The 66,146-nt window shown below is 34.0% G+C and overlaps 7 protein-coding genes across 8 annotated transcripts; 3 read left to right on the top strand and 4 right to left on the bottom strand.

Moving 5' to 3' along the window:
• Nucleotides 1-4,351: 4,351 nt before the first annotated feature.
• LOC21402057 (E3 ubiquitin-protein ligase AIP2) lies at nucleotides 4,352-5,101 on the bottom strand. The gene has a single exon (XM_010114349.1). It carries the CDS (start codon nucleotides 5,099-5,101, stop codon nucleotides 4,352-4,354), a length of 750 nt encoding a protein of 249 aa, XP_010112651.1.
• A 1,350-nt stretch (nucleotides 5,102-6,451) lies between these two features.
• On the bottom strand, nucleotides 6,452-7,180 carry LOC21402058 (E3 ubiquitin-protein ligase MPSR1). The gene has a single exon (XM_010114350.1). The coding sequence runs from the start codon at nucleotides 7,178-7,180 to the stop codon at nucleotides 6,452-6,454; it is 729 nt and encodes a 242-aa protein (XP_010112652.1).
• Nucleotides 7,181-12,020: 4,840 nt separating this feature from the next.
• Nucleotides 12,021-16,705, top strand: LOC21402061 (uncharacterized hydrolase YugF). The gene is made up of 8 exons (XM_024176250.1): nucleotides 12,021-12,308; nucleotides 12,518-12,610; nucleotides 13,627-13,838; nucleotides 14,440-14,584; nucleotides 14,674-14,746; nucleotides 15,485-15,631; nucleotides 15,744-15,869; nucleotides 16,443-16,705. Exons 1-8 carry the CDS (start codon nucleotides 12,067-12,069, stop codon nucleotides 16,536-16,538), a joined length of 1,134 nt encoding a protein of 377 aa, XP_024032018.1. The 5' UTR covers nucleotides 12,021-12,066; the 3' UTR covers nucleotides 16,539-16,705.
• Nucleotides 16,706-21,138: 4,433 nt separating this feature from the next.
• Nucleotides 21,139-23,589, top strand: LOC21402062 (cytokinin riboside 5'-monophosphate phosphoribohydrolase LOG8). Its single transcript, XM_010114354.2, has 7 exons — nucleotides 21,139-21,234; nucleotides 21,359-21,456; nucleotides 21,791-21,821; nucleotides 22,000-22,099; nucleotides 22,249-22,319; nucleotides 23,081-23,224; nucleotides 23,497-23,589. Exons 1-7 carry the CDS (start codon nucleotides 21,139-21,141, stop codon nucleotides 23,572-23,574), a joined length of 618 nt encoding a protein of 205 aa, XP_010112656.1. The 3' UTR covers nucleotides 23,575-23,589.
• A 28-nt stretch (nucleotides 23,590-23,617) lies between these two features.
• LOC21402063 lies at nucleotides 23,618-26,464 on the bottom strand. Of its 2 annotated transcripts, none has more exons than XM_010114355.2 (2): nucleotides 24,605-26,464; nucleotides 23,618-23,692 (listed from the first exon to the last, which is right to left on the bottom strand). In XM_010114355.2, exon 1 carries the CDS (start codon nucleotides 26,289-26,291, stop codon nucleotides 24,609-24,611), a length of 1,683 nt encoding a protein of 560 aa, XP_010112657.1. In that variant the 5' UTR covers nucleotides 26,292-26,464; the 3' UTR covers nucleotides 23,618-23,692; nucleotides 24,605-24,608. The 2 variants fall into 2 exon arrangements, with proteins under 2 accessions (XP_010112657.1, XP_024032020.1); XM_024176252.1 differs by lacking the exon at nucleotides 23,618-23,692 and adding an exon at nucleotides 24,048-24,118.
• Nucleotides 26,465-33,180: 6,716 nt separating this feature from the next.
• On the top strand, nucleotides 33,181-60,337 carry LOC21402067 (mediator of RNA polymerase II transcription subunit 13). Its single transcript, XM_024176251.1, has 24 exons — nucleotides 33,181-33,309; nucleotides 33,577-33,841; nucleotides 36,119-36,224; nucleotides 36,966-37,039; nucleotides 37,171-37,313; nucleotides 37,564-37,650; nucleotides 37,906-37,993; nucleotides 38,074-38,157; nucleotides 39,130-39,207; nucleotides 39,316-39,395; nucleotides 39,540-39,618; nucleotides 39,739-40,068; nucleotides 40,844-40,903; nucleotides 50,382-50,625; nucleotides 51,388-51,657; nucleotides 51,802-53,163; nucleotides 53,845-54,109; nucleotides 54,219-54,351; nucleotides 55,860-55,947; nucleotides 56,071-56,149; nucleotides 56,377-56,672; nucleotides 56,830-57,904; nucleotides 58,143-58,517; nucleotides 59,108-60,337. The coding sequence occupies exons 3-24, from the start codon at nucleotides 36,201-36,203 to the stop codon at nucleotides 59,722-59,724; spliced, it is 5,931 nt and encodes a 1,976-aa protein (XP_024032019.1). The 5' UTR covers nucleotides 33,181-33,309; nucleotides 33,577-33,841; nucleotides 36,119-36,200; the 3' UTR covers nucleotides 59,725-60,337.
• A 2,476-nt stretch (nucleotides 60,338-62,813) lies between these two features.
• On the bottom strand, nucleotides 62,814-63,714 carry LOC21402068 (arabinogalactan peptide 13). The gene has a single exon (XM_024176246.1). The coding sequence runs from the start codon at nucleotides 63,587-63,589 to the stop codon at nucleotides 63,401-63,403; it is 189 nt and encodes a 62-aa protein (XP_024032014.1). The 5' UTR covers nucleotides 63,590-63,714; the 3' UTR covers nucleotides 62,814-63,400.
• Between the last annotated feature and the right edge of the window lie 2,432 nt (nucleotides 63,715-66,146).

The following is a 66,146-nucleotide window of genomic DNA, read 5'->3' on the forward strand; positions in this document are numbered from 1 at the left end:
TCTACTAAAAAATGTTCAAAATCAAAATGAATTCTTTTGGACAAAAAATATTAAAAAATATATATTTTTACAATAAATACAAGATACTTAAATTCATTCATAAATAAATTTTTATTATGCAGTAAATAATATACTTATAAGATGATTCCAACACAATATGCACGTTAAAAACTAGTATATGAAAAGAGAGGATAACTCTAAGAAAAATGCCTCCCTTTTTAATTTTTTTTTTGTCAACCATATCATGAATTGACTTGCTCTTATGTTGTAATATTATGGTTTATATAATTATAAACTTAGAAATCACATGACTGATGTTTGAAATGCTTTCTTGACCATGAAATTAGGATAACTATCGTGTCCGACAACCCTATTTGGGCATTTGTGATCTGAAAAAATTATTGATCGCTCGATGGGAATTGAACAGTTTAGATAGTACTTAAAGGGCATCGATAGTAATTTTATATGTCTGACACAAGACAGAGCATTTTATTGAATAAGAAATGCTGAAAAATTCAGGCAACAAAACACTGATTTATCCGTTTAGAATCGGTTCTAAAAATGTTTTTCATATTTTTTGAGGAACAAAAAAATAAAAATGAGTAAAAAATAGCGTTTAGAGCAACTAAAGATAAAAAATAAAAATGAGAACACCTTTTTAGTTTCACATAAAATTGGAGAGTTTTTAAAAACGATTTTTAGTCGTTTCTGCTCGTGACAATACAAGGGACAATTATCTTTTGTACTTACTTCACAAGTGACAGGTGTCACATATATATACATAAAGAAAGAGTCAAAGTGCATGCAGAGTGGTGCTTGAGTTGGAAACTTCCTTCTAAGACATTAATGGTTATTTCTTTAGATATATAAGAAAGAAATATTTTCTTTTTCTTATTTAATATATTAGTTAAAATACTATTAGATGTTTTCAAAAATGTATAACTAAATGGAGTTTCAGTTTTTTTTCTATACTAAAAATAATCTCTTAATAAAACTGCCAAACGCATTTTTAAAAATGATTTCTGCATGAGATTGAAAACGTTTTCATTTCCATTTTCATACCAAAAATATAATTATTTTAGAACGGGTTCCAAACGCGCCTGATTCATTTCTAAGACGTTTCACATTTAGACTCTTCACTTTTGGTACGACTCAAAAAGGGGCCGTGATTATTATTTTTTTTAAAATTAACTAAACGATATTAAATAACAAAATCTAAGTAATAAATATTTAAATATATTGCTCCGGATTCTTTTACAAGTATATTACTAAAATAGTCCATAATTTTATAATTTTTCTCAAAATAATACAACTCTAGAACAGTGCTGACTAATACATATTTTACATATATAAAGTACAATACAACTTAGAATTAAAAACTATTGAATCAAAATAAAACGAATCATCTCAAATCTCGCATCTTCAACTTATTGGCATCAACGTACCACACTTCAAATCAAACTGCTAATTTTGGAGGGGGAAAAACATTTAAAGGAGGGGTGAGTTAAATGCCAATAGGGGAGAGAAGGGATAACAACAATAAAACATAATAATCACAATGATTGAAGTATCGATCAAAAACATGATGCATAAGTCAAATGCAAGTAAGAGAAATATGTGAAAAGCAAGTAAATCTCAACAAATGCAATCGAATGTAGAATGAAGCTAGTAATTAAGTATTTTAAAACTATTTTAAAAAATTATATCATTTTTAAAAATCATTTAAAAGATGATAAGATATTCAGTATCTAAATAGTCTACAAAACACTAGATATTTTGTAATTCTATTAGACACTAAGATATTTAAATAATTTTGTAAATAGTAAAAATAAAATAATACGCTGGTAATTTGAAATACTCTTTGAAAATACCCATACATATCCACGTCGCGGAGTGGAGAGAGGGAGAGAGAGAGAGAGATAAAAATACATTTTTTAATTAAGAAAGACGATTTTATGGCTTAATAAATTGTGGCTATCACTTATCTCTTTTTTTTTTTTACAAATATTTTTTTTCACTAATTTAAAGATCAGCTACAAAAACTAATTTTTGTAGCTAATTTTTTTATTAAACTATTTATTCTAATTATTTAGTGACAAAATTTTAGCTACTAAATATACTTTGTAACTACTAATTAATATGAATCAGTCAGAAATTTTATTTCGTCCAACAAAATGCTATAAATTTACATTTGCAGCTAAAAAAAATTTAGCTAAAGCTACAATTTCTTGTAGTGTTAGTTGGTATTACGTGAGTTCTTACGAGTATAAGTACTTGAACTGTATTAGTTTATACGTGCATTTATTTTAGTTATTTATGTATTTCTAAATATTAGGTACTGTATCGATACAGTCTACAGAGAAATCTGACAATTTCAAAACGTATGGATTGATTTTTAAAATAAGAACATGTGCCCAAATCTGAATAGTTTTCCAAACAAATACTGCGATACTGTTCTTTCACCATTAGATCTACAACCTGTATATGTTTTACCAAGAATTATATTTATAATTTTACTTATTTCTGGAAGTTTCATAATCGAAACAAATTTTCTAAGCGATATTTACATTATTATACTATGTATTTTAAGTTTATTAAAAAAGTATATTTTCAGTTTTTGATTTTATCAAATATATCCTTTGAGATTAGATTTAATAGTTAAATGTGTACCCTGTCTTAGATTAATAGTTCGTTGAGACCCCAAATTGACACAAATACCCTTAAAGAGATTTTTTTTTTAAAAAAATCAAAACTCTTTTATTCAAATCAAAACTCCAAGAACAAAAGTTAACAGTCGGTCAAAATCCCCATAGTGCATCAACAATCAAGTTTCTGATTTTTTTTTCCTTCTTTTTTCTTTTTTGTGGCCTCAATACTTTGAATTAGTTGAACAAACCAGATCCAAACATCCTATTGGAAAATGTAGAGAGATAGATAAAAGTGAATAGAGATCTGAATTGAATCCTTTCTTTTGTCGCCGGAGATTACGAAGGCCAACTCTTCCCCCAAACGCGACGGCCACCGCCTCGGGATCTGGCGGCATGACGGTGATTCCACTGCATTGCGTTGAACACTTGTAGTTCATCCTCCACTGAGATCCAAACTTTTGCAAAACTCATTATCTAAATAAACCAAATAGCAAATATCAAAAAGAAAAAAAAAAGAAAGTAAAAAATTATCAGAAATTTAACAGAAAAAATGGAAAGGAAGAAAGAATTTCATTCTTCTTGAAACCATCGATACAGAAGAGACAGATTATGGACCCGTTTAGTTTGTTGATTCGAGTTGAGATGTGATTTTATATGAGAATTTTTTACTATAGCAAAAATAAATAAATAAATATGACTGTTTCTGAGAGTTTTTTATTATAACAAAACTCAAATTTTAAACTCAAATCGGTATAATGAACGGGACCATATAAATAGAGGCCGGGTCAAAAGACTAACAAATAGTTGTAACAAAACAGCTCACCATTTCAGTTCAAGGGCAAAAGAGTAAGGTAATAAAGGGAAAAAACAAACTTATTTATTTAAAAATTATTTAGCTTAACAGAGATTCTAATATAGTCATAGGATCCACTAATAAATTTATATGACGTTTGGTTCATAGATTTAGAATCATGATTTATGATTCTGATTTTTTAAATTTAAATTTTTTGTGAGAAAAAAATATTGTAGAGAATCAAGAACCATGATTCAAAATTAAGAACGAACCCTTAAAATAAACATCCCATTAGTCTCTAAGAGATGATTCACTTGCTAACCATTGCAAGTCCACCGATTGAACATCTCTGCACAATCCATGGATCCTCAAATTCTCACTTGATTTTGTCGATCCTCAAATTCTCACTTGAGTTTGTTGGTTGTTTGCTTTTCTTATTATTATTATATTATTATTGTTATTTAATATTATTATTCAATTTTTCTTATTTTTCTTTTAAGGTTGTTTTAGGCATTTTATAGGTCAAAATTACATTTTGACTGAACAAAGGTATGAATTTATATATTAAATGTAATCTAATAGTATAACTTTAATGAAATTAAAAATCGAAGGTATACTTTCTGAAAAATCCCAAGCTACTGAGTATAAGAATGTAAATATCCTATTTTTTCTAATGAAATCGGTGTAAACCGGCTCCGCCAGTCATTATAGGCGTTGGGAATATATGCCCTAGCCTAACAAAGTCACACTATATTAGTAATATTGAAATTGAAGAAGTCTAAATTAACATAAATTAACGAAAATAATTGTCAATATAAATCCTTCTGAAACAAGAACATATATTAATTTTTGAAGACCTAAAGACTAAATACAATTTGAGAAGTAGATATATATCGCTAGTTAGTTTAAATTAAGGTGATGAAGTTGGCATGGCGTAGCGGCACAAGGGGCACATGTGAGAGGTCTGTAGCCACTGGACGATGCAATTTTTGTGATAAAGATGAGAGCATGGCATTCGTGCCGTCTCCTTATAATTATGGTCACCATTACTGACATGATCACCATCCTCAATAATATTAGACATAAATCCTTCCAAACAGATACTGCAACATGTTTCTGTTTTGCTAATTATGCCTTCCACAGTCTCAACCCTTAACGCTTCGATGGATGATTTGGTCGCGGGAACTGTCCGGAACTCTTCTGCTGATTCCCTTATGGCATTCTCAATCTCATCGTCTTCCTCGCTGTTATTATTTGTCAAAGTCAAAGTCTCAGGATAAACATCCACCGCGAAAGCCAATATTCTGGAGTCAGTATTATGATCGGTAACCTCATCGATTACCTCTTTAACTATGGAGCATACCACCGGCGCGAAAGAGTCAGCTTCGTCGTTCGTTAAGCGTAGTTCTGAAATCAGCATGTCTCGAGTTAGGGTTAAAGGTTGTGCTAAGTACTCGCGACGGGGTATTGTAAGATGGCCTGAGAATGCCTCTGCTACCAGGTATGGATCTCGCGTTGGGAAATTGATATTATTTAGTATATGGAGAAAGCCTAATCTGAAGACAACATAGTTGCCTTCTTTGGGGAGATTATCGTAATTAATCTCATGTGGCTCTAGGGGGAACATGGAGAACTTGTAGATGGTCTCCTGGGAAGCCATGATCAGAAACTGAGTATTATTATTATTATTAATCCTAGCTAGTCGCTGAAAAACGAAAAGATTTGATATTAATTAATGGTGGAACTATGATTGGGAAAGCGTTTGATATACATATATATAGAGTGAGAGAGTAGTATTGTTCGTTTTGTATAATGACAAGGATTATATTAAACTCTAAACCAAAAAGGATACGAAGTAATATTACTAAGATCCGAAAAATAAAATTAAAAGAAAAAGTGATATAGGAGCTTAACTATCCGATTTATTTATTCTAATCTAAGGGCACGTTTATTAAACCTTAAAAAAATTTAATGAGAAAACTAACTGGATTAGAAAGAAAAGTAAAGTAATGAGATTAAAAGTCATTCATTCTCTTTCATGTGTTTACTTGATTATAAGATGGTGTAATGGGAAATAACCACATTCCTTTTCTTATGTTTTACTAAAACTAGGACTAGTATTGTTATGAATGTAATTACTAAAATGTCATATTATACAATTAAATAATCAATGATTGTATAGTAATTTATTAAGGGTAGATAAGTAAATTAAGTATTCATTCCCTTTGATAAGGAATCAATATTAAGGGGGTACAAGAATTGTGTAGGGCTCACTAAATCTTTATTATTAATTTTATAAGTAAATACACTATTAAATGAGAAAAAGAATCCCTCCTTCTCTTTTTGTTTTTTTTAATGCAAAGTAAATATGCCCTAAATAGAATACTACTTTGGGATGTTACCTTTCACTGTCCAGTACAAATCTTGTCAATACAACTCGGCTTTTGACTTCAATAAAAAAAATTTATAAAACAAATTAAAACGTGTGAATATTCACCCATTATTATCCTGTATTTTTGTTTATTCGATGCCAAGTCATGGTAGAAGTATTAATTTAGAAAGGTCATTATTTACTAGTTACATGGGATAATAGTCACAACCTTTACGGTAATTCAAATTTTGATTTGATATTCTATCTTCTATCTTAATTCAAAAGATAAAGATAAAAGATAAAAAGATGGGTTAGTGAAAACTTTTGAAATAAAAAGGTTTCATGTAGATATATATCTCCCAAAAAAAAAAAAAAAAAAAAAAAAAAAAAAAAAAAAAACGGATATCCGAAACTGACCATGCAAAAGCTCAAGGTTGGAGCAATTAGGCAATGGGACACGAGAAAAGAAAAAGAGACGAGACAGAAACGAAAATAATAACCAATCCCTACTTTTTTTTTTCAAAGTGAAATTCATTAATCAGAATTTAGCTGCGGAGCTAGTGTGTGTATACATACATGTGTATATATATATATATATTGTGTGTGTGTGTGTGTATTTATATATAAATAGAATATAGCTCAAGGTGACGTTGGCATGGCATAGCGGCAGATGGGGCACAAGTGAGAGGTACGTAACCACCGGACGATGCAATCTTTGTGATAAAAATGAGAGCATGGCATCCATGCGATCTTGTTGTTAGAATCATCATCACTATTCTGATCAATATTCGACATGTATCCTTCCAAACAAATACTGCAATATTTTTCCGTCGTTCTTATGCCTTCCGAACTCTCGACCTTCAACGCCTGAATGGACGACTCAGTTGCCGGAACCGTCTGGAACTCATCCTCCGATTCCATTGTGGCACGCTCAATCTCATCTTGATCTTCCCAGACAATGTCGTCGTTGATCGGAGCCACAATGTGAACGTACATAGCGAAAGCCTCTATTCTAGAGTCTGCACTATTCTTGGTAACCTCCTCGGTGACCTCTCTAACAAAAGAGGTTGCCTTGGCCGCAAAGTAATTAGCCTCTTCGCTTGCCAAGCCTAACTTGGACATGAGCGCGTCGCAAGTCAGGGTTGAAGGCTGAGCCAAGTACTCGTGACGGGGTATTATGAGTCGCTCCGTGATTGTTTCCAAGTATATGTCTCTGCCTGGTATTCTGGAACTAAGGACATGAAGCAAGTTTAAACGGAAGAAAAAATAGTTGCCTTCTTTAGGGAGATCACGCTGTTCATCGTCATTAATCTCATGTTGGTCTAGATGGAATATGTAGAACTTGTAGGTAGTCTCGGAGGACGCCATTATTGAAAGGGCGATTATATATTACTAATAATAGAGGATCACAACAATCATACAGAAGCATATTATATATAGAGAGAAGGAGTGCGAGTAGTACTACGGATTGTTTTATATAGTTAATATAGATAATTACATGTTTTTTTTTCTGTTTATAATTTTATGATTCGAATTATAACTCTAAACCAAGTAAGATAAATGCTACTAAAAAGATTATCTTATCATACGAGCTAGTCTAGATAGTAGGTCCCTCATTTTAAAAATCTTATTTAAAAAATTAAAAAATTTTAGTTGCTCCATCGCTAAAATTTAAAAATCTTGATTTTTAAAAAATCAAAATTTTACATGTTCCCTTTTTTTTACAAAATATAATTAAAAATAATAATTATAACTGTATGATCCGTCAAATAATTGAAATATATAACGATATTATTCTTAAATATAAAAATCGTCTCTAATTTTTTTCTTTCAGTATTTACATTAAGAATAATTTCTAACTCTACCAGTAAACTCATATGAAATGCTAAAAGATATAACTTGAGTTGGGGCTGTTCTTTTGTATTTTTGAGTTAGGGTGATTTGAGTGATGATTTTGAGTTGAGTTTGAGTTGTAACTTGAGTTGAAGTTGTGACTTGAGTTTGTGTTTGGATGTGCATATTTGAGTTATGATTTGAATTGAGAATCTTTTTAAGTTTGTGTTTGGGTGAGTTAAAACTTAAATTTGTATTTAGATAGTATTTTAATAAAAATTCAATGGTGATGAAAAATTTTAATAGGGTATATGGTTGGGGTTTATTCGTCTTTTCGTTGTGAATGCATAAAAAAAATTATCTCAATTAGAATTTAAACGAAAAAGTTATGACATTTTTAATAATAGAAAAAATATTGTTCATTAACTTGAGTTCGAGTTTATGAACTCGAGTTGAATGGGAAACTTGAACTCGAGTTTAGCCTCAAACTCGAGTTCAAACTCGAGTTCAAACTCAAGTTTAACTCAAGTTCAAATTCAAGTTTTACAAAAAAAAAACATGAACTTAAATAAAGTTGTAACTCGAGTTTAAATTTTTTCTGAATTTTGTCATAAAATAACAACCCAGTGTTACTAAACCCCATAATAAACTGATAAAGTAACAAAATCTAGCTTACCGAAAATACAACGGAACACTAAACAAAGATATAAGCAAAGTAGGGTAAAACCACATATTTTAAACCCAAAAAGGAAAGGGCAAAAAAAGCCAAAGAAAAAACAAAACAAAAAAGGAGAGAGGAAAAAAACAACCACAAACAAGAATGACAAAAATTTCAACAACATGAAAAGGTCGAAGCGGCGGATGAGGAGAAAAGCACCGAGTACACCACAGGGCCAACCCACAGTAACCGCCAACACGATACACTTCCAATACTTTCAAATGCGCGGCACCATTTGGAATGAGATCTCAAGAGATCATCTTCGAAAATTGACTTGTGAAGATGAGATTATTTTTATTAGATCTGGTTCTCTAAATCTTATCTCCTGTTTGAATTTGAATTTGGCTTGATAGTTATCTTCTTCTGGTTTATCTCTAATCATGTGCATTATGTCCGTACCTTTGTATTCACACATCATTCTACACTTTTAGGGGCCTATAGGCGTGGCTCACATATGTTCCCCCACGAATCTGGGAACAATATATATGACATATTAGCATTGTAAGAGAGATAAAATGGCTAAAATTTACTCAGTGCCTATTGCGTCCGCTTTCGACTATTAGTCTTGGTGTCTCCTCTATCTCATTTAAACTCATTATTTTTCAGGATTGCATTAGTCTAGGAGGGAAATTTTGCAATTTCTTCGGTATGGTGCCCAGAAGAAAATTTCATTTTCCAACAATGATTATACTTTTCAAAAACTGAAGTTTATTGTTTGAGTTAAGTGATCTTTAATCTTGTAACTTAGAAAATAAAGTTACCACGTGTGTGTGCTCTAACCAGTTGCATAATAAAGGAAAGGTGACTAGAAATTGATGTTTAAATAACAAGTACTTGAATCATGGCTTATAAAGGGTAATATTCCTTTCACAGACATGTGACAAAAAAAAAAAAACCATAGTATTAAGAGAAACAAGAGTTCACATATAATTTCTGCCTTCTGCAGTAACATCATCGCTGCAAGTTAGGACTCGATTTCGTCAAATATGGAAAAATCCATCTCGGTTAAGATGAGAAAGAATATGGTAGGTGATAACGACATTCCTGAGTAACAATCATAGTGGTCTTGTCCTGGTCCAAGAATCTTCAGAGCGGCCGGGAAATTCTCGACAAGTTTGTCGTCGAGTTTCACCTGCAGACAACCTCGAATATCCAACAACTCAAGATCAGGGCAGCCGGAGATTGTCTCTCGTATTATATCAGTACTAATGCGCTGATTGAGAATCACGAGAATCTTGAGCTTTGACATTGTGGCTGCTATGGCTCACAAATATATAAATATATATATATATATATATATTTATATATTTATATATAAATAGAATATAGCTCAAGGTATTATAATCTCACATTGGTCGGAGATATTGACATGATCCACTTAATAAGGTGAGAGCAATCATCCCCTAACAAGCCAGTTTTGTTAGGTTGAGTTAGGCTCAACATCCTTTGAATTCTGTAAAATGGTATCAAAGTAGGCTCAGTTTTGTAATGTTGGGTCCCCCAATATCGACTTATTCGCAGCGGTTTGGCATGGTCCACGATCTACGTGAGGGGGGGTATTAGAATCCCACATTGGCTGGAGATATTGGCATGATCCACTTAATAAGGTGAGGGCAATCCTCTCCTAACAAGCCGGTTTTGTTAAGTTGAATTAGGCGTAACCACCGGACGATGCAATCTTTGTGATAAAAATGAGAGCATGGCATCCATGCGATCTTGTTGTTAGAATCATCATCACTATTCTGATCAATATTCGACATGTATCCTTCCAAACAAATACTGCAATATTTTTCTGTCGTTCTTATGCCTCCCGAACTCTCGACCTTCAACGCCTAAATAGACGACTCAGTTGCCAGAACCATCTGGAACTCATCCTCCGATTCCATTGTGGCACGCTCAATCTCATCTTGATCTTCCCCGACGATGTCGTCGTTGCTCGGAATCACAATGTGAACATAAATGGCAAAAGCCTCTATTCTAGAGTCTGTACTAGTCTTGGTAACCTCCTTGGTGACCTCTCTAATAAAAGAGGTTGACTTCGCCGCAAAGTAGTCTCAGCCTCTTCGCTCGCCAAGCCTAGCTTGGACATGAGCATCTCGCAAGTTAGGGTTAAAGGCTGAGCTAAGTACTCACGACGGGGTATTGTAAGTCACGCTGTGATTGTTTCCAAGTTTAAACGGAACAAAAAATAGTTACCTTCTTTAGGGAGATCACACCGTTCATCGTCATTAATCTCATGTTGGTCTAGATGGAACATGTAGAACTTGTAGGTAGTCTCGGAGGATGCCATTATTTAAAGGGCGATAATATATTATTAAATATAGTAGAGGAATAATTCTCCAATTAAATTAGGAAGTGTTGTTATAGAGAAATAATCATACATAAACATATTATATAGAGAGACGAGTGTGAGTAGTATTACGGATTGTTATATATAGTTTATATATATAGGTAATTACATGATCTTTTATTTATAATTTAATGATACGAATTATAACTCAAAACCAAATAAGATAAATGCTACTAAAGATTATTTTATCATACAAGCAGTCCAGATATTATTTAAAAAGCTCAAAGTTTTAGTTGCTCCATCGCTTAAATTAAAAAATCAAAATTTTACTTGCTCTCGTTTTTTACACAAAATATATATATATATATATATATATATAAAGTATCATATTGCCAAATATTTGAAGATATTTGAAGATATTATTCGTACGTACAAAAATCGTCTCTGATTTTCTTTTTTATTTTTTCTAGTGTTTTCACTAAAAATAATTTCTATCTCCACCACTAAATACAAGGTAATATTAATCAATGCTGGCTCACACTCCTATTTTTTATTATTATTATTTTAAAAATAGGAAACATTATAAGGAATGAAAAAATAATACAAACACCAATTCAACACGGTAAATAATCGGTTTCACCTCTAAACTCAAATAAATGCTAAAAGATATAGTGTTATCAAAACCCCATAAAATCCCCGCGCCAAGTAACAAATATAGTTGATAGAAAACACAACCGAACACTAAACAAAGATATAAACAAATTGGGTAAAAACCACCATTATTTTAAACCCAAAGATCAAAAACAACATGAAACGGTCGGGCACCGGATGAGGGAAAAACCACCAAGTAAACCACACAGTCAACGACCCACAATAGAGTTATTAAGCACCGGTAGTGCTCAACACCACTCACAAATAAAAAGTGAGTTTCGGAATATGAGACCATAAATAGTATAAAAAAAGTTTCGCACAGCATCTCTTTTTTTCTTCTTTTTTGCTCTATTTTCTTTTTTTATCTTTCCCCTCAATAATTTTATTATCTTTTTGAGATATTTTTGGTACATGAATTTACATATTTTTTTATTTTTATGTAATTTTATACCAATTTAACAATTAAAAAACTTGATTTATCAATATATTCACCTACCAAACAAAATCCCTTATCTTTTTTAATCTATTATACCTTCCTTTTTTTTCTTTTCCTCCAAATAAAATCTTAATAAATATATTTTCCATTCTTATTTACAGAAAAGGAATGCCAATTTGCATGTAGACGACGTGGAGGAATCCCAGTCAGAAAACTAACGCAGGGTCCTCGTTTAAGGGAAACAGAGAAGAAAATATTATTACGACAATGGACACTTCTCTGTAATACGACACCCATTTCTCTCTCTCTCTCTCTCTCTCTCTCACATGGCGAACGCAAGCTCTCTTACGCCCTTGTCAAAGCTTGATTTCTCACTCTTCTCCTCCCAAAGAACCACCGAGAAGATCACTCCACCGCCATTGAATTTCACCGGAACTCATTCATTTCCCCGTAAAATTCACACACTTTCAGGCCTTAAGAAAAGTGGTTCGGTTTTATTTTCCCGTTTGAATGATCAGATTGCCCAGAAAAGCCTCTCCACTGGTTCCGAGCTTCAAGTTCAGACCAAGTAATTCACTTTAATTCCTTCTATGTTGTTTCAACTTTAATGAGTTTGGATTTTTTTTAATGTTTTTTCTCCCTTTTTTTTTTTTTGTCATTTATAGTTATTGGCTTTGTCGCTGATTGTTTTTCCTTGTTATGCATCTATACGCTAGCAAAACAATATTTATCGGCATTTTTTATTTGTGACCTCAATAAATTTTTTTCTTGTTGTAGAATGTGGAAGTGGAGAGGTTACACCATTCGCTATCAGTACTGTGGAACGAGTGGCCCTGCATTAGTATTGATTCATGGTTTTGGAGCCAACAGGTCTCCTCTACATAATCTCACAAATCTTCCTTCACTTAGCAGACAACTAAATTGATGTGCGTAGTGTGTACGGTGTACAATTTGCTCAACTATATTCCTACATATACAGCATAAACCAAATTTTTATTTGTGCTCTTCACTTTTTGCTTTGAGTTTAAATTGATGATCATTATTGTTGTTTCTAATCCATCGAAATATGATAAAACAGAAGAATATATGCTTATTGATTGTGGTTTTACATCTGGATAACGCTTCTTGATTTGGAGTTGCTAGTCATACATCATGATCGGCATTACAAGAAGGGTTTTAATCTCATTTTCAGTCCCCTCTCTATAGGCTAAATCTCATTTTGGTCCCTAACTTTTGAAACGTCCCAGGAGAGCCCCTGACCTATCAAATTGTCCCAATTTAGTCTTTTGTCCATACGATTATTATGTTCTTGAAAAATAAAAATAAAAATAAAAACACGTTCAGACTATATGCAGGCTTAGTGGTCGTTCATTTTGTACTTTTAAATGTCAAGGAATGACTGTTGAGAAGGGAGCTATGCTTTTTTCAGTTAAGATTTTAATAGTCAAATGGACGAAAGGATTAATTTGGAAAATTTTGGTAGATCAGGGACTCACTCTGGATACTTTAAAAGTCAGGGACTTTTGGCCTATAGTTTGAGGAATAAAAATGAGTTTAACAAACCACAAGATATACTCATGTGGTGTTGCCAAGGGACTCAGAGAGCCTGCTTTATCTTCTTAACTTCTTTTCAATCAAATAAATCTTGACATTAGAGGATTTTTCTGCTTTTTGAAGTCTGCAAAGTTCTTGCTCTTTAGCTTTCTTATTTCTTTCCTCTGCTAGGAGATCCCACTCTTCGATTACTTGCATGTTAAATGTGTTAAGAAGTCCCCCATTTACTTTCAATTTTTTTTTTCTTTTTATAGTAATCTTCGACGATTCCTTTTAAGCTCATGCCAATTTTATTATGATAAGTGTTAATGATACACATTGTATTCTTTCAGTGACCACTGGAGGAAAAATATTCCCATTCTTGCGAAAATGCATAGAGTGTACTCCATTGATCTTATTGGTTATGGATACTCGGACAAACCGAATCCTCGCCAATTTGGGGACACCTCCTTCTACACATTTGAGACATGGGCCGCCCAGCTAAACGATTTCTGTAAGGAAGTGGTTAAGGATGAAGCATTCTTTATTTGCAACTCTATCGGAGGTGATTATGTTACTAACATTTGGTTACTCGAGATTAATCCTTTTATTAATCCTCGGATGACACTGGTATTGAATTGAAGAATACTAATGAAAGAACCAAGATATACACTGCCCTGTTTTTTAGGCTGTTTTTATACTCTTAGGGCCCGTTTAGTTCACTGATTTGAGTTTTTAATTCGAATTGAGATGTAATTTTATGTGAGAGCTTTTTACTGTAGCAAAAAAATTAGATGTGACTGTTTCTGATAACTTTTTACTGTAACAAAACTCAAATTCTAAACTCGAATCGGTAAAATGAACGAGGCTTTATTTGCTGCTATTCCAATTGTTACATTGTGGGAAAGCATAGAGGCAACTAATCCTGAGGTTATTAAGTTTCGTATCAGCTTTAAGCTCATTTAGTCTATTGTATTCTCAGAAATTGAGTTATGTTTCTTATTTCATGACTTATTTATGTGCCAAGTCACTTTCAGAAAATATGCTCCCTTTGCCTTTTGTTCTTCTTTTAAACTATCTTCTCTATATGTTCCACTAATTTCCTTTTGTGGCTTAAAAATGAAATGAAACTTTCCCTTCCAATGTCTTTTGTGGAATTTGTCTAGGAGTTGTTGGTCTTCAGGCGGCAGTTATGGAGCCGACGATTTGTAGAGGCGTAATGCTTTTAAATATCTCTCTTAGAATGCTTCATATCAAAAAGCAGCCTTGGTATGGAAGGCCATTTATCAGATCATTCCAGAATTTGCTGAGGTATAGAAAAGGAGTCACTAGTTTCTTTCTCGTAAATTTTTAAGTTCAGTTGTATCATCTTAATGTTCAGAATAGACATGTTTCGGCAGGAACACCGCTTTGGGCCAATATTTCTTCAAATCTGTTGCCACACCAGAAGCAGTGAGGAATATTCTCTGTCAGGTATTTTTACATGTACACATTTATGTTTCTATTCTTAAATTTTGTAGGAGGGAAAAGTGGAAGAGAAGAGAGAATGGGATTTGGTGAGGGATTCAAAATCCTCTAGAAATCCCAGTTTCGATCCTTCCAAAGTTGGAAGGATTGGAGGACGGGTTTGATATTGAACATAATAAGAGAAAGGCTTTCCCCTTCGTCTCTATTTTCCTTTTCCTTCATATTTTCTTTTCCTTTACCAATCAACAACATATGATTTTTACTGCTAAATTTCAAGAGAAGAACAAAAATGGATTGGCATACTGAGACCAAAATGAGCTTATTGTGGTTGCTTCTCCACTGCAAAGTACAGAAATTAAGATGTTTGATCATTCCTATTGAGTGTATGACTTATGTCCTCCAACAATTTTTCATGAATTTGCTCTTCGATTCGCACGCATTGTTTTTGGTCCGCAATTAGATGTAATTTATTTATCCTCTAGGCGTTGCTAGCAATGGAAGGCTTAGAATGATTGAGTTTATTTTTCTAGCAGACTCGATCTCGTATTCAGTTGTGAGTTTGGAAAATATCTATGAATTACAGGAATGAAAGAGATCAATGGTGGTATTATGCAGACAAGGCTACTAATTTTGGAAAGTCTATGCTAAGGAAATTTCAAGTCGAAAACTAAACATCAGTTCTAATCAGCATACTAAATTTCATCAACGTTTTTCATGCTGCCTCTGATTAAAGTTGCATTTCAGTGCTACCATGACACTTCCCAAGTGACAGAAGATCTAGTTCAAAGCATCCTTCAGCCGGGTCTTGAGCCTGGTGCTGTGGATGTGTTTCTTGAGTTCATTTGTTACTCCGGTGGCCCGCTTCCTGAGGAATTACTGCCTAAGGTGAAGGTGAGTCATAGCAAAGAGAACAGTGGCATGTGAACAATCTTTTGCACTCTCAAATGTTACTTTCAGTGTTACATAATTATGCTGCTCTTTTTCCTTTCCCTTCCTTTTGCAGTGTCCGGTTTTGATAGCATGGGGTGATAAAGATCCATGGGAACCCCTTGAACTTGGAAGAGCCTTCGAGAATTTCGATTCTGTGGAAGACTTCGTTGTGCTTCCGAATGTCGGCCACTGCCCTCAGGTACTTCACCACACTCTTCGACCATATTTGGTATTTTATTAGCTTTTTGTGGACATGAATTTAATTTCAAATAGTCAAAGATGTGTGGCAGAAATGTGTATGTTAAGATGGATGAGTGGCCATACGAGAATGGATCGCATAAGGAATGAAGTTATTCGTAGTAAAGTAGGTGTAGCACCAATAGAAGATAAGGTGCACGAAGGCCGCTTGAGGTGGTACGGGCATGTCCAACGCAGACCGCTAGAAGCACCAGTTCGTGCCTGAGAGGACATTCTTATACCTAATACTAGGAGAGGGAGGGGTAGACTAAGAATTACGTGGACCGAAGTAGTTAGGAATGACGTTCTAGATCTAGGCCTTCAGAAAAGTCTAATTTCGAACAGAACTGCGTGAAAAAGTGAAATCTATATAGCCGGCCTCAATTAAGATGAGATTAAGGCTTGTTGTTGTTGTTGTAGTAGTAGTCAAAGATCAGTCCAAAGTTTGATATGTGATTTAAAACAAGTGCCACATTCTTCCTTAACATGAATGATTACAAGATTTTTGACTCATATTTATTGGTATTGCATGAAGGATGAAGCACCTAATCTCGTAAACCCGCTCGTCCAGTCGTTTGTAGCACGCCATTCTGCATCTTCTGCCGGTCTTCCCTTAACTTCCTTATCATAGCGCCGCTTCATCCGAAACGCTCGTGGTCTTTTCGATGCCACATCTCTTAACACTTGCTGGTTCTACACATTTTGTTTTTCCCTGCTACTAGCTAGGGATGGAACTGTATACGCATAATTTGTAAAGTCTTCTCATTTGATAATCATCTCAATTTGTCATAGATCAATTCGGAGTTGGTACAAAAATTTCTATATGAACTTGTATTGGTTGGTTTCATCTTTTTTCTCGTTTTTGTTGCCTTACTTGGTTGAGGGCTCAAAAAAAAAAAAAAGATTCATGCATTTGAATTAAACACCATAATCAGCACTCAGCTTAAGAGAAAGTGATGCAAACCCAATCCCACAATTATTTCAGACATTCATGACTTCTTAAAAGTAAAACATCTTTTGTTTTTTTTTGTCGGCGGCTGATTGGTATAGCCATAAGCACATTATGGTGATTAATATGTTTCTATCTTTTGAGTTATAATCAAACTGTTTAAATGACGTGACCTAATATAGTTGTATAAACATCACTTGGAACATAAAATTAAAAATTAAAAAAATTAAAAAAAAATTGGACAAATAATCCAAATCCATGTAACAAGTATCAAATTCATCATCAAAGGGGATAATTAATAAACCTGAAAATACACCATCTTGTTTATAACAAAATGTGACCATGGGCAAGCAAAAGATCATTTAACCAACTTGTTCAAGTTTCTTTTTTATTTTTTATTTCTCTATATTTTTTATTTATTAGCTTCTAGGGGAAGAAAAAAACTTGAAATTGATTGTTCAAGAAAATGAAGAAGATATGGACCAATAAGAGACCATCACCAACATATGTTTATTTGTCCTTTAAAAGAAAATAATAATATTCTTCTCTCCACTCTCTGCCAGAGGAAGAAAATTCCAACTTGACATTGTTAATCGAAGTGGACACCAAAGGTTCATTCCTCACATAATAAGCGTGTGTTTAGTTAGTGTATTCGTACCATGATTTAAATCATAGTTCATGATTCGTTGCAATATTTTTTCTCACAAAAAATATACGTAAATTGAGAATGATTCTGAATCATGATTCTGAATAATGAGACTCACTATTTTATGAGTGATAGGGTTTTATCTTATAAACATTGCTATAAGGCACCAGTAATATTAAACACCATTCGCTAATATAAAGTGGGGCTCACCTTTCATTAGTTCTATTAGTGATGACTGATAGTACTTTAGTATCGGTGGTGCTTTTTAAACATTTTTCTTATCTCATAAAGATGAAAACCATTTTTGTTTGTTTCATCTTGTGGCCCTAAGGATTTGGAACCGTCTACTTTTATTTGGAACTGTGTAGTAGTATTCAAAACTCATCCAACAAAAGAAACAACGAAACAAATAAATGAATTGATAGCTCAACAACCATCCCTTTTACACCAACTAATTAAAAATGTGCGCTCTGCGCAAGTAATTCATTTAAGATAACGGTTATACAAATTGTTGAAGAAAGAGATAAAACAAAAAATAATAAAAAATAAAAATAAAAGCAGAAAAGGAAAAAAAAAAGGAGCATCCCCAAACAAAAATTTACCTTATAGTGAGGACAAAAACCTTGCAAACATTTCACATATTCTCGTGAAACTTATTCGCACTTAGTATGCATAAATAGATAATTTTGGTAAATTATAAAAATAAAAAAAATAAAAAATAAAAAACAGAAGAAGAAGAAGTTGCCAATTGTAATAAAGAAGTGTTTGATATATATAAAGGTGAAGAAGAAGACTAAATAGATAGACTAAATTTTTGAATAGTGCATAAAGATGAACTCTTCTTTATAATATGATAATAGATAATATTTGGAGTGTAGGCTATTTGAAGGTATTCTATAACTATTTGAAGTGCTATACATCTAGCTCAATTCTATATTGTTAAACACCAAGTAGGCTAAGTAATCACTAGATTGAATCATTTCAATAATACAAATTATATTAGTGTTATGCATCCTCAAAATGCTAATAATATGTAATCCGTCCATCCTTATATAGAGCTATATAGATTCTTTCCTACTGTCCTACACCATTCTTAAAAGGGATCTTTTTTTATATAACTAAAAATATAAACTACCCATAATTTTCTATTTTCAGCTATTGAATTTGTCTTAAAAATTGTATGTTCTACATATTTTTATAATTTAACGTGATTTTAATCTGATCTAACAATCAAAAATTATCACTGATAACTGTCTTATAAAGAAACTCCCTTCTTAAGACCATACTAATTCCAAATTTTCTTTTTAGGCAACATAATTGAGGCATGAGATCATTTCAAAGAATCAATGGCGGCCCAATATTAATGGTTAACCTACACTATAAATATAATCATTGTCTATAATGCACGCTTGATTCCTACTTCCCACTATGCCTATAAAAGCACACTTAAAAAGTTAAAATTAATGAAACTGGCAAAAAGGAAACCATGTATTTAACTCAATGCCCATCATAATTACATGATGGGATACTGAAGAGTGCATCAATTAAAAGAAGAGCTAAATTCATGAAACGTTCTTGAACTTTTTTTCTCTTTTTAAAATTAGTCCTTGTAGTGAAAATTGTTCTATCTTATACCCTGAACTCCTTGAGTGTTTCAAGTTTAGTCCATCAATTAAAATTCTGTTAAATTTGGATGGAAAACGTTAAATTAGTGGCAGTTTAATGATAAATTTGTCACCTTTTCTTCATCAAACAGGCTGTACTAAAAAAGAATTATAAATTAATAATACTATGACTTTAATATACACCATTCCCAAGTTCTTCTTCTTCTTAAACTATTCAAAACATGATTTATTTTTTGGGACAGTAAAACTAAGGAATTAGAAGTACAGGCATTAAGAGAAAACGTAGACAATAAAGAATTAAGAAAAAATGAAGTATGGTGAACATGAAAATCATAAAAAGAAAATAAAAAAATAAATGAGGTTTGCACGAAAGTTTGTAAAACGAGACACTCATTTAAGAAAGGAAAAAAATAAAAGTTTGACAATAAGAGACATATTGTTTTAAGTCAAAAAAAAAAAATATGACAATAAAAAATTTAGTCGAGAAAGTACATAAATATAAAGTACAAAGAAAGAGTAATGTATTTAGACAATAAAAGATGTAGTTAATAACTTAATATTGTATACTGTATGTGTGATATTTTAGCAAACTAATTAATATATTATGCTAAGCCTATTTTATATTTTTGTATAAGTAAAGAATTTGTTATGAAACAAGAAAAAAGAAATAAAGATACAGCGTACAGCTTTATTAAGTCTAATAAATATGATAACTAATTAAAAGACATATTATTGCTCATTATCTATAGTGAAATTACAAGATCGCTATAGTTTTCCATCCAATTTTTGATAGAATTTTAACTGAGGGATTAAATTTGAGGTAGTTAAAGACTTTAGGGTTTAAGATGGAACAATTTTCAATACAGGGACTAATTTTAGAAAGAGAAAAGAGCTTAGAGACTTTTCATGAATTTAACTCTTAAGAGAATGGAAGAATAATACACTTAAAAAATGCTTGATTTGATAAAAAAAAAAAATGCTTTGATCATTTTTAATAAAAAAAAAATGCTTAATATATTTTTTTATTAACTTTGGGATTGGGTGGGAATTCAAACCTTCTAAGGCCTGTTTGACAGAACTTTTTAGAAGTTGTTTTCGGCTTTCTAAGTCCAAATGAGCTATTTTTTAAGGGTTCGTTTAATTTGCTGATTTGAGTTTTTAATTCGAATTGAGATGTGACTTTATGTGAGAGCTTTTTACTGTAACAAAAAAGTTAGATGTGACTGTTTCTGAAGGCTTTTTATTGTAGCAAAACTCGAATTCTAAACTCGAATCGGCGAAATGAACGGGGCCTAAGTGTTTGGATCATGATTTGTCAAAAATGCTCTAATTAAAATCAGAAAATGTGGTTTCTAAAAAAAGAATTTTATAACAAACTGTGTGTTTTTTCTCTCGTAGTGAACCCAAAATCATCGATAATAGGCAATATCTTTTTCCAATCCTTTGTTATTCACAATAATTTATAAGATAGATTGATTTACATATCACATAGCTCTTTTAAATTAAATTACATGATTGGTAATGAATTCAATAAATATGGAAACAAATCCAACTTTGTTTTTCTTTTTTTTTCTTTGTTTAAGTCTGAGTATATATATGTATGTATACATGTATGTATGCATGCGTGATAATAATTAATATAGAAGGAGATGGATGTCTCACAATCACTACATTCTAGGAAGGTGATCAAATCTGACATAAATGGGAGGCAAAATTAAGATTAATGACTCAATGAGAGGAAAAGAAAGAAAAATAAGAATCGGCTTTGACTCAAAAACTACTTTAATTATTTGCATATAAATGTGCCATGAATCGTCAATGCCTTTCTCATACACATTCTAAGTCCTGCATCAAAAAACAAAACAAAACAACAAAACAAAAAACAAAACAACACAAAACAAAAAACAAAAAAAAAAAAGAAAAAAAGAAAAGAAGTGGTGTTGACTCAACATCATTATATAAGGCTAATATATATCTACTCTACATATTCTTCTACTCCTTTGGACAAACAATGGGAAGATTCAAAAGGGTTTGTGTTTTCTGTGGAAGCAATTCAGGGAATAAAAAAATATTCAGTGACTCAGCTCTTGATCTTGGAAGAGAATTGGTACTCCTCTTCTCTTTCTCTTTCGGTCTCTTCATTTCGCGCGCGAATACATTTATTTTTAAATTTTGTTAATAATTTGTTATTTATTGTTAAAAGGGTAAGTTTTGATATATTGATATTGCAGGTGGAGAGGAAGATGGATTTGGTGTATGGAGGAGGGAGTGTGGGGCTGATGGGTTTGGTTTCACAAACAGTTCATGACGGTGGATGTCATGTTCTTGGGTGAGTAATATAAAGCCAAACTTAGTTCACACTGCAATATTGAAGCTTTTTATGTGTGTAATGTTGAGTGTGTAAATTTGGATGAATCAAGATTGCAAGCATTTTGCCTTAAGACCACTGGGTCTACTGGCATAGATGGGTTCGGATGAGGCGGGAATTGGAGAAAGGTTACGGGTTCAATCTCGTGCTGTATAAAAAAATAAAAAAAATAAAAAAAAAAATCCATTGCAAGCATTTTTCTAATATTATTCTTGGATATTAGTTTACTTCATGATATATATTAGGAATACTTGATTGGACTTAATTTATCTTCTCGTTTTCCTTTTCTTGTTAGAATTATTCCCAAAGCTCTTGTACCAGTTGAGGTATAATCTCTCTCTCTAATCTATATATATATATAGAAACACACACACACACACACACATATATATATATATATATGTATTATTATGTATTTTTTAAAATAAACTACGAGAAGAAATAACTGGGGTCAAAGGATCTTTGTACACATATGTACATACAAGGCACTGTTAATTTTCTCAGATATCCGGAAAATCAGTGGGAGAAGTGTTGACTGTATTAAGTATGCATGAAAGGAAGGCTGAGATGTCATCTAGAGCTGATGCTTTCATTGCACTGCCTGGTATGCATATATTGCTTTAGAATTAGAAAACAAAGTAAAAAAAATTTTGAAGAAAAACTTTCTTAGCTAATAAAAAATTTATGGATTGATATTACTATATAATTATTCACTAATTTATGGACTTTTGTGTTTTGGATGATGTGATGAAGGAGGGTATGGAACTATGGAAGAGTTGCTTGAGATGATAGCCTGGTCTCATCTTGGAATCCATGGAAAACCAGTAAGTTAAATAGATTTCAAATACACAAACTAAACTTGTAAATTACATACTTTACCCATGCATTTTTGGAAGTTAAAAAACTACTGTATAGTTATTGGTATTATTTCTAAATTAGAGTGGAGATTCAAACTCTTAGATCGTGTTTGGAATTGATCCCGTTTTTATTTTTCACGTTTTTCGAGAAAAAAAATGAAAACGTTTCTAAAACGGCGTTTGACGCAATAAAGATAAAAAAACAGAAATGAAAACAATTTTTTGATTTAATGTAAAATAAGAGAGAAATGAAAAATGACTTTTAGTCATTTTTTCATTTTTTTTGTTTTCGTTTTCTCCTCTCTCGAGCAGAGAGAGAGAAAGAGACAGTAATGGGTTTTTTTATACTAAAAATAATATCTTAATAAAACTACCAAATGCATTTTCAAAAATGATTTCTGTCTGAGATTAAAAACGTTTTCCTTTTCATTTGCATACAAAAAATAAAATTATTTTAAAACGAATTCTAAACGCGCCTTTAATCTCAAAGATCAGAGTTAGGAGCATAAATTTACCGTTAAGATATGCCTGAAACTCCAAGACTTTTTGGCATATACTTTAAAGGATTTCTTAATCATATCAGTCCAAAATATTAGGAAGCTATAATTTATGTATTATTTTGATGAGTAGTTGCTATGACATGACTTGGCACCAAATTTGGGCCCAGAGTTCGAATATTAATCTTTCTTCGTCTTCAAACCAAAGCATTCTACTTTTCAATGAAACAGGTGGGTGTGCTAAACGTTGATGGTTATTACGACGGGTTGCTTGGCCTATTTGACAAAGGCGTAGAAGAGGGATTTATCAACCCATCTTCTAGAACCATTGTCGTTTCTGCTACAACTGCTGCTGAGCTCATAAACAAGCTAGAGGTAATTCCCGATTTATTTCGTTAGTTCGAATTACAACTCAAGTTTTTATTATAATTTTATCTCTCATAAAAATTCAAATTCAACTTTTTATACTACAGTATTTTCTCTCACATAAATTCATTTTTCAACCATTCTTTTTCCCTTATCCACTAGCAAATTCCACAAGGACTTGGCCAAATATACACAAAGACATGCATACAGAAGATGACAGTGTAAATAATAATTTCTTTTTCTACTTCTTATGCCATTAAAGTCATTTAATTTGTCTGTAGGAATACATACTTCAGCATCATCAAGTCGCACCAACGCAAAGCTGGAAAGTAGAGGAAAACCACAACGCAAACTTTTAGCTCACTTCTTTTGTCATCTCAAAGTTAATGCAAACTTCTTGGTGTTTACCCCGTGAAAACTTGCTTGATGTGTTTACCCCAAGAAAACTTGCTTGATTTGCAGTTCTTTTCTGATATTCTGTTGGCGAAGTTTATGAGAAATGAAAGGACAACTGGATGGAGAAATTTATGTTTCGATTGCCATGTTGGCTAAAGAACAGATTTAATATATGAAATAAGCAAGAATTGGCAATTTGGCATAGATAAGGATTCTTCGGATTTAAACTTACTTCTAATGCAGATACTATTACTACTAAGGATCTAAGGGTTCATTTTCAAACACACTACATTCTACGGCACTTCCTAAGTGCTTTTTGCATCTTTTTTTCTACTTTTGCGCATAAACTTCAAAGTTCAAACTAGGGATGTTCCTCAACAAACCGAAAAACCCAAACCAAGCCAAACCAAAACCACCAGGTTTGGTGCGACATCAAGACACTGATGTAGGCATCAAAAAAAAAAATTCCTTGGAGGTTTCTAAGCATTGACTTCAACCCGAACCGACCTGAAGAATGAATACACCCGTAGTTCAAACTAAAACATTCTTACAATTGTCAATTGTGAAGTTCAGGTAGCAGAACAATATTGCAGTAACAGCAATGGTTCCATAAACGAGGTATAATTTTCAATTTCAGTGAAGAATGCAAAAGGTTTAAAGAGATATGAGCTACAAATCTACAATGCAAAGCAACTAATCTTGAACAGAATGTGAGAGAGACCATAAAATAGAATAATTCATTAACTTTCACAAGATTGTAAACATCTGAGAATTGGGAAAAATAGAAAGAAAAAAAAAAAAAAAGGTGATGTAAAAGGCCAAACTAAATTACATATATAGTACAAATAGGTTTCTTGTAATCAAAAGGAATTGCCCAAGAGTAAGAAAAAGAAATACAACAATGAAGCTTGAAAATGAACCCAAAACGTATCATTAAGAAACTGAATAAAATTTTGAGCAAAAAGCAATAAATGTGGGTATCTGAATTTCAACCTGATCAGCATGTATTGACTCCATCCTTGCAATCCTTAGTCAAATTATAGAACGTTTCGACCCGTGTCTTTGCCCTGTAAAGAACCTCAGTATCAACAGCAACTCTCATGTACCCATCAAACTCCACAGGTATTCCATTATTCAAATTCATGGTCTCATTGTACCACTCGCTTGTATTCCCCCATAACTCCTTGTAATCATCGAGCAAATGAACCTTATACTGAGACCTCAACTTATCAAAATAGTTATAGAATGGTTCGTTGGTAGCTATATACAGATGCCTCCATGGCTGAACCAACCCTTTAAGCTTCTCAAGAATCATGTCGGGCGAAGTGTCATAGTCCAAGTGCGGCCAGAGCTCCTTGTTCTGCGCCTTCTCACCGCGAACCACGTGAACCGCGTCGAAATCCCAGTCCATATGACCGCTAATCGCCGTGACAATGTTCATCAACCTCTTGGATTTCCACAAGGCATGCCAAGGTCTCTGTACGTACTTAGCAGCCTGCCCTTCACAAACTCTATACCAGTAGTTCTCTGGCTCCGGGGCATCGAATTGCCGCCATATAATCGTACTCTTATCTTTCCTTAGCTGCATAGGAGTCACCTTATGACTCGCAACCTTCCAAAAAGGCACTTTCCTCCTGTGCCCACGATCCCATTTCTTCCAATCTCTCAAAAACTCACCCTCCTCAACCACAGACGCAAATTCCTTAAGATGTTCGAAATCAAAGTAGTATCGAAAATCCTTTCCCTCCTCGTCTTTTCTACTAGGGTTATAAGTTGAAGCCAAGCACACACTAAAATCCATAACAAAAGTCCTATTCAAGTACATAGCTTCACCTAAACCACACAAGAAACTCCACATGTAATGGTTCATTCCTTTGCAATAATCACCACCACGAGAGTAATACAAGTACCTTCCTTTCCTGAAGTTCGTCTCCGATCCCAAGGTCGGGATCGTGTCGTTTATCTCCTCGTCCCGAACCACCGGAGGAGCTAGTTTTCCTGCCCGAGCCGCCGTCGAATTGCTGAATCTCGTCCGAAATCGACGGGCATTGACGCCAGAATGCCAACCCCCGGCGTGAAGCACTCTGTAATTACAATTCTCACCGAATCCGAGCTTAAACCTCCGGAAATCCCTGTACTTCCTCCACGATTTCTCCTTCTTGTTCCGAAACCTCCACGAGACATCGCATTCGTCCGGTTTCGAACCGTTAACAGGAGATTGATACTCGAGGAAAACAATCGACTTGAAAACCCTAAGATTAAACCTCTCGATCGCGATCAGAGCCCTGGGATCCGAGCAATTCACCTTCTCCAGATCCTCGCAGCTCAATTGCCGCGTCCCCGAATCGTTGATTAGGGCTTCAGATTTCTCGATCACGAGTTCCGTTATAGGGTTCGAAATCGCCGCCGGGGGGATCGCCGGCGAAATGGCAGCGACGGCGACCAAATCCTCGCCGGTTTTGAGGATGGAGTCGTCGGTTTTGAAGGTGGCGTTCTCGGTCTGAGTGAAGAGCTTGGTTAGGGCTGGGGCGGACTCCAGCCATGGATCTGGAGGCTGGTAGGTTATGGCGATGACAGTGAATATGAGGACGGAGAAGACGAAGGCCGAGAAGCAGAGGTTGCTTATAAGCTTTATCAGGTTTTGCCCCAGGGGCACCTCGCTCGTGCTCGCCTCTTTCATGGGAAAGCTTTCCCGAGAAAACTCTCTCTCCTCCGAGAAAATGGAGTGAACTTCGGAAGATAGCAGTGTTGATGATCTGATGGGCTTTTTTATTTTTTATTTTTTGTGTGTCGGAAATGCGAGTTCGGATTGAGTTTTAAGTTTAACTGTGTTCTCTCTCCTTTTGAGATTGGACTGGTCGAAACTTGAACGACCAGCAAAGGAAAAGGACTAGTTGAACAGCACGGCTCCGCACGTGTATTTAACTTGTTACATTTAAGTTTAGTAAAAAAAAAATAGTAAAAAATAAATAAATAAATAAATAGAGCATAGTTAAAAGAAAATTAAAATTTTAAATAGAGCAAATTAAAGAGTAAATTATTTATTGATGCATATAAAAAAAGTATTTGAAAAGGTTAATAAAGAAAAATATATATTTAAGAATTTGAGAAGGTATGATTTTAGCAAAGTGAAGAGTAAAAGTATTTATGAATGTCACATTTGAAAAAAAAAATTATTGATTGGGCTCATATATGTGAGAAAAACTTTAAACAATGATAATTTATAGTAGTTTTGTTTGCGAGATAAATAATAATTGAAAGAACCATTAAGAAAAAAATATGCATCTATAATCTATAATTTTTAACATACAATAAAGAGGTTACTCATTCTTTTGCCACATGTCAATCTCTTATGTCTTCTTTTACTAGTTTTGTAACGTATTCCGCACATATTGTCGTGTTAGAGATAACTGAAGAGCTTATTATTTACTAAATAATGAGGAATTTTTTTATACAACTATTTAAGAATTTTTAAATTTATTTTAAAAAAGAACATGTGTAAAAAAAATAACAATTGACAAAAGAAATTAAGTATGGATAAATTTGAAGAAAATTATGTTAACTAAACAAAAATAAAATAAGATCACATGCGAAAAAATTACTCTCATAAGAATAAAGTGAGGAACAGTTTATTTTTAAAAAGCACAAAAAAATAAAATGTAAAAAAATCACAAAAGAATAAAGATAAAATAATAAAAAAGGAAAAAAAAAGTAAAGAGACTGCCACGTGGTAACTCCGTAGAAAATAATTTTGACACTTTTATGTATTGTTAAATTTTTAATTTTTCTTATTTCTATTCTTCTTTAGAGTTTTTAGTGGACGTTTAGTTCATAGATTCAGAATCATGATTTACAACCATTCTCATTTTACGTGTATTTTTTGTAAGAGAAAAATACTTGAGAAAACTATGATCATGATTCAAAATCATGAACGAATACAAGAAACAAACATCCCCTTAGTACTTTTTTTTTATCTTTTACCAAGTATTTTTTTTTTATAGTTTAATCTTAATACTAAATACTTCTATGAAATTTTTCTCACTTTACTCCTTTAGATTGCTCCTTCTTTTGTAACATATACATCTATTATGTCTTTTTTTGCTTTTATTTTTTACTTTTTCTTATTGATACTCTTCTTCAGACTTTTTAGTGTTTTTTTAATCTTTTACCAAGTGTTTTTAATAGTTTAATCTTCATATTAAATACTTCTATGATTTTTTTTTTCACTTTACTCCTTTTAAAATAATTACTTAACTTCTCATTTTCTCTTTTGTTTTTGTTTTTACCTTTTATTATTTATGTTCTTCTTTTGCTTTTTTTTTAGTTTTTTTTAATATTTTGCCTAGCACACTTTTATAGTTTAATTTTCGGGACTTTCTCTAGTACACTAACATACTGATACGTCAAGTTTTTTATCTGTTAAATTTACATAAAATCACATAAAAGTTAAAAAATACACAAATTTAACGATTAAAATAACCTGACTTACCGATACGTTAGGCGTATCAAAAAATCTCCTTTAATTTTCTTAAAAAATACGTATTTTATCACTTTACTCCTTTTAAAATGATTCGGTTTATATGTTTTCGAACTTAAATTTTTTATTAGTCTTTTCCTTTTTTGTCCAAAGCTTATGTACAACTCAAGGTTTTTTTTTTACTCAATTGTTTATAATGTTTTTTTTTTCTCACTTAGAATTTATACATTTATATCCATCCAAAAAAAGAAAAAAGAAGAATCTATAACTCTATATCCATATTATTAAGCATCGTTCATTTCATCAATTCGAGTTTTCAATTACAGTTTTGTTACAGTTAAAAGTTCTCACAAAAAGTCACATCTAACTTTTTTACTACGGTGAAGAGCTCTAACATAAAATTACATCTCAACTCAAATTAAAAACTCGAATCCGCGAACTGAACCAGGCTTTAGTCTACACATCTTTTTCTAAATATAAAAGCAGCAAAAGTGGATCTCCTGTTTCATCATTTTTTTATTAACATTTATGATTTTACTTTTCTTCTCTTTATTTTTTTTGTCTTTATTCCTTTTTTATGTGCTTCTTTAGTCATTTATTTTGTTTTTTATATCCCCTTATTTAATCTTATCTTTTTTCACACTATACATTCTTATTTTTTTCCTTCTTTTAAATGTGATCCTTATAAATATTTTTTCCTAATTGTTTCGTTAGAATAATTACTTCACATATATGTCCCTACCTAAACTTTTTTTTTTGTTAAACCATCTAATATATTTTTTATATGTATCTAAATAAATAATCTTCAACATTATATAATAACATTTTGATTTTAATGGATCAACTTTCTTTTTCTTTTTTTTTTTTCATGTTTTTGCCTTTTACTTTAGGTTTTAGTCCTTGACATCTTTTGGTCTTTAATTTTTTACTTACTCGCTTTTCTGCTACTTTTCCTTTTTTGTTACTTTTCAAACGAACTTATTAAATATTTTAATCTTATAAATAAATTTTTTCAAATGTTCACTTACCGAAACATTTTTCTTTTTTAAAAAGTAGTTTTCGTAATTGTTTCTCACTGATTGCTCTCCTCGAATAATTTTTTCTCATATGTATACATTATTGTCATACAACTTCTCAAATACGTATTTTATATGAACCATATAAGAATATAATATCAAATTTTCCTTTTCCTTTTAAATTTGCTTTACTAAACTCTTTCTCCTTTTTTATTGAACTCAACTGTTAGAAGAGAAATAAATAAGCACACGAAAATAGAAGAAAATTTAGATTTTCATATAAAAAAGCACAGTATGCACGCGTGGAGCGTGTGTTTATAACTAGTATATACATATATTTGAGAACAATTACTTTAATAAGTCATAATTAAAATGTAAGATTTAAAAATATAAAAAGAGAAGAAAAAGGGCTTTGATCAAACAAACATTGTTTTGATCGAAAAAATAAAATAATAGAAGACATAGTAGCTATCTTTATTTAAATGAGGATGTATTTGAGAAAAATTATTCTAATAGGGGTAAGTGAAAGGAAAAATCACAAAACAAGAAGGAATATCTAAGAAAAAGAAGAAAAAACCAAAAACAAAACGTTGATCACGTGTAGGAAGTAAAAAGAATTGTAGTGTGAGGCTTTTATTTATGTGAGAAAGCTGCTTAAAAAAGAAACACATTTGGAAAAAATTTGTGTTAGGAGGATAATTAGAGAGGGGAAGAAAGAGAAGGAGGAGAGAGGGGATTTGTTGTAGATGGAGAAAGAGAGAGAGAGAGAGAGAGAGAGAGAGAGAGATTTTTAGATTTTTTTTATTTTCAATACATTTAAAGCATTTTTAAAATATGTTTTAAGAAATTTAATTTCTATTTGATTAATGAGAATGATAGAAATGACAATTCACATTTTAAAAGTGTCTCAGGGTATTAAAATATTATTTTAAAAAACATCAAGGTACAAATTTAAAAATATAAAAAAACACAAAGTATTAAAAAATGATTATACTAAAACACAATATATTAATATAAAATTTTCCCATAAAAAATTATATCCTCAAAAAAATTCCAAAAAATAAAAGGAGCAAATATATACAATGATTTAAATTTACTAAAAACCTCATAAACTTTTCAATCCCTTAATCTATAAACAATGTCTAAACCTTAATAATGCGACCAATTAAAATCTTCATGGCCGCATTAATGTTAACAAGCCATAATCAATGATGAACAAATCGACATTTTTATTGAAATTTTTAGTGAAAATTTATGTATTTCAGAAGTATTTATATGGAAATAAGGGTGCAGTATCCTTTTCTCATAATATTATGAAATTCCATAGAAATTTCCGTAAATATTGATATTCTTACGGAAATATTCATTTTTGAGAAAAATATAGTGTTAAATTACTGAATATCGTGAAAATTTTATGAAGAGGGGATTTTGTTGTAGATAGAGAGAAAAGAGAGAGAGAGATTTTTTTAGAATTTTTTTATTTCTCAATACATTTAAAGCATTTTTAAAATATGTTTTGAGAAATTTAATTTCTATTTGATTAATGAGAATAATAAAAATGACAATTCACATTCCAAAAAGCGCTTCGGGTATTAAAAAATAATTTAGAAAAATTCAAGGTACCAATTTAAAATATAAAAAAACACAAGGTATTAAAAAACAATTACGCTAAAACATAGTATACTTATATGAAATTTTCCCATAAAAATGATATCCTTAAAAAAAAATTCCAAAAACTAAAAGGTGCAAATATATACAATGATTTAAATTTACTAAAACACCCAAAAAAATTTCAATCATTGATCATTATATGCTTTGATCTTAGCCCTTAATCTATAAACAATGTCTAAACCCTAACACTTCCACCAATTTAAATCTTCACGACCACATTAATGTTACCTCAACAGGCCATAACCAAGGATGAAAAAATCGACATTTTTATTGAAATTTTTGCAAAAATTTATCTATTTCAGAAGTATTGATATGGAAATAATAGTGTAGTATATTTTCCGCAGAATATTATGAAATTTCACGGAGATTTTTATAAATATTGATATTCTTACGAAAATATTTATTTTTGAGAAAAATAGTCTTAAATTACTGAATATCGTGGAAATTTTATGAAAATTTCGTTGAAATATCGGTAAAATTTTCACTGAAATTTATGCAACTTTTTATATACTTTTTCAGTTTACTTTTTGAAAATGTAAAAGTTATGTTGTTTTTTCTTTTTTATGTGAACTTAACCTTCATTTTTTTTTTTTTTACTTAATTTGTGAACATGTACTTAGCATTTATGGCATTATAATCACACTTTACTATGTATATTTATCAAAATATTAATTGAGAGTTTTATCTAAATAATGTATTATCATTTATTTTGGGATTTTTTTAAAATCTCATTTAAAAATAAAATATTTTAATATAAATTTTTGTTTTTTAAATCAATTTTCACCGATATCGATATTTCTCTAAAATTAAAGTACCGATATTTATGTAAATATTGATATTCATCACTCTTTGCGTGACCATTGTCAAATGGTGCACCACCACTAACCTTGACCTCGCCCTACTAAGCCGTCGCAGGCTCTCACCTCTCTTTGTCGGCCCTTTCCTCACCATCAAATGATCGTCCCCGCACGAACTGAGGCGACGGCCAATGATCCTCCTTGTGTGAGCCTAGGCAAATCCTCCTCACACCGTTCTTCTTGTGATCCCAGGCGGCTGTCTGACCTACTCATTCACTTAAATAACTCTTCTCCCCACCCAAATCCCTAAGCACATGAAAGGTTGGCTTGGATTTCGAGAGCCGACTCTTGTTGCAAGTTTGAAAAACCAATAATAAGGCGGAGGCGGTGGTGCTGGTGCTAGGTTAAGGCCATTGCAATAGTGTGGCTGGCTAAGATAGAAATGGCGGAAGGGTGGGAATGAGATATGTTTCGTCTTTGTGTGAAGAGTGTTTTTTCTTTTTCTTTTTCCTTCACAGACTTTTAAAATTTATAAAATTATGACGTGTTTGGAATTCATTCTAAAATTATTTTATTTTTTGTATGAAAATGAAAATGAAAACGTTTTTAATCTTAGACAAAAATCATTTTTAAAAATGCGTTTGATACTTTTATCAAGAGATTGTTTTCAGTATAAAAAAAACTATTAATGTCTCTCTCTACTCGAGAGAGGAGAAAACAAAAATAAAAAATGAAAAACGACTAAGGGTGCATTTGGAACTCGTTATAAAATGATTTTATTTTTTGTATGAAAATAGAAATGAAAATGTTTTCAATCTCAGATAGAAATCATTTTTGAAAATGCGTTTGGTAGTTTTATCAAGATATTGTTTTCAGTATAAAAAAATCCATTAATGCCTCTATCTCTCTCTGCGCTCGAGAGAGGAGAAAACAGAAACAAAAAATGAGAAACGACTAAAAGCCGTTTTTCATTTCTCTCCCATTTTACACTAAACTAAAAAATCGTTTTTATTTCCGTTTTTTGTCTTTATTGCGTCAAACGCTGTTTTCAAAACGTTTTCATTTTTTTCTCTCGAAAAATGTGAAAAACAAAAAGGGATCAATTCCAAACACGGCCTATGTTTGTTTCACAATTCAAGTTGAGAACTTGAGTTGCGTATGTGAGAGAAAAACACTGTAGTAAAAATTTGAATTCAATTTTTGTAAGAAAAAATACTGTAATAATAAAACTTAAGTTATCAAAAAGAACAAGGGTAAGTTGTTTTTTTTCAATTTTTTGGGCATTTTGAGGTTAAAATTAAATGTTGACTGAGATCAGGTATAAAGAGAAAAATACTGCATATTTGATGAGATAAAAAACTAAAGATATACTCTTTAGGTAAACTTGAAACATAAGGCATAAAAATGTAAATAACCCTTCCTAACAAATGGAGTTTATTAGGAGTAATTTAAAATTTAAAAGGTAAAGAGATAAAGTTAAGAATAATCTTAAAAGTTTAGGGCACATACGAGATTAACATTTTTTTTTTAATTTCTTTTTCGTTTGAAACAAACCTCGGAAAGACGACCGTTCCTATTCCTAAGATTCTGCCCTAAACCCCAAATTAACGAAATTCCTCTACTTCGTCCGAACGACACAACCCCATCCGATCGTCGTCTTCTCCTCCTCCGATCGTCGTTTTCGTTGTCGATGTCGTCTCCTCTGTTTGTTGTCTTCGCCTCTTCCGGAAATTCGAGGTTCCAATAACCACAACAACTCTCTCTCTTCTCTCTTTATTCTCACTTGATCAAAGTTGAATAATTATACTTCATGTATATCTATCTATACTGTGGATTTTTATGTGAATTTTCTGGATTCGTGGCTCTCAATTTCTCTTTTTCTATAAGCTCTGACTAAAGTCTGTCAAAGTTTTTGTTGGTCAATTAGTGAAGTTTTTGGGTTCGAATTCGTAATTCTTCGAAGAAACGTAATTATTATTACTTACTCATATTCATTGCTTTCAGCGGTGGGGATTTTGTCTGAGACTTAACTCGCGCTTGGCGTTTTGGGACTAGGGTTCCCATTACATTTACAGCCAAACTCAGAAACACAGCAACAAAGGTTCCCATTACATTTACAGCGGCAGCAAATCTTCTTCTTCTTCGAATTCGCACAAATAAAATCGGAGGAATTGGGGGTAGAGTTCTGCTGAGTTTCAAAGAAACCCCGAGGAAGTAACGTCACCTTCGATTGCTCTCATTCTGGTCCCTGCGTTCCTGAGTTTTAAAGGTCTGTCTCTCTCTCTCTCTATCTGATTTTATTGAAACTTTCGATATGTTTGTTTGGAAAATCTAACAAATTCTCTCTTTTTAGTTGTATCATGTAACCTTAATTCTTCCATATACGAATCCTTTGTATCCATTGTCTTATAACCTTTGTGGTGGTTTTTTTGTCTGTCTAATCATTTTTGTCTTCTCTTCTGCCTGCCTATGGAAAATATATAATGCTACTTTACCTTTTAATCCTTTACTTTTATCTTGAAAGTTGTGTTCAACTCTTGTTTGGTGCTGAGTGATATCTCCGATCTCCCTTGATTGGAAGTGATTCTGTACGGTTCTAACGCAGCATTGCCTGTAATCACTAATTGGATCCTCTCGGTTTGAGTCTCATCTCATTGATTTACAAGTATTTTTTACCATCGCTTGTTCATATTTTGCTTTATCTTAAGGATTTGTTTTTGACATTGAGAAGTTTGTTTATGTAAATTTGTGTTTTCTTTTGGTAATTCAATTAGAGTATGTTACTACTTTGTATAATTTGATTGTTTTAGTGTGATGTATTGATTATCTTCCCATTACTTTAGAAAGTAGTGAAGTTCTACAATTTCTTTTATGTTTTCCTGACTAATATATGCCTTTACTATAATAGTATAGTAGTATCGATACTGACCTGAATATGTTATAGATCGAGTGTTTGTATTAAGCACTGTGTGAATGGTTTTTGATGATTTGTATAGATTGGGATTCTTTTCCTCTTTCTTTGTTTGGTAACTAGATTTGGTTGGAGCTTCTTCTGTAATCCATATGTATTCCCACTATATGGCATTTTTTTTCTTGAAATATTATCCTTTTTTATCTTGGTTTTTCTTCAGTTTGTTTCTGCACCTGTTGCATTATGCCAAGGTTTTATGCTTGTTCCTTTACCTAATTGATTTTTCCAATTGACTCACATTTTGCTACACATGGTACTGTCTATCTGTATATAATAACCTATGCCATTGTCTTGTATCATAGTATACTTTACTCTTAGATTTTTTCTCTGTTTTGTTACAACTGATATTATTCTCGCACATCACATTTTTCTTTCGTTAGTGCAATATTCTTTCCTCTTAAGTTTCACTAGTCTCTTCATGAAAGAGTTAAGTAGTCTTCCTTATGGGTGTTTCAATAGTTTTCTTAAAGTTTTACTCATATTATTTAGTTATTATGATGACAACTTCTTATCATTATATTTATATTCAATACTTATCACTAAATAACAGAAAATTTTAATGATTTTCTAAATGCTACATTACTTAACTTTCCTCACAAGTCCTTAAAAAAAAAAAAAAAATCCTCACAACTTACTCTTTCTCATCTTCATAATTCTTTAAAAGATATATTTTAATCTCTTTTTAATGTTAAATCTTATTACTATTATTCTGATTACAGATGTCTGCTAATATAGACAGTTACTTTTGAATAGTTATTAAAAAATTTTCCCTCCATTTTATCTCAAACATTTTCAAAAATTTCTCCCTTATTAGGATAACTGCATTTCATTGGTTTCTTTTATATTTCAAAAGTCAATAACTACTCTTATATCTATCACAACTAGTCTTATTTTTATTATTGGTTTTTAGTGGTATTGATTCCCCAAAAGTCTTTTACTTTGCTATATATTTAAAAGAGGCTGGTAAGGAAGGCCTTCCTTCCTTACGCCCTCTTACATAAATAAAAAATATATATATAAATATGAAGTAAAGAAAAAAATAAAAATCAACCTTGGTTGAATACTGCAATCTTCTATATACGTTGGTAATTTAACTGCGGTTTAGCATTCAACTTTGGTTGAATATAAATCCCAATATCCTTATTAACATCTTGCTTAACTCATATTCCAAAGTCATCACAATCCTATCTCAATATAAGATAAAGTTCATCCCTCTTGTTTTCTTAAAATTTCAATAATCTAGTTTTTTTCATACTTTTTATATCTTGCAGGTTCAAAATGGTATCTTCAATAGCCTATTAATCTTATGATCTTTTTGTTTTTATTCTTCTTTCAGGCAGTTAAATAATCTTATTATTGTTTTCCTAACATCACCTGATTTATTCTTACTTGCTCTTTGAATAGAAAAATACATTATTTAGTTGGATTTCTTTCTACCATGGATTGTATCTTATGATACTTTCTTTCTTCTCAAAAAAAAAAAAAAAAAAACAAAAGAAACATGATTATTTCAGTATTTGTTTTTTGTTATTGGCTCGTATACTGTTTATGAAAAGCTTTGGGCAATATTTGCAGGTTTAATGATGCTTGAAGATTTCCAAGAATAGAAGGATTAAAGGAGTTGAGAAAGCTTTAGACCAGATAGACATTTGAGGAGATGTTGACTAATATTTTCAAAATTGTAAGTTCCTTCACTCTTATCTCTCTCTCTTAAAGTTAAAAAAAAAAAAAAAAAACTTAAGGGTCTTTTGTTTCTGGTGTGTATTTTCTTCCTGTTATTTTGTCCAGTTGTATTTACGTGAAGGTTCATTTTACTTGTTTGGTTTAGTTCATTTATATGTTTGACTTAGGATTTGACTTAGGATTTGGATGCTTAATTATGGTAAAAAACTTGTTTTGGATATTGCTTTAGTCATTAGACTGCCTAATGTATGTCTCTGATGGTCTAAGCCGTGGTCAATAAGGGAGGACTCATTTGGTAATGCTGGCATTATTTTTTGTTGTTTTTGTGATATCCTTGAATCCCAATGTTAAATGGAGGACCCGATACCCGATAACTTTTAGGAAGTTCAAAAGTTGTGGTTATTTCACCTGATAGGTAGCTTTGAGGAGTTGGACCTCTGGCCCCTCAACTAGCCCTGCAGAGTTGTGGGCACTCTTGTTTTTGACAAATGACTTTAGACCTCATGTTTTTAACAGTCTTTAGAGCCCCCGGTCATGTACGTCTTGTTTAGGAGTATCTGTTACATTCTCCTGGTTATAGGTTCCTTTGTCTCATGACCTGGTTGTTTGAATGAATTGGTTCAGCTACTCTTCTTGTTTGCATGAGGAAAGGGGAGCTATTCCCTGTTGTTTTTTTAAGTTTCCTATGATACCCACTATCGGTTTTTTTGAGGATTTATAAAATTATATGACTATGCAGGGAGGTCTTCGTCAAATATCATGGTTCCAGTTTCTTCCCCATGAATCAGATTGGAACTCGCTACCCGATAAAAGGTTAGTTCCGGGGCAGTTTTCTCGGTTAAAAATTGAGATGTGGTATTACTCAAATGATTGTAATTGAGAATATGTTTTTCTGGTTACATGTTCTAAACATCACTGAAATTAAATTTCATTTGCATGTTAAGCGGTGTGAAAGGGGAGCATAAAGATGCTGCTACGATGCTGGTGCTTTCATCGCATCTGCAGTTGCAGAAGGAAGGATTTCTTAGCACGTGTACTAATTCCTTTGTCGGACCCTGGGATCCATCACAGGGTTTGCATAATCCTGGTGAGGTGTTCATTTATGGCTATTTAGTGCATGCCTGTTTGTAACTTGGTAATAAGAAAATAAAGAAAGAAATTATAGTATTATAATCTTAACTGTACGCGACAATCTTTCTTTAATAGAACTTTTGATAGGAACTTGATGGTTATGAGGTTAGTTTACTGGTTAGTAGTCTCTTATGCATTCTTTATTCAATTTCTGAGTTTGTGGCTAGAGTTTTGTCAACTTTTATTTATGCATAAAAAATGCACAGATGAGAAAATCAAGTTGTGGATTTTTCTTCCTGGACAACATTCATCTGTCGTTGAGTCTGCTCAAGCTGCTGTATCTCGGCTAAGAGGTACCACTTCTTCTCTAAGTTTTTATGATTTTTATCTGGTGAGTTGTGTAATTCATGTTTTATATATATATATATATATATATATATATATATCTGGTGAGTTGTGTAACGACTTTGTAGACGATTACTTTGGTCACTGAGTTTTGCCGATTCTTATCCTGTGAATCATGTACTGATTTTGTCCAATTTCTCAACTTTTTTAGGATACAATATTTATGTTATGCATTGAGAATGTTTTAATTTGTTTCGAGGAAGTTGTTAAATTTGGGCTCTGGTTGGCTCCTGGAGACTCAGAAGAGGTTGCAGCTGCTCTTTCACAGGCTTTAAGGAATTGCATTGAAAGGTTATCATTCATTCATCTCTGAAAATCCAAGCAAAATTCATCATAATTATGCATTAACAGTTTCTTCCTCCAATTCACAGAGCTCTTCATGGACTCTCCTATGTGAGATTTGGAGATGTATTTTCAAAGTTCCGCCCATCATCTCAAAGTGAAGAAATTTTCAGGTATGGTGTGATCGTGTGTTGATGACCAGTGACAGCAGTAGGCGTTTGCATTAATAAATTGAATATATTACTTCTGGTAGTGTAGTGATGTTGGTGATGTTATCATTTCAATAAGGATAACATTAGTCATTATTACTTTGAAAAATTTTTCCGTTTTGAATCAAATATTCACATACTGAATAGTTTGACACCTCTTCTGGGATCGTTTTTTTTCCACGATGTGAGATTTCTCAAATTAAGTATGGACTGTCTTGGTTGTAGCTTACTACTTACTAGCGCTAGGTGGTTAACACACTTGAATGTGAAGATAAAGAGTTTAATCTAAGGGTTTTAGTTAAAAGTCATAGATTCATGGTTAATCATTTATTTTATTATTATTATTATTATTATTATTATTATTTTTTTTTGTATTGGGTCAATAAATTAGTCCAAGCTCTCGAGTAGTGTTCTCTTGGAACTTGTCCATGTTATATTTAGCTCAAATACAAGTTTGTAAGCCTAAGTTCTGAGGTAATGTACATAATTTTTAAAAGGTAATATTCTCATTTTGGTATCCGTGTTATATTCTATACATGTTTGTAAGCCCTTAGTTTTGAGGCAGTACAGAATTTTTACAAGATAATATCCTCATTTTAGTTTGCATGATGCAGCCAGCCCTTTTAGGTGTGATGCTACAGAGTTTCCAGGAGTGATTCCTAGAATTCTAAAATGATGCAAAAAATCACCATTTTCTTACATCTCCTTGTTTAAATAACTTTACACACTATCAATATAAAGACAACATTATATCTGTTCAAGCTGTTCTTTTTTTTTTTCCCCCTTCTTTTGTGTTCTGGGGGCAGCTTGTCCTTACTTGTAATTTTCTTTTTCTTTCCTCAATAAATTAAACTTTGGTTTCATACTTAAATAAAAATAAAATCAGTTTTTTAGTTGGATTCTTATGTATGACTATTGCGTATTTGTGTTTTGTAGGAGAGGTCAGCCTACAGTTGAATTTATCTTTGCTGCCACCGAGGAAGGAATTTATGTGCATGCTATAATATCCTCAAAGTACTTGAAGTTCACACCTTGTGTGTTTGTTTGGAAGAATTTATCATCCATGTTAAACTCTTATTATTTTTTGCCATGACATTATCTTTTATCTTTTATCTTTTCTAGGCATATCCGGGCACTTTCGAGTGCTGACTTAGAGAGAGTATCAAAGCAATCTTCAAATTTTACTAGTTACAGACTTCCAGGTTTTTTTTACCTTTTTCACCTTCCAGATTTCCACCCTTCCCACCTAGCACCCCTTTTTTGTCCTCGTTTCTCCTCTCCTCTCTTTGCCAGTAGTTGGGATTTCACATCTTTTTAATATTGTTTTACTTTGTACTTTTGCACAGTGATAGTTTCTCCTCATGGAATACGTGGCAGGCTTACTGGATCTTGTTCTAATGATCTTGTGAAACAGTTGTACTTCAGGTTTTTTAATTATTTTTATTTTTATTTTTCTTACCGTTGAAATTTCACCGTACTTGTCTTGATCATCATTCTGGGTATATGAAAAATAACTCTGACTCGTTTTGTTCTATTTTTAAACAGTTCCAGCAAGCTTAGGGCTTCAAATGGTTTTATTGGTCTAGCAAATCATGTTTCTCAAGGTTCTGGTTGTCAACTGGGGGGCCAAAATTGCTATGTAGAAGTTACCCTTGGCTGCCATAGATCTGGAGATGACGGGCGACTGCATTCAATCTCAAAGTCCAACAGGAATGTGCCAAAGCATCATGTCGCCGAGTCAACTGCTTTGGAAAGAGCTGATCAGAAGGGAACTTTAGATAATAAAGCAGTTTATGAGAAAACTTTTTTATATCCACCTGAGGCGGTTTTGGTCCCTGTCTTGCAAGCAACATTTCCTAGATCATCTTTGAAAAGGTACTTAATGGTTAATTTTTTGCCAACCATTGCTGTCTTCATTAAAATGATGATTGAGCCCAGCCAGATGGGATGTGGGTAACTTCTCTTTGCATTGGACTAGTCATGTGGTGCCCTTATTTACGTATAACACCTAAAATGTGTGTTGGCGATAGTATTTTTGTTCTTTTGTTATACCTAAAATGTGTGTTGGCGATAGTATTTTTGTTCTTTTTCTTTTTCTATTATTTTGTTTAGGAGGTTCTTTCTCTTTTTTTGAATAAGACGGCACCTCTGACACTTTTCTCTGTATGCATGCAAGCATGTGCATCAACCTCTGCAGTAAAGCGAAGGGAAGGAAATAGAACTTTTAGTGTACGGTCTATTAGGACACTTTAAATGGCAGAATACTGTATTCCTGGCTCTCTGTGCTTTTGGGCAATGGAGCTATTCCTTTTTCTCTAGGTTTTTTTGTTGATTTTTTCCATGAGCGTAACCATGTAGGTTCCTTTAGTTGAGCGCTGGGTTCTTTTGAGGTGTTTACTTGACCCTCGGTTCTGCTCCCCTTTATCTTGGTCTCGTGAATAAAGTTGCTTCTTATGAATAAAGAACTTTGTCAAAGATTCAGTTAATACTTGCTAATCTAGTTAACTGTCTATAACCTTTATTCTGCAGGTCAAGGTCACCTACCAATTCCTGTATACGTAAAATAATAATAATAATAATAATAATAATAATAATTCCAATAATATAATCATATGTGGTTCCTGAACTAAGACATGATATGAACTTGCAGGTTTTGGCTGCAGAATTGGATAGGGCCCTCATTACCTGGTTCAGCTTTCTTTATGCATTGGTTAGTTCATTTGCTTCTTCTTCTTCTTTCTTTATGCATTGTTTAATTCATTTGTTTCTTCTTCTTCTTCTTTTTCTTTTATTTTTTGTTTTAAAACAAGAAATAATGTATATTAATCATTAATGGTCAAAACTACGACTCTTCTCTTTACTTCTATTTTTTTTTTTTAAACAAGAAATGATGTATATTAATGGTCAAAACTAAGGATAAAAACTTTTGTTTTTTTATAATAAACAAAAACCTTTATTGAATAAAAAAGATAAAAACTAAACGAATTGACTTCTTCTTCTTATTTTAACAAGAAATTTTGTATATTAATGGTCAAAAGTAACTCTTCTTCCACTTTTTTTTTTTTTTTTAAACAAGAAATGATGTATATTAATGGTCAAAACTAAGGATAAGAAAGTAAATAAATTGGCTTCTTCTTCCTCGTCTTCCCTCTTTTTATTTATTTTTTTAAATTAATTTCTTTTGCTTTCCTCCTCCTCCTCTCCTCCTCCTCCTCCTCCTCCTCCTCCTCCTTCTCCTTCTTCTTAACAAGAAATGATGTATATCAATGGTCTAAATTAAGGATTAGAAAGTACATGAATTGAGTAAGCGTTTATTTGCTTCCTCCCTCTTCTTTTTTTTTTTTTTAATTAATTTCTTTTGCTTTATATTCCTAATTTGTGTATTTGGTGGCCAACTACATACTGAGAAAACAACTGCTATGGGGAATTTTCCTTTTTGTTTGCTTTGCTGTGAAAAGTAGAAAGAGATGCTCTCCCTTCTCTCTAGAAGCCTAAACGTCACAATTTGATTTCCTAAGCTCAATACCATGGATTCGGTTTCTTTTAACCTCTTCAAACATGAGTTTAGAATTAGTTTAAAGCTATTCCTCGTCTCATTAGGACAAGATGGGGTTACATTAAATTTGAAGAGGTCAAGAAGAATTGTAGATTTTTTTCAAGATGGGTTTACATTAAATTTTAGGAGGTCAAGAAGAGTCGTAGATTTTTGTCTTTCTTCTTCCATTGATGCAGCTCTCTAGTTTGAGTGACACTCTGGGAATTATTTGTGAGTTGGAAGTTGGGCAGGGATTCAAACATAAGTTTGCTAACTCATTAATGACTTTACTGGTAGAGATTCTATCAAACGAAGGGGTGAGTTCTTGAAGATTATTAGGATTCAAGGCCGGGTGGCTAGAAACTTATTTCTACCAAGGGATAGAACCAAAGCGGATTGGACTTTGAAGGCCAAGCTTGACGTGATTCTAGGGAGAAATTTAGGTGGTTTACCCGCCTCAGGAATTAGGGGTAATGTGGGGAAGAGAGGGTTCAAATTCCTCAACATAATCTTGACTCCAATTGGTATTATCCTAAAGGGAGTTTGAGGAAATCTTCTTCATTTGTGACTAAGATGGTTGAAGTAGTCAAATCATGGAAACGACAGTGGTGATTGTGAGGAGAAATGTGGATGAGGTTGAAAGCTCGTTGTTGAAAGAGAAATATCTGTTTTGTAGAAGAAATCCGATGGCAAGAATGGAGCCATGGTCTCTTTTCTCTCATTGGGAGCATGTCCAGATTGAGGCCAGAAATAGTTGGATTGGAATCGAGGGATTGCCTCTGAACCTGTGGAATTACCATGCTTTCAAGATCAGAGGAGAAGCTTGCAAAGATCTTCTTGAGATCGCGAAGGACACTTTAGATCAATCCTTCCTATTGTTTGCTAAAATTAAGGTTAGAGGATTCAAGGCATGCCTTATGCCACCAATTCTGGAGGTCCCATGTCTAGGAGAGATGATTCATCTGGGTTTATTTAATCTGGAGAATAACCAAACCCATTCCAATGGCAGAACGAGAGGTTTGATTTTTAGAAGTATTGAAGGGTATGCACAAACAAAAGAAGCAAGTGAAAATGAAGTAATTGGAGTTAGATTTGCGACGCAAGGCAGAAATTCCGGTGAGGGTGTTAGTAATGATGGGTTCGACGCAGAATTTCCAGCATTCAAGAACTCCGGCTTCAATGGTGGATGTAGCGTTAGTGGAGTTGGAATCGAAAAGTCGACAGGCAAATCCAACGTGGAGTCTTCTTCATCATGGATTCCACGTGGAAAGCAGATCGTGGGGGAGGTTCAGCGTACCCCTGTGATTTTGGCCCGCATGTCCTCCCCTCCAATGCAGCCACCGACATCAGTGGAAGTGAGAGTCGAGAGAATATGTAGTTGAGGAGTTGATCCTCATTTCTGAAACCAATGAATATAATCTACTCCCTAAAAAGAGGGAGCAATTCTTTCTAATAAATTCGGGATTCTGGGAGAAAAGAAGTACTTAGAGGGGAATGGGCTAATTAATAATGACCAAGCCTAATCAGAAATTGGGCCTACAATAGTTGGGTTTACTGATGGAAAGCTGGAATTAGGGGAATTGAAGGTGGGCTCTGGTAAAGCAAGTTCATAACCGGTTAGGGCCATTTTAGTTAGGTGGGTTGTCGTGGAGGCCCTAAAACAAGTTTGATTTTATTAGGGCTAAAATTAAAAAGTGGGAAGGTGAAATTCAGAAGAAAAACCCAAACAGCCCATTCTACACTATTCAAGCGAAGGAGAAGTGGAAAAGCATAGAATCAAGCCTTTCCTTTTTTTTTTTAATCGAAGATCTACCAAAAAAAAGCAAAGATTCGATTGGCTATGGCGCTGGTAGAGAAACGGATTTATTCCCAGAAGGTCATGTGGAACTTGCATCGGATGATGAAAGTTTGCGATCCATTTCTTCATTCTGTTTGATGGAGGAGTGTAGGATTGGACGACTGCGAAGCTTTCGTGGGGCTGGAAGAAGTGAGACTTCTTACTGCAACGGAGAGCCTAGAGGAGACAACCAGCGATAGCCTTGCGGGTAATAATTCTCTCAGATTTTATGCGGAGCAGGCTCAAGTCAAAACGCCTTAAAACCTTGGTCCTTTAGCAACAGTGGCACTGTTTAAATTGGAAGATGATATGGAGGGTTGTCTGGATGGCGGGGTGATGGTGGGATGTACTCTAGAAGATGGCAGGTATGGTGGGAGATCTAGGCCGGGGATGCTAAACTATTCTCGGATGAGGACAACATGTTAGTAAGAGTGAATCATGATGGTACAGTGACAATCGGTGAGAAAAAAAGCGGAGGAAATTTTAGGAAGTGCTTCAAAATATGCAACTCCAACGGTGAGTTTCGATGTTTTGGGACGAGCTAGTAGGGTTATGGAGCTTATGTGGGCAAAGTTGGTGCGTGGGGGGGCGACTTTAATGTTACTCGGTTTTTGTCAAAGCAAAGTGGCAACAATAATATCACTAAGAGTATGAGGCTTTTTTATGATCTTATTAGATACTTGAGTTTGACAGATCGCCTCTCCATAATGCGAAATTCACTTGGTCTAATTTTAGAGATTCTCCCATCTATTGAGACTAGACCCTTTTGTACTCTCTGAACGTTGGTTGGAATTTTTTCCATTTGGGTGTCAAGAGGTGGCAGTTCGAGCAGTTTTAGACCACTGTCCTATTTTATTTCACACAAAACCGCCTAAATGGGGCCCCCTCAGTTTAGATTTGATAATATTTGGCTCGAGAACAAAGAAATAATCAGACATATGAAAAGATGTTAGGAAGAATAGACATATGAAAAGATGTTAGGAAGAAGACGTCAGAGGGTGGGATGGTTATAGAGTAATGCAAAAGTTGAAGATTTAAAAAGAAAAGGTGAAAAGATGGAGTTTGGGGTCGGCAGAGGTTAATCCGGTGCATAAGAGAAAAGTAAAGAGGATTGAGGAGATTGATCAAAAGGAAAGAGGCTTCAAATGGTCTTTGATTCTGCAGTTGGAGAAGAGAGAGCTAAAACATAGATGTTATATGGTAGTGAATGTTGGGCCATTAAGAGACAACATATATCTAAGATGAGTGGGGCAGAACTGCATATGTTAAGATGGATGAGTGGCCATATGAGAATGAACCGCATAAGGAATGAAGTTATTCGTAGTAAAGTAGGTGTAGCACCAATAGAAGATAAGGTGCGCGATGGCCGCTTGAGGTGGTTCGGGCATGTCCAACGTAGACCGCTAGAAGCACCAGTTCGTGCTTGGGAGGACATTCTTATACCTAATACTAGGAGAGGGAGGGGTAGACTAAGAATTACGTGGACCGAAGTCGTTAGGAAAGACATTCTAGATCTAGGCCTTTAAGAAAGTATAATTTCGAACAGAGCCGTGTGGAAAAGTGAAATCCATATAGCCGACCCTAGTTAAGTTGGGATTAAGGCTTGTTATTGTTGTTTTTGTTGTATTGAGGATAGGGCCTTGAGGTTGAAATGTAAATCTACATGGGCTAGAGAGGGAGACGCGAATACTAAACTTTTCCATCGGTTATTGAGTGTGAGCAGAATGAGGAATACAATTTCAAAATTGGAAAGTGATGAAAGGGTTATTTTGGAAGAGGTGGAAGATAAAGATTATTGAATTTCATGAGAAACTATATGAGTCATCGGGTGGAGACTTTAGTGGAGTTAAAGGTTTAGAGTGGAATTCGATTTCTAATTTCGCTACCGAGTCTTTGGAGAAACCATTTGAAGAGGAAGGAATTAAGAGAGCAGTTTTCAGCTGTGATGGTAACAAGGCTCCTCACTCGGATGGGTTGACACTTTCCTTTTTTCAAGTTTGCTGGCAATTGGTGAAAAGTGACATTTTGAAAGTTTTCGAAGAATTTTGGAGAGATGGGATTATTAATAAGATCACTAATGAAACATACATATGTTTAAAAACCAAAAAGTCTAATTCTTGTAGGATCAAAGATTTTAGACCCATTAGTCTGGTTTGAAGCCTATACAAAATTATCTTGAAGGTGTTGGCGAATAGGCTCAAGGATGTCCTGGAAGAGACAATTTCAGAAGTTCAGGGGCATTTGTGACAGGGAGGCAGATTTTAGATCTTGGTTTGGTAGCTAACGAGGTGGTGGAGGACTATAGGTCCTCAAGAAGAGAGGGTGTGGTGGAAAAGATTGACTTCATAAAAGCCTATGATCATGTTGAATGGAAGTATCCAGATTTTGTAATGGAGAAAAACAAGATTTGGAGGGCTGTCTTGGTTCAGTAACTTATTCAGTGATGATTAATGGCAGGCCGAGGGGCAAATTTTCAGCTTTAAGAGGGCTGCGGCATGGAGATCTATTGTCCCCATATCTGTTAACTCTCGCGGTTGATGGTTTAAGCAGGACAAGGCTGCTGAAGTTTGGGTATTGGCAACATTAAGAAGGGAAATAAAGCTCTGTTAGCAAAATGGCTTTGGAGATTTCCGTTTGAAACAGATGCTCTATGGCATGGAGTCATTGTAGGGAAATATGGATTGGCTCAAAACAAATGGGATTTATGGGTAGCGTCAAGAGTAACTTTTCGATGCCCTTGGAAATCAGTCCAGTCAGCGGCCAACAGTTTTTTCCCGGGGGTTAAATGGAAGATTGGCCCCAGAGAAATTGTCAGGTTCTGGGAGGATTCTTGGTGTGAAGGAGGTCCTTTGTGCCTAAGATTTCCCGATTTTTATAGAATATCTTTACTCCATGATTAGCCAATTGCTAGTTTTTCTTCGGACATTGAGTCACGGGATGGAAGCGTTGGTTCGTGGGATTTTAGATTCTCAAGAAACTTATTGGACAGGGAGTCGAGGGAGGTTTTGGAGCTAATTTATGTTGTGGAGAGGGTTAGGCTTTGTGGTGTAATTCAAGATGGAAGGGATTTGGTGCCTGATCATATAAGTTTGTTTTTCCAGTCAAATCAGTGTTCTCGCTGACAGTTGGTTCTTCATCTCTGCGGTTTGTCTTTTTTGAAAATATTTCGAAAATTTGTGCCCCCACAAGGTTCAAGTTTTTTGTTGGCTTATTGTTCTCAATAAACTGAATACTCATGACTCAATGCAGCGTCGGAGCCTTTTCCTTTCAATGTCCCCAGGCCGGTGTTATTATGCAGGAATGATGGGGAGGCAACTGATCATCTTTTCCTTCATTGCTCCTATTCCCGTATGATATGGTCTTATCTGCTTAAGGAGTTTGGTTTTTCTTGGGTCACACCTAGAAGAAGCTGTGCTGAGTTGCTGGTTTTCTCTTCTCCTTCTAGCTTAGTGAAACGGGATTGATTTTATGGAGGGTTGCTTCTTTAGCTATCTTTTGGGGTGTATGGTTGGAAAGGAATAATAGAATTTTTGAGGATCAAGGGGAGGGCGAGTATGTTATTTAGGATAAAATTAAGTACTGGGTGTTGATGTGGATTTATAGGGATATAGTGTTTGGGAAGTCTCTGTTTTCTGATTTTATTAGGAGCTGGGCCCCTTTTTTATAGCCCTGTCCTAGTTGTTTAGTCTGGTATGATTGATTTTGTTTTGTTTGCCCCGTCTTTTTGGAACTGGATTTGTGGAGGATAACTCGTCCTCTTCATCCTTTGTTCCCTTTTGATTCATTAATGAAGGTTTCATTATTTTTTCAAAAAATAATAATAATAATAATAATTTCTTTTGCGTTTATTTTCTAATCATTCCACTCATGCAATTCTTTTTTCTAAAATCAGTTTCCAATTTGCTGCTCCTCTTTTGGCTATTTCCGTGGTTCTCACGGTTTTTGGTAACATATTTTTCCAAATATTTTTAGTTGGTTGAAGCCAGTGACTTTCATCCTGTCTATAATGCAGTTTAACATGAGAATTTGAGAATAAGTATAGGACACACGGCTAATGAATGAGAAAATTTTCATTTCATAATTTTTATACATACATTTTATAATTTTTGAGAGGCAAGCACCTCTAAACGCCTTGAGGCTTACGCCTTGCTCCACAAAAAAGAACGCTTCGGCACCTGATCACACAATTTAAAACCTTGCTGCAGTGGAAGACAACCTACATGCTTCAGGCATTTAGCTGCTAAAGTGTTCTTCCTCTCCCAAAATTCGAGCATTTCTATATCATTTGATGCGGTTACTTATTTTGCTATAACTTGTAACCCAAGTACAAGGATTTGTTTTTGGTTTTTTTATTGTTGTTTCCTTTTTTCTCAGTCCCCGTCCCCCTGCTTGTCTTTGACTTCATATCAATATAAGGATGTTTCTTATCCAAATAAAAGAAAAAAGCATCAAATAACATAGAAATGCTTACTTATTTTGCTATAGAGGAAAAGTGAATAGTTAGTGGCTTGGGACATAGTCAAGAAGTGTAAGCTGAAGGGGACTTGGGAATAATAGGAAGCTTTAAGTGGAAGAATGTGGCACTCTTAGGCAAATAGCTGGGGAGATTTCCCTTGAACAACATTCATTGTGGGCAAAGATCATAAAGAGTAAGTATGAACTTTGTTGCAAAAGGATCTTTTTGGAATCCTTGGAATAGAGATGTCAATTGGGCCAGGCCGCCCATCGAGCACGATGGCACGACAACAAAATTTTTGGGCTGAGCATGACATTGCACGATATTATTATGTGTTGGGCTAAGCACGACACAAGGTGGTGGGCTGTGCCGGGCTCATAGTTTTAAGCACGTGGGTCTACACGACATGATGACAAGCATGAGCAGAACACGAGCACGGCATAACCCATTGAGCACAATGGGCCGACGCGAAAAATATAACTTTATTATATAATTTTCATGTTGTTACATATTTTTTAATAATTTAAAATTTTATTTATCCACAAAAATAGAATTAGTTCATTTGACCTTAAAAAAAATTAAATGATTTACATTAATTTTCTCAAATCAACAAAATTAAATGTGATTGAATATAATCTCACCTTAATACAAAATTTATCCGTTGCTTATATTAAGTATATTTGACAATTGATATTCTCTAATCTCAACAACGTTTTTTTTTAATTGCTTGCTATATGTGATTCTTATAGTTAGTAATTTAAATATAGTATTGGATTTGCAATCTCTTTATGTTAGTTGTCTTCTCTTCTCAGTAACTTAAATAAAATGAAAAATTTTATTCATAAATTAGTACTTATGATGGTATCAAGTTTTTTGCTTTTTTCTTTGGCTAATAGCATATGAAATTATATTTTTATTTGAAAACTGTTTAGAAAATTATTTTTTTGTCAAATGACTCAATGGTCCAATGGGTCGGCCCAAAGGTCCATTGTGCCAAGCACGATAAAGCATGAGCATGGCATGACACAAGCACGAATGTGCTTGGGCCCAGGGGCTTGGTTTGAGCCTGACACGAAGTTTCAATGGGCTAGGCTGAACACGGCACAAAGCACACATCGGCCTAGCCGATTGTGGGTTGGGTCGGGCCAAACAGCACGACATGATTGACATCTCTACCTTGGAAATTTATATCTGAGGGTTGAAGGGCTTTATCCATAATACTTAACGGGTAGGGGGCATGGGCACCATAATATTGTTTTGGAAAGATGTGTGGGGTGGGAATCAGTCCTTGGAACATTCATTTACTAGATTGTTTAGGGCGTTTGATATCCCTTTTGCTTGTATTGATGACATTCTTTCCATGTCCAGTAACAATGAATTGAACTGGGTGTTTTTGTTTAAGGAGGGTCTTAATGATAGAAGTAGAGGATTTGCAATTCTTTACATCAATTCCGTAATCCTCTCATTCAGTTTGTATGTGACTCATCAGGTTTTTCTTGCAAATCATTCTTTGCTTCGCTTGTGGGTAAAATGATAATTCTATTTATGAACCGTTCAGTTTTCGTATGGAAATCTAGTGTCCCCCACAAAATTAAGGTTTTCGCTTGGTTGGTCTTCATGGAAAGCTAAATGCTTGTGATAGGGTACAGGGGAGAAATCATTTGGCTCCATCTCCTTTGTAGTGTGTTCAATGCAGAATTGATGGAGAAACCTTTGACCACATTTAACTACACTGTAGGATGGTGAGACTTTTATGGTAGGAACTATTAGAGGAGGCAGGATTTCTTTTGGCTTTCCCTCCTGAATTTAAGTCATTCACGGTGTAGTGCATTGTGGCTTTTGACTCTAATAAAATGGCGAATGTTTTATGCAAGTGTGTGGTGATATTGCTTCTTTGGGCACTGTGGATTGAATGAAACGCCAGAATTTTTGAAGAAAAGGAAATGGAGATGATGGATAAATTTTTGAAAAGGCGAAATTCTTAGCATCACCATGGGCATCGACGAATAAAATTTTTAAGGGTTCCCTTTCTCCTTGATCATTCTGAACTGGAGAGGTTTTAGGAAGATAATAATTGCCCTTCTTTTGGTTTATTTAAGATTTTCCCTGTGTTTTTTTATTTTTGTTTCCGTGTTATTTTAGTTTTTTTCTCTTTTATTGTTTGGAGAAACCTTATCCTCTTATCCTTGTACTTGATAATCTTATCAATGAGAGTTGTTTTCCTTAAAAAAAAAAAAAAAAAGGAAAAGAAAAGAAAACACTTATTTTGCTACAGTAGCATCTTTGCCTATTGTTTGACTCACAATATTAAGATTGACTAATTATCTCATTTCCGCCATTGTCTGTTGTGGTTCATGCAGCGCTGACAATGCAGATTACATGGAAGGATTAAATGAAGTCTATAGTAAGCGCTCACAGCATGGTTATAATAGCAGCAGCAACAGCAATTGTAGCAGCATTAGTAGCATAAGCAGCAGCTCCAGTGATAGCGATTACAAGATGAATTCAGGAGCCAATGAACTTGAGGCAGATGCTGATTCTTTAACCTGTAGACAATCTGGTTTATCATCTAATGATCAGCTAGAGAATGATTTCCCTAGATTGGTACTTCATCTGTCTAATTCACAAAGTCACTTCTGTTATCTGCATGGTCACCTTATTATGAACATTAGTTTGTATCCATGATTGAAAGATCCATTATAAATTCTCTATCATAGTGTATGACATTCTTGTGTTCTTGATTTCTTCACATTTGCCTAGGTCTCTGACTTATGCATGTTCTAACTTCTGGCTTTCCATCATTGAAAGTTTTCCTTGGTTAGAAGAACAAATTATCCTGGCATAGTTGTGGCAGCGAACTTAGGAACTGATGACTAGATCTGAATGTTATAAGGTTTAGGTATAAAAGTACATATAGGTCTTTACATTTGGATTAACTTTTCCGACTGCGAAATTTGAGGTTTTTTTGTCTGCTCTTTTGTTTTCTTTGTATTATTCTCAGGTAGGCTTGTTTCTTGTAGAAGGCATCTTGATCTTGCTGAACTCTAAATAGTAAAAGGTGCTTTTTAGTTCCATTAGTGTATTAGTCCCTCTGGTCATTTCCTTTCGTTAAGAGAGCAAATTTTTGTAATGTTATATCTTAGATCGTCTAGATTCTACCTTTTTCATCACAAAAGTGACAATTCTGATGCAGAGGCAACTTTTTGTTATTAATTTCTTTTTTGGTAGAAAGAGATGAATTTATCCTCTTACTTCATTTATTTATTTATTTTGTGCATTAGTCTCTTTGGCTTGCGATAGCACTGTATTGAGGCAAGACTATTTGTCTTTGCTACTGATGATTCCCAAAATGTAACTTTTTGTTAGGGTTCCAAGCGTCCACGAGCAGGGATGACAGACTCATTCGGTCAAATGGGTGCAGCTGCAATTGTTCCCATGCAAGATTCATACAAGTCTGATCTTGGTTCTTTAGAAGTTAATAATTCTGGGATTACAGGTGTTGGAAATGATCAGATTGGTTGTTATTGGGATTGGGATGATGATGATAGAGATATGGGTACTGATATTCGAGCTCTTCTTCATGAGTTTGGAGATTTCGGTGACTTCTTTGAAAATGACGCTTTACCTTTTGGAGAGGTACTTTGTTTTCTTCTACATATAGTCCATAAAGCTTTGTACATTTTAGGTTTTTTTTTTTTTTTTTTTTTTTTGGGCCTGTGATTTGACTTTTGAGAACATGAATGAATATTGAAAATTGAACGTGTTACTTTGGTTTCAAAGCCCCCAGGAACTGCAGAATCGCATGCTCTTATGTTCTCTGGACCGGACTGTGGAGATATACTTAGCAGTCCAGTTGGGATCATGGATGTTTCAGATCAGTTGCTCTCAACTGAGGGTTTTACACCCTTTGACAGCTTTAGTCAGCCTCCTCCAGCACCCAATGAGGAGATTATCAGCAAAAATCAAGGAGTCATGAATAACTCATCATTGGGTTTAGTGAACACTTCTTTAGCATTTTCTACAAGCGAGTTCGATCATATTATAAAAGCTGAGGCTCTGATGACGTTTGCCCCTGAATTTGGAGCAGTTGAAGCCCCTACAAGTGAGTTATCTTCTTCTATCTTCAGAAGTCCATACTTCCCAAAATCTCGAAAAGTGGAGAGTTCAAGTTCAAGTTCAAACACTTACACATATGGTGCAACACCTCCTAGTTCTCCTTGTTTTGATGGTTCTGATGAGAAGACAGGCATACTCGTGAATTCAAATACTTCCACTGTAAAGCCAAGTTCAAGTGCTACTCTTCAGTCAAAGAACTGGTACACTCTTGTGGAGAGTGTCAAGGACCAACATGACAGAAGATCTTCTAACAATAGCGTTGTAACAAGTGAAGGCATGGGGTCATCCATATCAAATATCAATCCTGTAAATGATATTAAAGGTGCCCCTAGGAAAATTGCCGACAGCACATTGCGTGGAGATAATATATTTCTGTCTATGAAAACTGTGCTTTCAACTGAAATCGAGTGCATTATGTTCCAAGCCTCTATGTGTAGGATACGACACACCCTATTATCTTCAAGTAGCCCTATGCCAGTAGGTTTGAGTAGGTTGACTCCAAGCACTATTTTAAATCAGCTTCCCAATGACCATAGTGTTATGACAGACAATATATCTGGCAAGTATGAGGTGGAAAAGAAAGAATCTATACCAGTTAGAATAGCTGGTGATATTGACGGAGGAATGCTAGATGGGCATCTCAATGCTCCAGTTGGTGTTTGGCGTTCTGTTAGCGTTCCTAGGGTATCAAAACCCACAAATTCACCAAGTATGGAAGTCAACCCATCTTTGCCCCATAATCCATTCAATGAGGAAGGCATGCTTTCTTATGGGCAAAGACAACCACTTCAAGAGCTTCTTGATGGTATGGCATTACTTGTCCAACAAGCTACTTCATTTGTTGATCTGGCTCTTGATACGGATTGCGGTGATGGACCTTGTGGTTTGCTGGCATTACAAGAGCAATGGAGAAAAGGATTCTCCTGTGGGCCTTCTATGGTTCATGCAGGTTGTGGGGGAACTTTGGCTTCGTGTCATTCCTTGGACATTGCTGGAGTGGAGTTAACTGATCCTCTTTCCGCTGATGTAAGCGCTCTTTGCATGACTTTTTTTCACTCTTCGTTAAGAGCTATTCTTTTTGTTCTGCTTTCAGTAGCTGTCTATATCGTATTCTTTTAAGAGCTATTCTTTTTTTCACCCCTTATGCTTGTGCTAAAGCCAAAACTATGTTGATGCTAATCATATCATACAGTCTAGTTGAGGAAGTTATTACAAGAGCCACCAGTACTAGACAGTGTAGTTTAACACGTGTCACAGTGCATAAGTTCGGTTCTTATGATGGATGGTGGTTGATGATTATCATATCGGATGATTAATGACCACACAAATTCATATTTCCTTTCATTTTAAGGCCTCAACCGTCAAAAATAACTGGAGATTTAACCTCATGTGAAAATGTTTATGGCTATAATTTCAGTCTTCGTGGGCATAATTAGTATGTTAAGTTGCATGGATTTGTATCCATCTTGTACATTGTTAAACATTGATTTGAATTAATTTTTGTGATTATTTGATGCCCTGCCATTTTATCCGTGTTCCTTCTGGTAAGCAAGTGCTTGTTCTCTTTCAAAGAACCATTAGCATGACTTTTGTCAAGTGAATTTGGTCCTATATGCTAGATTTTACTAAGCCTCCTTTGCAAAAACTCTTGTGGGGTAACTGGAATTATGAATATGAAATATATAAGGTTCTTTATTGTTTTTCCAGGTTTATGCTTCCTCTGTAATTAGTTTGCTACAATCCGACATAAAAACAGCTTTAAAATCTGCATTTGATGCTCTGGATGGACCATTGTCTGTCACTGATTGGTGCAAAGGCCGAAACCAATCAGGTGAATCAGGAAGTGTGGGCGATGGGTATTCTGCTGAATCGACTATTACTGAATGTAGGGATTCATCAGGTTCTGCAGCAGTATCTATTGGAGACTCAATGAGCCCGTCTCAGTCTTCTGGTGGACCATCAGGCTTTAAAGGTATAGCTATACGCTTGCATTTATATATGCTTGAAAAATGTGTAAGCTAATGTTTTTATTTCAGTGTTCCAATAAGTTTGACCGTTTGGCATGGTACCTACTGCTGCAGATGGAGGGAAAATGGATGAGACAGGCCAAAGGAGATCAAATCAAGAAAACTGTGGTTCTGAAGGAGAACAGCAAAACTTCTTCCGGCTAAGACCATCACTCTTTGTTGTTCCCTTGCCTTCTATACTTGTTGGGTACGCCTTCTGCCCAAAGCTCTTGCATCAGCATCTAACAAGCTAAGATTAGGCATCATCTTCTGTTGGCAATTTCTGTAATATATGCGTAATACATCTATAGGCAAATTATATTAAGTTTCTGAATAGGTGCATCATGCATGAATAAAATTCAGTAATAAGCTTTTGGAGAGATGTGTTCATCCTATTAAAACCAGATGGTGAGGGTAAGATTGTTGTCATATAGAAATGCAATATGTTTTTCTTATCTAGGTGTAAGGTATTTTACACATTTGCCCCCTGAACTTGTATGGCTTTAGCAATTTGCCCCCTGAACTTTTAATTTTGGCAAGTTGCCCCCTTGACCTGTAAAATCGTTGCAATATGCCCTATTTTGGCGATACTTGTGTTAAATTAGTGTTGCAAAAGCACGTTCGATGAAAAAATTTTGACATCCCAATTCAAATGTAACACAAATCTTTCAATTCCTTAACTTTTAATCCCCTAAATTTAATAAAAAAGAATTTGAACAATTTAGTAAAACGGGGCATATTGCAACAATTTTACAAGTTCGGGGGGGAGTTGATTGTCATAATTGAAAGTTTGGGGGGCAATTTGTTAAACCACGACAATTTGGGGGAGGGGGGTGCAGGCAATCGTGCTAGGTTTATTAAACGCTTTTATTGTTGTTACGTCTCAGTACTCAACTAAAAGTGCCCATGAAAATCAATTTGATTATGAGGCTTCTTTTGAGTCACCAAATGTTTATTTATATAGACTCGGTCTATAGTTTTTAGAGAGAGAATAAATATAGGATTGTAATTATAAAGCGAGCGGACAAGAAGTAGTATATTTCACCCATGGTATAATCATTTTCCTGTCTTTACACTGTTTAGTTCACCAATAGATGAAAGACTATACGAAATTGAAAACTTCTATGCGCCTTCTCTTTCACATTTTGGTTTATAAACAATGCCCTAACCTAAAAGAAGAGAGAGAAAAAAAACTTTCTTCTGGCCTAAAAAGAGTCTCTTTAAAATAGGTACAATTTGGAGCAAAAGCTGAGTGGGAGGAACATAAACCACCAACTACTATTTATTATTATTATTATTTTTAAAATAATGACCGTTTTACTCTACCGAGAGGATGAAGTAACATTTTCCTTATCTGTTTCTACTGTTTTTTCAGCCTCGGTGATGATAAACAAATCAGCCAAGTTTTCTGATATGCAGGCCACTTATACTATTTATAGATAGGATGCTATAATTGTCTGATGTCATATTTTTAAGTTCTAGTCATCATTTGAAATGCATTATTACCCCGTTGTTCTTTGGCTTGATGTAAAGCCTATGCACTAAAATGGGAAAAAAAAAAAAAAAAAAAGGTTTAACATGATGATGCAGTGCTTTCAAAGTTATAACTCTGACATGCTGGGATACCTACTTGGCCAGATGAAGGCCTGGACCCTGTATTATTATTTCGACCATAATCAAGTTGTTGAGATAGGCTCAAACGTTATTGTGAAACAGGTATCAGGATGATTGGCTGAAGACATCAGCGAGCTCTCTACAACTCTGGGAAAAGGCTCCCTTTGAACCTTATGCTTTACAGAAACCTGTAAGTTTGTGGAAAACAAAGTTTATATGTCTGTTAGAAATGATTTATCTATGTGTAGCAATATATGTTATCGAAGGATTTTAGAAATTGCACCTTCTATAATTTTGCTTTTATTTATTGCAGATTACTTATTGTGTAGTATGTCCAGATATTGATCCTCTTACGTCTGCTGCTTCTGATTTTTTCCAACAACTAGGGACTGGTGAGTAAAATTAATTTAGTTGAAAGACATAAATAGAGTATTTCTTTCTTGGCATAAGGTTTTAATAGTATCTGATGAAAACAATAGTTCAGTTTTTCTTGAAGGAAACATACTAATTACACACTTACTGATTTAATTTTGCAAAAGCAAGTTTTATATTTACTGTAATATGTTCTCATTTGTGTCTTTGTAATATGTTCTCATTTTGTTCTTTCATTTCTCTCAAGTTTATGAGACATGCAAACTGGGTACTCATTTACCCCAGAGTTTTGGGAACCAAATGGAGGTAGATTCTGGGAAATGTTTGTCTCCTGGTTTTATTTTACTCGATTGCCCTCAAGCAATGAGGATAGAAAGCGGTAATGCATCTCTTGTTGGCTCAATAAGTGATTATTTTCTCTCTCTTTCCAATGGTTGGGACTTGACAAGCTATCTCAAGTCCCTCTCAAAGGCTCTAAAAGCTTTGAAGCTTGGCCAATGCATGTCCACAAATACTAGAGAAGGAAGTAGCAGTTCATGTATGGTAAGTGGTAAATTCTATTAATTTGTGTTTTCTTTCTTTGCAGTTTATATGGGTTTTCTTTGGCTTTTTTTTTTTTTTTTTTTTTTGTCCGACATTTTTTTTTCCCTTTCACAGCTAAAAGGGTTTTATTTCTAATATTTGGGCTCTCTTTGACCAGGTTATCTATGTAGTATGCCCTTTCCCTGAGCCTACTGCTGTTTTACAAACTGTTGTTGAATCTTCTGTTGCTGTTGGATCTGTTATTTTCCAATCAGACAGAGAAAGGAGATCTGTATTGCACAGTCAGGTCGCAAAGGCATTAAGCTGTTCTGCATCTGTGGATGAAGCATCAATATCAAATGTTCTAGTACTTTCGGGGTTTAGTATTCCTAAATTGGTACTGCAGATTGTTACAGTTGATGCCATTTTCAGAGTTACAAGTCCATCACTTAGTGAGCTTGTAATTCTTAAGGAGATTGCTTTTACTGTTTATAACAAGGCTCGTCGGATGTTGCGAGGATCTTCTAATGATGCAGTTCACTCATCATCGTTGTCCGGTAGGTCTCACTCAGTCATGACACAAATGCCTTCACCGACCCCTGGAATGTGGAAAGACTGCATAGGTCCACGAATTGCAGGGCATTCCCTTCCAAGGGAGGGTGAAATTGATTCTAGCTTGAGGCATGGTACGTGGGACAATTCATGGCAAACAAGATCTGGAGCATTAGCCTGCGATCCAAACAGAATGGGAGATTACTTCCTTCAAGATGAAATTCGATACATGTTTGAGCCACTATTTATTCTTGCAGAACCTGGTTCTGTAGAACATGGATATACACCTTTTGGTTTTGGTAATTTATCTTCAGAATCTTCAAAAACGTTGTTGGATGATAGTTACATGCAGAGTGCAAGTTCGGTGGGAAGTGGTGATGCTGCATCAAACTCTCATATTGATGGATCCGATATGGATAAGAATCCTCCGAGCATACATTGTTGCTATGGCTGGACTGAGGATTGGCGTTGGCTAGTATGCATCTGGACAGATTCAAGAGGTGAATTGCTTGATAGCCAGATATTCCCTTTTGGTGGAATTAGCAGTAGGCAAGACACAAAAGGTCTCGAGTGCCTTTTCATTCAAGTTCTGCAGCAAGGTTGCCAGATACTACAGGCTTGCTCTTCTGATACTGGTGTCGCCAGACCCAGAGATTTCGTGATTGCACGCGTTGGAAGTTTCTATGAACTTGAATACCAAGGTAATATGACTTTTGCTTTATCATTTCCCATCGAGTGTTTTTAATTCCCTTGTTTGCATTTAACATATGTTTACTAGTCCTGAAAGCAGTTTGGTAGCTATGTGATTCTTGTATGAAAAGAAAATAGTCAAACAGAGACAATCTTATTTTATTGTTGACATGAATGCTTTATTCTGTTATTTCTTTCATTTTGATATTGATCTTATAGTTGTGTTTTTTTCCATCCGACTTTAAACAGAGTGGCAGAAAGCAATTAATTCAGTAGGGGGTGCTGAGGTGAAAAAATGGCCCCTGCAATTGCGGCGATCTGTGTCTGATGGGATACCCGCCAACCCTAATGGAACTTCCTTACAGCAGCAGGAAATGAGTTTGATTCAAGAAAGAAATCTACCTTCTTCACCTAGCCCTCTGTACAGTAGCCCTCACACAAAAACTTCTGGCTTTATGAAAGGTGGTTTAGGGCAACCTACATCAAGAAAGCAAATTATGAGCGGGCACGCTGTGATTGACAGTTCAAAGAGTCTGCTTCAGTGGGTGCAAAGCATCAGTTTTGTTGCTATTTCTGTTGACCATTCTTTACATCTAGTTTGTCAAGCAGATTCAACATCTCCTGGTAAGCTATCTGTCATCCTTATTCCATTCTTATTGTCCATCTTTTTTTATTGTCCTTAGACCTTTGTAGATTAATCCCTTCCCCTTCTTCTTTCTTCCCTTATAGCCACTTACTTTTAACTCTTTAAAACTTTTCTGAATAAAGTTTTTCAGGCACCAAAAGCATATAACTAAATAACCACATGTACATGCTTAATGGTCCGCTGACCTTTGGAACTGCCATTTTGAAAAATTTTCATTCACACTTTTTTATATGTTGTCAGATGCATTTACATAGCAGTTCGTAAAGGCATCATGAGAAAAAAAAAATGCATCTTTTCCATTTTTATTTTATTGCAAATTTGCAGCAATATAGAAGGGACAACAATTGGTAAGTTCTGGTATAGCTGTAGAACGCTTAGACCCCTTGCTGACCATCTCATGTGGACTGTTTCTTTACTTTATTTTCATTCATGTGTGTGGAACTGGCTGCATATTTTCGTTCATGTTTGATCCATAGCTACTTTCAACAGCATTGTGAGAATAGTGCAGTTGCATTTGAGAACTTTTTACGTAACCAAATTAAAGTGTTCAACATTGAGCTTTCTGCAGGAGGCTCCCAAGGTGGTCTTTACTCCGGCTCCTCGACGTATCTGGAAGGATTCACCCCTGTGAAGTCGATTGGTTCTATATCTGCTTCTTACATTCTTATCCCGTCACCTAGCATGCGCTTCCTCCCTCCAACACCTCTTCAGCTCCCCACATGCCTCACAGCCGAATCCCCCCCACTAGCCCATCTCCTTCACAGCAAGGGTCCTGCAATTCCCCTTTCCACTGGCTTTGTGATTTCAAAAGCTGTACCTACTATGAGAAAAGATTGTAGGAACAGTTTAAAAGAGGAATGGCCTTCAGCTCTTTCGATTAGTCTTGTTGATCATTACGGAGGGAATAACTTCTCCCAAGAAAAAATGGCTAGAGGTCTAATGAAACAAGGGGGAAGGAGTTCAAGTTCAGAGCTCAAGGAATTCGAAATTGAGACCCACTTGATTCTCGAGTCTGTTGCTGCCGAGCTCCAAGCCCTCTCATGGATGACTATAAGCCCAGCATACTTGGAACGACGAACTGCCCTGCCTTTTCATTGTGATATGGTTTTGAGACTGAGGAGGCTCCTTCATTTTGCTGATAAGGAACTTTCTCGGCGTCCTGAAAAGTCACAAAATGTGGGTTAAAAAATCAAAGTATCATTTGGGAAGATATCTTCTTGAAGAATGCACGGGTGCACCCAAGTAAGCCACTTTTTTTTTTATTTTTTTGTGATGTAGAGATCTGGGGTCTACTTTTTGCTTCTATGCCATGCACAATGTACAATACATGAAAATTGTATATGTGATTTAGCTGGTGATAATTTAGAGATCTTTTTGACTACTGTAGAGTAAGAAATAGTCTTCAGGAAATAGTTAGATCTAATTGATGTAGTTGAGATTCTAGATTTGGAAGATGTATATGAACGTGGATACAACTTACATGGTTTGTAAATTCATTGGTGGGGATAAGTTCTTCCTAGTTAGAAGTAACTGTATTCTAGGAACCCAATTTTGTCTCCCTTCTCTTTCTTGGTTGTTTTGAACAACCACTAAATTGAGCGATAATTGTTTGTTTTGATCCTATGGCTTTAGTTTGCACAATATGGACAAAAGAAAAGTTTGGTCAGCGACTTGTATGTCGTTTTTTTATAAATCAATAACCAACGTGGGGTATATACGCCTGCAGTTTTGATTTCCAATCTTGTATTCTTGTATTTACTACTCAGCCATGTAATTCAACTGAAAGGAGAGTTAATGAGAAGGGAAATTCAAGAACTAAATTCATTCTTTCTTCAAGTTGTATTTCTCAATCCAGCCTATTTAAGATGATTTTTTTTCCCCCTTGTCAATTCTTTTGCACCGTAATTTAATTGTACTTGAACAACATATGGGATAAATAATGTGCGACTTCAACATGTCCCATGAATGGAAGTTTCTTGTCAACATGGTTTGCACTAATTGCTTGACCCCACTCATTCCTAAGTCTTAGCTCACAGTCAAAAAGCTTGCCCCAACTAACCCACTTATTTTGATGTATTTTGATGATAATTTATGTGTTTTGCCCTCAAAGATGAAAGCAAAACTTATCAAAATGCAATGTACAGAGTTGTGATCTGTCACATGCCAGATCATGTGCTGCTTCTTTTGATGCTTTCTATTATTGATACAAGTCATTACGAAACACAAAATAGAAGGTGAAGTATCTTCTTTGTCATGTGCATGTGGATGATGGTGGTCGAATTCAGATTAAACAAGTTCAAAGTGAATTAGAAAGGTCCGTAGGGCTTTAAGAGTTGTTTATTTATTTATAGATTTGAATACAAAGCTTGAATTAAAATGGGAGAAAGAGGAAAATATGCCGAGACTTGAGATGAATTAAAATTAATAGGCCAATAGTTTACATAAGTTAATAAATAGGTTAAATTACTGTTTTTGTCCATAACTTGTCTGGTTTTGAACCATAACTTGACAAGTTATTCACAGTTTTTGTTCATAACTTGTCTAGTTATGGACCATAACTTGACAAGTTTGTCCATAACTTATCTGGTTATGAACCATAATTTGACAAGTTATGGCCTATTAATTTCTATAATTAAAAGTTTACCTATATACTTTTTTAAGCTTTTTATATTGGCTTATTTTTTACTATTTCTAAATTAAAATTAAAATTTTTGTAAAAGATGACATGAACTACTGGGATATATCAAGGGTACTTTAGTCCTTTTAATTAGGAGTTCGTTCATGTGGGTCCTGTTGTGGCCTTCTTAGAACTCACCAAAGCATGTGATGTTTGTCCACAAGTTCCCGTCACTATTCATTCCTAAATTCTTCTTGGAAACTTGCCCCAAGTTCTCACCAGTATTGAATTTTGTCCTCAACAACTTTCATTCTCAGAAAGCTGCTGCCTACCAAATACCAATGTAAAAAAAAAAGCGTTCAGTTAATTTGTGACTACACATGTGAACACATTAGAATCAAAACTCAAATCCAACATTTCTTTTCACGGCAACAAATGTGGCCAGACTTGGTATGAAAGCGTCGTCCTCATTGTAAATCGCTTCCAAAAGATTGTTCTTTTCTCACATCGAAGTTGTGGTTTTATAATTTGTTGCAAAAAAAAAAAAAAAAAAAAAAAAAAACCAAAAAAAAAAAAAAAAAAAAAAAAATCCAAAATGTTTGTATTCAGCTGTACTGCTTTTCCCTTGACACCATAAATTTTAATTTCTTTTCTTCACAAATTGAATCCTTAAACCTGATCAAGCCAATAAAATTCATCCAAATTGTTTATAGATTCATTTGGGAATAATGCTTTTCTACTATTCAACTATTTCACTCCACATATTATTACTTGCCAATTTAACTCTTCTATCAGAAACTCTCTAAATTTTATCATATTGCTAGTTGAACTAATTTTCAATGGCCAATAGGTTAAGTTGAAGAGGACCAAACTGCCATAGAAAAAAGATCTAAATAAAACCTTAAAAGAGTTCAAGGACTAAAAAATGCAATATAACTTTCTACCAAAATAATATATGCAATATATCCTAAGCCGTTTTTTGATCAAGGATCCTAGCAGCTAAAAGAAATGGACTTAATCTAGCCTAACGTCTTTTTAATGCATATATCACAAAATTTATTAATGTCATAACCGGTTTGAGGAAGAAAAATAAATATGGCCTTAATATGACCTACCTTTGAGGAAGAAATCATCTGGGATCTGATTTAGCCATTTTTGTACCTAGCTATTAAAGGGTATTATTAATAACCAATAAAACTTGGGGCATGAAGATATTATTTCCTTGTTAAAAACATGAAAATGACTTGGAATTATATTGAAGAGAAAACCATTTTGTGGCACAATTTTTGTTCTAGACATGAAATCATGTAACTCGTGGATATTCACATGGGTGCCTGGCCAAGGCCTAGCCACCACTACCCACAGAAATGAAGAAAAGGACCCACCAACTTCTGGCTTCTGCCTTCCATGATTACAATCACATGTCCATTTCAGAATCTGCCAAGAAAAACCAGCTCACACAAACCTTGGTCTCCACAATTGCAAATTTGGTAAGATGGTCTCCACAATTGCTACTTTACAATTTCTTTTTTCATTATTTTTTAAAAATTCTTGAAAATACCAGGGATGTCATGAAATCATTATATTATTAAGCATTGAAATGGTAGGAAACTATCCTCAGAAAGCTAAAGGAAAAAAGGAGAGCCTCAGTACTGCAGGATTACAAGAATGGAATTTTATTACCATAAAATGGATCACAAATACAATGAGAAGAGAATTAAAAATAGTAGTACAATGAATAGATCAAATCCACCATCTATCCAACTCTAGAAGTGCATGAACAGATCAAATCCACCATCTGTCCAACTCTAGAAGTGCATCATACTCCCCATCATGATCTCCTTATTAGCCTATAGAAGACTAGCCAGTAGCCACCCAACATTCCCACTAAACCAAAAGGGAAAAATTACATAAAGATTAAAAAAAATACTTAATATACAAGAACCTTATATATTACAATACAAATACAGCCACCACCAAACACATCAATCACACCCCAAGAGAAAAAAATCCCAACAATCACATCACGTTAACAAAAGTAATTAATTAAATAAAAACCCTCAGAAAGAAAGAAAAAAAATAATCCAACCCCATTTGGGAAAATGGGCTAGAGAGAGAGAGAGAGGGCCCACCCCAGATGAACATCAATGCATAGAGAAATAATTAAAAATAGAGAGTATGTAAGCCAAAATGTAATGAAAATGGTGGTGATGAATGATAATGGTGGGAAGCAGAAGAGCTCTTTCAGAAAAAGAAGCCAAAAGCCAGAGCTGCTAGAGAAGCAAAGAAAGTGGGGAGGAAAGTGGTGGCATCAGAAGTGGGGCTTGGGGCTGGAGCATCAGCAGCTGCTGCTTTCTGCATGCCTGAGAAGCCCATCATCACAACAACAACAACCAAAAGAGCCAACATGACATTCTTCTTCATTGCCTCCATTTTCTCTAACTGCTTGAAAAAAAAAAAATGAGAGTGAGAGGAAAAAATGAGAAGCTCTTGAGTTTCTTCTTTGTAAAGATGGGATTTTTTTTTTTCTTTCTTAATGCAGCAGAGGTAAGGACAAGGGGTTTCAATGGGGTGACTATATATAGAAACTGAGAGAGAAAGAGAGAAGAGAGAGAGGGTTGTTAAGGGCTTGATGACAGAGTGGCTTTAGGCCATTGTTGCCAAACAGCTGTCAGTTTGTCTTTGTGGGCCCCCACCTTTTGCTGTTCTTAACTACTGTTTTTGTCATCTTGGTGTATTTCCCTCCTTTTAAGTTCTCAATTTCGGTCCTTTCCTTTGTTTATTATTACTATTGTTAGTTTTTTTAAAGGTTGCTTTTTTTATTATGGGTCTTTTTTTTCCTAACTATTTATTATGGGTTTTTTTTTTCCTAACTATTTATTATGGGCCTTTTTTTTTTCCTAACAATTTATTATGGGTCTTTTTTTTTCCTAACTATTTATTATGGGTCTTTTAGCATTGCATTGCCATTCACCAAAAAGGGTGCCTTTCTGCTTTTCATTCATTTTAAGCGTATTAAGTATTCAATTTTTCACCCCTTAAATTTTTCACAAGCACCACTTTTTTTTTTTTTTCTAGAACATAACTCAACACTTTTGTGTTCTTTTTCCTTAGTGAAAAACTGAAAACTGAACTCCAACAGTTAGCAGGGGTAAATGCCCTCGGATCCCTCATTTCTTATATTTACATTCTCGGAAATAATTATTTTGGTAATTCAATTCCTGATTAGTCCGAGAAACTTTTAACTTCAGTTACTGCTTATGTTAATATGATTTTTTGTATAAAAAAAAAAGTAGAAAGCAAATTGTCAGGAAAAAGAAAAACAAAACAAATTCAAAGACGAAAATATATGCCTTGTTTTAAAAATGAAAACGATTCGAAAACTGACATAATTAAAGATAAAAAAACAGAAATGAAAACGATTTTTTAGTCTAGTGTAAAATTGGAGAAAAATGAAAAATGAGTTTTAGTCGTTTCTCATTTTTTATTTTCGTTTTCTCCTCTCTCGAGTAGAGAGACATTAGTGAGTTTTTTTATACTGAAAATAATCTCTTGATAAAACTACCAAATACATTTTTAAAAATAATTTATGTCTGAGATTAAAAACGCTTTTCATTACTATTTTCATACAAAAAATAAAATAATTTTGAAATGAGTTCTAAACGCGCCCATAAAATCACATAAAATTCAAGGGACAAGTGTAAAAAATCCCTTTATTTTAACACTGATGTAGTGCCGCTAACATAGCTTTTACAAACATATTTACACACACATATAAGAAGATATATAAGAATAATTCCTTTTAAAAAAATATATAAGAATAAATTTAAATAAAAAACATAACACTAAATCAAAGTCAAAATAAAAATAAAATGCAATATGAAGAATGTGGATTCTTCTTCATTTTTTTGCATATATTTTTTTATGGAACACAATATCGGTTTCTTTTAATTTGGCGTTCTCCATTTCTTTTCCTTATTGAAAGGCAACCACCTTTCTTCATTAGCTTATTACTAGGCATAAATTCGCCTAAATTATCATATTGTCCGGTAAAAGATAACCACATAAATTATGAGCGTTATGTACTTGGTTAGAAGTTTTTTCTCTTTTTTTTTTAAAAAAAAAGAGAAATAATTGTTAGTAATTTTAACGTAAAGCGTCAGCAAATTTTGAAATTTGAAATCAAAACATCAAAGAGTAGATCAACTAAAAGCAATAATTGCTTGTTCACATTGATCAATGCAGTTGAGAGTTTGAAATGAAAAACGGCTATGAAGTCAAATATTTGAAGAAGAAAACTTAGACTTGAAATCCAATGAAAAGGAGATGGTAACCGGTTGATGTGTACTTCCAATACTAATTGATGGTTTTAGAAGGATCACCTAATTTGTACCAATTTAGTTTGGTGCCTTGTCTGTGTCATATTATGTTTGTTGTGTTTCATATCCCACACGGTTTTGAATGGAAACTCTTTTAAAAATCCACATGAACGCAAAATTGTTTCAAACAAAACATTAACTCTAAGTTCTGTTCATTTTACCGTTTCGAGTTTAAAATTTGAATTTTACTAAAATAAAAAGCTCTCAGAAACAGTCACATCTAACTTTTTTTATTACAGTAAAAAGCTCACATAAAATCATATCTCAACTCGAATTAAAAACTCGAATCACCGAACTAAACGGACTCTAAAAGTGTGTTTGGTTGCAGAACACAAAATTGTTTCAAACAAAACATCAACTCAAGAGTGTGTTTGGTTGTAGTGGGAGAATGGTAATGAAAATAGTAATAGTAATAGAATGAAAAAGAAAGTTGATTCATTTGTTTAATTGTAATTTTATGAATACTATAGAATGAAAAATAAATATTTTCATGTTGACAAAATTATCTTTATGTTATATATAACACTAATATTTTATATATTAATATAATTAATATAATATATAAATGTAATATATTATAATAAATTATTAGTATATAATGTATTATATAA

The sequence above is a fragment of the Morus notabilis genome, unplaced genomic scaffold (genome assembly GCF_000414095.1).
Source record: "Morus notabilis unplaced genomic scaffold, ASM41409v2 Scaffold176, whole genome shotgun sequence".
In the NCBI taxonomy this organism is placed as follows: Eukaryota; Viridiplantae; Streptophyta; class Magnoliopsida; order Rosales; family Moraceae; genus Morus; species Morus notabilis.

What these genes read in the sequence shown, in the direction of transcription:
- LOC21402057 (XM_010114349.1), bottom strand. Translation starts at nt 5,101, where the DNA reads ATGGCTTCCCAGGAGACCATCTACAAGTTCTCCATGTTCCCCCTAGAG.
- LOC21402058 (XM_010114350.1), bottom strand. Translation starts at nt 7,180, where the DNA reads ATGGCGTCCTCCGAGACTACCTACAAGTTCTACATATTCCATCTAGAC.
- LOC21402061 (XM_024176250.1), top strand. Translation starts at nt 12,067, where the DNA reads ATGGCGAACGCAAGCTCTCTTACGCCCTTGTCAAAGCTTGATTTCTCA. An exon ending in TATTTGCAACTCTATCGGAG is followed by an intron (nt 13,839 to 14,439) that starts GTGATTATGTTA and finishes GAATTTGTCTAG; the next exon opens with GAGTTGTTGGTCTTCAGGCG. An exon ending in AATTACTGCCTAAGGTGAAG is followed by an intron (nt 15,632 to 15,743) that starts GTGAGTCATAGC and finishes TTCCTTTTGCAG; the next exon opens with TGTCCGGTTTTGATAGCATG.
- LOC21402062 (XM_010114354.2), top strand. Translation starts at nt 21,139, where the DNA reads ATGGGAAGATTCAAAAGGGTTTGTGTTTTCTGTGGAAGCAATTCAGGG. An exon ending in TGCTTTCATTGCACTGCCTG is followed by an intron (nt 22,100 to 22,248) that starts GTATGCATATAT and finishes GATGTGATGAAG; the next exon opens with GAGGGTATGGAACTATGGAA. An exon ending in TTGGAATCCATGGAAAACCA is followed by an intron (nt 22,320 to 23,080) that starts GTAAGTTAAATA and finishes TCAATGAAACAG; the next exon opens with GTGGGTGTGCTAAACGTTGA.
- LOC21402063 (XM_010114355.2), bottom strand. Translation starts at nt 26,291, where the DNA reads ATGAAAGAGGCGAGCACGAGCGAGGTGCCCCTGGGGCAAAACCTGATA.
- LOC21402067 (XM_024176251.1), top strand. Translation starts at nt 36,201, where the DNA reads ATGTTGACTAATATTTTCAAAATT. An exon ending in TCAGCTTTCTTTATGCATTG is followed by an intron (nt 40,904 to 50,381) that starts GTTAGTTCATTT and finishes TGGTTCATGCAG; the next exon opens with CGCTGACAATGCAGATTACA. An exon ending in CTATGAACTTGAATACCAAG is followed by an intron (nt 57,905 to 58,142) that starts GTAATATGACTT and finishes GACTTTAAACAG; the next exon opens with AGTGGCAGAAAGCAATTAAT.
- LOC21402068 (XM_024176246.1), bottom strand. Translation starts at nt 63,589, where the DNA reads ATGGAGGCAATGAAGAAGAATGTCATGTTGGCTCTTTTGGTTGTTGTT.